Below are 72,089 nucleotides of genomic sequence, written 5' to 3'. Positions count from 1 at the left end.
TACACTTACTTTGAATGGAATACATTTGTGTAAATGAAGTTGTTTGAAAATTAATTGGAAAAATACAATCACCAACTGAAAAATGAAAAATCTAACTCATAATAATAAGTGTATGACATATATTTGTAAATATAAATTTTAAGTCTAACTGAACACTGTAAAAGTAGCTGAAAAACAAACAAGTCTAACTGAAGGACAATAAGACTAGCTGAAAAATAAACAAGTCTAACTGAAGCTCTATAAACACTAGCTGAAAAATAAAAACTCTAACTGAAGCACAATTAATACTAGCTGAAAAATAAATAAGTCTATGAAGGAAAATTAACACTAGCTGAAAAATACACATGTAACTGAAGCACAATTAATACAAGCTGAAAATAAATAAGTCTAACTGAAGCAAATTAATACAAGCTGAAAATTAAATAAGTCTAACTGAAGCACAATTAATACAAGCTGAAAAATAAATAAGTCTAACTGAAGCACAATTAACACTAGCTGAAAAATACACAAGTCTAACTGAAGCAGTATAAAGATTAGCTGAAAAATAAACAAGTCTAACTGAAGCACAATTAATATAAGCTGAAAAGTAAACAAGTCTAACTGAAGCACTATAAACACTAGCTGAAAAATAAACAAGTCTAACTGAAGGACAATAAATACTAATATTACTGAATTTCGAGTAGCTGAGAAATAAACAAGTGTAAATTTGAATACAATTACTGACTGGAATACAATTGAAAACTAATATTATTTGTACACTATTCAACTTGAGGTACATTTGGGGTTTTTGTTCCATATTCATTCGGATGCCTTGTCTTCATTTTACGCTTCTCAAAATGTCCTTTTACTCTCTTGTTTCCCTTTGGGGGTCTTCCTTTTGTCTTTATCACCTCAGGATTTTCAACTGTCTGTCTTCGTAGTTCTTCGTCTTCGATTTCTTGTTGTTTTTGTTGATCGGTCTTGAAAACTTCTTTCACTGATTTGTATAATTCCTTCAACGACTTGTCACATAATGTTCTTGCATCCTCATTTGATTGACATATTGACACTAGGTTGTAGAAATTCTTGGTTATTGCATGTCTCCATGGTGTCCACAACAGTGCATTTTGGCTTTGGTCCTTGTCTGCTGTAATAAATGTTTCTTAGTCAATTATTTCATTTGACTAACTAAATTTTTCAGATAGCTGATAAATTGTTTCAGGTGGTGTGTTAATTGTTTCAGTTAGTTAAGTGTTAAACCCCACACCCCCCTAAAACCCCCACCACTAATATCCCCCCTCCCACACACAAACAAAACCCCCAATTAATTTTCTGTTAGTAACATTAATGGATCAGTTAGTTATACTAATCTTTGAGCTGGAGCCTTTTTTTTTCAGTTCACTAAGTAAATCTTTCAGGTGATCAGTAATTTTTCAGTTGGAGTCTTCATTTTTTCAGTTAGTTGCATTAATTTGTCAGTTAGTCATATTGATTTATTTCACTAACCTTGAACATTCTCCCATACTGCTGACTTTGCAAGTCTTGTCCATCTCTTAAGGATATATTGTTTTGATTTGAAATATGCTGAACATGTGCATGACCCTTATTATGTGAAAGCAAAGCATCCCCGTCTCTGTGAAGCATTGACATGAGCACACTAATTCTGTTGTAGCCTCATCGTATGCTACTGTATGTGAATTGGTGAAATCTTCTTGGTGAGACTTCAAACAACTTCAGCTCTGAGTTTTCTGTTGCAAATGCTCGTAAAAAGGATGCCATTGCCCACTCATACTCTGTTTCAAAGTCATTATACAGTGCTAGTGTGTATACATCAGCTGATGTTTCAGAAGCTTTGATTTGGATTTGACGCTTTGGGACGTTCGTTCTGTTCCGGAAGTTGTCACTAGTTTCATTGCTTCTCCATCTTTTCACTGTTTGCTCAAATATATGATAGAATTCAAACAGGTTTGTTGTTGCTTTTGCATTGAATGATATTGCCTTTTTGTGACTTCACTTCTTTGTGATGATAAGATTCCAGCTGAAAACATATCCCTATTTAACGCGGTGCACCACTTGTGTCTCTGATCATATACTTGTCGAACCATTCCTTTTTCTCGTGTCCATACAATTCCATCATTTTCGCCCACAATTCTTCAAAGCCTGATTCATTTTGACACCCCATCAAGCAGTTCTTGAACATGTTCTTGAAGTCTTCATTGGTCTTGAGGGATCCGAAGTGGCTTACAAAGTTCTTCTCTATATGCCAAAGGCAAAGCCTATGTCTTGAATTTGGGAAAACCTGTTTTAAGATAGTACATATTATGCTAAAATCACTTTCATTTGAATGCTTGTGAATCTAATTGAAATAGTAAAGAAATAATATGAAGACCTAAAAAATATAAGAAGTCTAACTGAAACAGTGTAAATGCTAACTGAAAATTTCATTAGACAAATAAGTAATATGAAGCCCAAATGAAAACTAAATGAGTCTAACTGAAAACTAAATAAGTCTAACTGAAAAGTAAATTAGTCTAACTGAAAATAAATAATGTCAACTGAAACTAAATAAGTCTAACTGAAATAATAAATAAGTCTAAATGAAAAATAAAGAAGTCTAACTGAAATAGTGAAATGCTAACTGAAAATTTCATTAGACTAAATGAAGTATATGAAGCAACTGAAAACTAAATGAGTCTAACTGAAAACTAAATAAGTCTAACTGAAAACTAAATAAGTCTAACTGAAAACTAATAAGTCTAACTGAAAACTAAATAAGTCTAACTGAAAACTAAATAAGTCTAACTGAAAACTAAATAAGTCTAACTGAAAACTAAATAAGTCTAACTGAAAAGTAAATTAGTCTAACTGAAAATGCTAATTGAAAAATTTATACCTTTTCAATTGCATTGCCCATGGCCTTATCTTGATCAGTGAAAATTGCTTTGGCTCTTGTTGGCACATTGCTCTCTTGAATGTTTCTAGTAGCCATTCAAAGCTCTCTTCCTTTTCATTAGTTATGAAAGCACATGCAAACATTGTTGTTTTCCAATGGCAGTTTATGCCAACAAATGGTGCACATATCAGTCCATATTTGTTTGTCCTATAAGTTTGTCGAATATCATAACATCTCCATATGCTTTGAAGTCCTCCAACATCATTGAATCTCGCCAAAAGTAGCTGACAATGTTGTTATGTTCCCCAAATTTCAGCCTGTAGAAGAATGCCGAATCATCATCCGCTCTTTGCTGAAGTAAGTCCAACACGCTCTGCATATCCTTTCCTTCAACAATCATGTTCTGTACTGTGTGATATAGTTTAGATGGTCCCTTTTTGTGTGGCCCACTACTTCCTCTGATCCAGCCTCATGACACAAAAAGTTGTATGCATGCATTGGCTTTATGCCAGATTCAACCATTGTTTCTATTAGTTGTCCTTTTTGTTCAGTTATCTTCCTTTCTGATTTCAGATGATGTATTTCTTGTTGTATTACCAACTCATGGTTGTGCTGCAACCCATGAGCTACTACAACAAAGTCTTGACCAGGTTTTTCTTGCTTAAATCTGACCATGGCTTGCAATCTGTTCTTGTCTCATCCTTGGTTGGCTGCTCAACATCTGGTATCTGAACATGTTGTTGTTGTGTGTCTTTATCTTTTGGTTCTGTTATTTTGTTTGTTGATTTTGAGGCTCCTTCCTTTGAGCAAACCAAGTAGAATTCGTATATAGAATTATCAATTCTCCTCCTCCTTAGAGTTTGTTTCCTAATACTAAATCCTAATGCTCTTGAGTGTGCTTGATACAAGTTGTAACCATCTTTGTGATCTGTAACATGTCTCCCTATTAAACTGCTACTGATATTCTCGTCATTGATGTACTTGAGATATTCATGTTCAGTTGTTGAGTTCATTGACAAAAAATAAGGACAGTAACTGAAAGAATAGAAGCACTAACTGTAAACTAAACAAGTGTAGCTGAAAATAATTGTAATAGTATCAAAAGAAAGAATCATTATACTAAATGAAATAATTTAAGGACCAACTGAAAAGAAAATAAGTCTAACTGAAAAATAAAGAAGTCTAACTGAGAAATAAATAAGTTTAACTGAAACTAAATAAGTCTAACTGAAAACTAAATAAGTCTAACTGAAGAGTAAATAAGTCTAACTGAAGAGTAAATAAGTCTAACTGAAAACTAAATAAGTCTAATTGAAGAGTAAATAAGTCTAACTGAAGAGTAAATAAGTCTAACTGAAGAGTAAATAAGTCTAACTGAAGAGTAAATAGTTCTAACTGAAAACTAAATAAGTCTAACTGAAAAGTAAATAAGTCTAACTGAAAACTAAATAAGTCTAACTGAAAACTAAATAAGTCTAACTGAAAACTAAATTAGTCTAACTGAAAAACTAAATAAGTCTAACTGAAAACTAAATAAGTCTAACTGAAAACTATATTAACTGAAAACTAAATAAGTTTAAAAAAAAATAAGTCTAACTGAGTAATAAATAAGTCTAACTGAAAAGAAGTTAATGAGTGAAAAATAGACTTTTGTTGCAATGTAAATGCTAATTTTACACATACTAACTGATACAATCGAAATTCTAACTGAAAATGAGTAAATGCAATTGAAAATTAATTTTAGACATACACCTGTTTCTTTGTCTTCTTTTCCAGCTGATTCTTCATGTAATTTCTTTCTTTTTTTTTCTGATGTGAAATCTGTGTTAGGTTTTTCATTGTTTAGTTCAATTTGTAATGTGAGATCTGTGTCAGTATTCTCATTGCTTAGATCAATTTGTAATGAACTTTCGATTTGTGAATTCGAATATTCAGTTGACATTCTTGCTTGAACTAGATTTGAGTAGTGGAATGTTCAAATGAGATTTAATTGCAGGGAGAAAGTGGATATGTTCGATATTTTGCGGTTGTTTTTGTTTTTGAACAATGGCGGATGAAGCGGATGAAGGGGATGAAGCTGTTGTTTTTGTTTTTTTTTTTTAATTTTTTCGGTCTTTATTAACGCGCGCGCGCATGCTCGTCCGATGAGAATGTTGTGTCGGACGAGTCCAACACAATACGTTCTCTAACTTAAATAACGGTTAATGGTCAACCGAAAAACCGTAACGAAAAAACGGTTAACCGCTTAGGCGGTAACCGGTCTAAATGGTTACGGTTACGGTTCGCAAAAAGAGCGAACCGAAACTTTCGGTTACCGAATCGAAATATTGTTTCGAGATGGTTAACCACTCATGAACACCCCTACCTAGAAGTATTTAAAATCGCCCAAAAAAAAATTAAATTTACATCTCTAACCTTTTCCTTCTTTTTCCCTAAACCACCACCCCCACCAGCAGCCACCTCACTCCACCACCATCCACCTCCTTCACCACCACCCCATTGCCATAGCCACCCACCAGCCACCTGGAAGGAGTTGAAATTTTTTTAGGGCGTTGGGCGGACGTCTAGCCTAGACGTTCGCTGGCGTTCGCCCCATGGAACAAATGTACAGGTCAGACGTTCGTCCATCGCCCTAAAAAAATTTTCATTGCTTCCAGGTGGGTGGTGGAGGAGGTGGTGGATGGTGGTGGGAGGTAGGTATGGCGGGTGGTTGCAGGGGGTGGTGGGTGGTGTGGAAAAGAGGAAGGGTAAAATAGTCTATAAAAATGAATTTGGAGCGATTTTAAGTACTTTTGGGGCGAAGTTTAACAAAGCCCCCGGAGAAATTGCCACCTCATTGCCGAGATTTTATTTTATTTTTTGGACAATAGGAGAGCAAACAAACAAAGGAAGAGTTCTCAAGCCTTTTCTAGGGCTAGTAGATGAGCCACTTCTTCCCTACTACATTTAATGACTGAAATCGAGACTAAACTAAGAATTAAAAATTCTATTTGAAGTAGCTATTCTACCTGTGAGAGGAGTCTTACTGCACTTGTAAAATGGTGCGGAGGGGATTTGACGAAACGAAATTGTGTTGCGTTGAAGTCAAATTCCCCAAAGGGTTTAGACGAAGGACAATAGGTGTAATACCTTGAACTTTAATCTCATTGTGTTAAATATTAATTATATTTATTAGCTTAATTGCGTCCTAAACTTTTTTCGGACTGTTCATGGTTAAGATTATTTTCTAAAAAAATCAATATATTTATTTGTTAATCTTACAAAGTTATTATTATTATGCATATATTCCGAATTTTCTGCATAACTTGTTGAGCTACATTTGGCCCAAACAGAAAACCAAAGTCGGTTTGCCTTCCTTCCGTTTATGGTTGTCAGTTTAAGGAAATAAAGCCCCAAATTCTCTCTCATTCTCGTCATTCCCAAGCATAACCCCAACCCGTGAAACCTCAACCCCTGTTTCTCACACGTCTCTCTTGCTCTCAGCTCGTCGGTGCTCTCCCACTACTCGCCAGAGCTTTTCTCTTTTGTTGCACAGTCGCCGCCCTAGCGCCGCTGATGTTGTTGTTGGTTGTCGTGTGATTGGCCCTATCTTCTCGCTTCCCTGCTCGCACGTTTCTATCTCTGCTCGCTTGATGTTGCTGCCCGACGAACGAAGCCCCAATCCCAAGACCCATCGGCCCATCGGTGTCCCTTCGCCTGCACCGCCGCTCTCACCGGAGCTCTGTCTCCCGCGCCGTGGTTGTCGACCGTTATTTATAAGATTTGTGTTAAACCCAAGTATTATAGCCCATAATAAATTAATTTGAAACCAGCCTAGAAACTTATTTGGATTCCATCAAGCATGCTAGATTATAATGTTAAAATAATCATTATGCCTTAATCCGAATTTATTTAGTGTTAATTAAAAACACTTAGTTAACTAGTTGGACTTGAATCATAGTTACATAATGTTAGATAAATCTACTTAATTGTTTGGCTAATTTTACCTAAAGGATTGTAAAGTCCAAAAACACTTTCAATACTTATAATGGGATTTCACTTATCTGATTTCAAGAAGCTAGATTAAAGCAGTAATTGTTAAGCATCTTATGCTCATGAAGTTTGAATGTGATGGGGGTTAGATTGGTACCCTATATGGAGACCAAAGGCGATCGTATAATGTTACCTAACTACTCTGAAACCATCATCTTGGAAAGTAGAGAAGCAGGACTAGACGAAGGTTGCTGGCGAAGGAAAAGCGGACGAAATTGTGAAAGACCAAGTAACCTCATTGAGGATGACCATTGAGAGTCCTCATACGCAAGTTGCTCCCTGAAGAAAAACGTCCGAAAACCTTACCAGCAAGAAAATAAAGAATGTGTCTGTCAAGAAAGAGCCTCCCTCGTCTGGAGAAGTGATGGCTATTATGGGCGCAGTACTTGAACGTCCAGAGCCTGTAGAGGTTCCAGAAGACATTTGTCCAGATTGAACCATGAAGATTGGATCTTTTAATTTACCCTTGAGTTTAGGGGTATTCTGATAAATTTGCTCAAGGAGTTTCAAGATGTGCTTACCTATAGTGTTGAAGAGATGACTGAAATTGATCCAGATATATTCGTCCACCGGCTGAATGTTGATCCAAGTTTAAAACCAGTTCGTCAGAAGAATATACATTTTAGGCCGGCCATAAATCAAGCAATCGACCAAGAAGTTCATAAATTATTGGAATCTCGGTTCATCAGAGAGACTTATTATCCAGACTGGATAGCCAATATGGTCATGGTACCAAAGCCCAATGGCATATGGAGAATGTGCGTAGACTACACTCATCTCAACAAGGCCTCTCCTAATGACCATTTTCCTTTTCCTAAGTCGGATCGGCTGGTGGATTCCACGGCTAGCCATGCTTTGTTGAGCTTCATGGACGCGTATTCCGGATTTCATGAAATTCCCATGTGATTAAAGGACCAAGACAAAACGTCCTTCATAACTGAAATAGGATTGTATAGCTGGTTGAGGATACCTTTTGGCCTCAGGAGTGCGCCGACCACTTTCCAAAGACTAATCAATATGGTCTTCTAGCCACAATAGGAAGGAACATGGAAGCATATTTAGATGATATGATAGTAAAAAGTCAGCAAGAAAAAGACCATGTTGGTGATCTAAGGGAGACTTTTGAGACACTTAGAAAGTTCAAGTTGAGGTTAAACCCCAAAAAATGTGTTCTTGGCGTCTTAGCTGGAAAGTTCTTGGGTCCTGGTGGATCGGAGGGGAATAGAAGCAAATCCTTAAGAGATCCAACCAATTCTAGACATGAGGTCTCCGTCCAAGATTAAAGAAGTGCAGCGTCTGACGGGTTGTTTAGAAGCTCTTGGACGTTTCTTATCTAAGTCAAGTGACAAGTGTCTTCATTTTTTTGTCACCATTAAGAAGAAAGGTAAGTTTGAATGGAAAATAGAAGTTGAGCAAGCACTACAACAAGTCAAGGACCATCTTCGTCAGTTACCTATGTTGGTCAATCCAACCAAGGGGGAAAAATTGTTTGTGTACTTTGTTGTGTCTCCTTAGGCCGTGAGTGTTGTTCTACTGGCTGTAAGAGAGTCAGTGCAAATTCCAATATAGGTTGTAAGTCATGTACTCAAAGACACGGAATGTAGATATACACCGGTCGAGAATTTTAGGTTGGCCATGGTCATGGCTAACGGGAAGTTGAGACCTTATTTCTTAGCACACAGTAAACTAGTCTACACTGACCAACCTCTTAAATAAGTTCTACAAAAGATGGAAGTTGTTGGTCGAATGCTGAAATGGGTCGTCGAGTTAAACATGTTTGATATAACCTTTGAACCAAGGAAATCTATTAAGGGGCAAGCCCTAGTAAACTTTATAATTGTACTCACTTGGCCAACTATAGAACCAGTGGTTGATCCAGCCAAAGGTAGGAAGCACTGGACACTCATGGTAGATGGATCGTCCACAGTCAATGGATGTGGGGCAGGAATCATTTCTCAATCTCCAGAAGGAAATAAATTTGACTATGCACTAAGGTTCCAATTCTAGGCGTCCAACAATGAAGCTGAGTATGAGACTCTTTTGGCTGGAATCAAGATGTGTAAGGCAAATGGGGCATTAGAGATTGAGGCCGAATCAGACTCTCTCTTAGTCATCAGTCATGTCTACGGATATTATGAATTCAAAGAGGCATCAATGAGTAAATACATGCGACTGATCAAGGATGAGATTAAGCCCTTAAAGTGATTTGTTCTCGACCAAGTACGAATGTCAGAAAATCATCAAGATGATGTTCTCTCAATAATGGCCAGCTCGGCTGACTATGAAGTACCAAGGACAGTATTTTCGGAAGTTAAGACGAAAAAGAGTATTGATCAAGAACATGTCATGTTTCTTAGCCGAGGGGTAGTTTGGATGGAGCCACTAGTTAGCCTAGTGGCATTAACTTAGAAAAAAAAAATTGAAGAAAATAAGGGGAAGGGGAAGAATAAAAAAATTTCTTCCATGTTGTAGCAAGGGGAAGAAGTCCCGACCAATGGCTGAGCACTCTGAGTTTCCCTTTGTCTCTTCTGGAACTCGTCCAGTAGATTCCTCCATTTTAGAGCTATAAGCAGGGAGAATTATTCTTCGTCTGAGACGGGTCGTTTGCTTGACGCGCGCCAGATTACCCTACACAGGTAATCAAGTAAAGATTGGGTTGCCTGACTTTGTCGACCAAAACCATAAAAATATACATCACCGGCCAGAATAGGCTCAATCTTAGAATGTCCAAAAGAATAAATACTATCGGTTCTAGTGTCAAGACAAACTCTTGAACGACCAAGATTATTTGACGAAGAAGAGGAATCCATTTTATTGTTTTTTAAGAAAAAGTAAAAAATAAAGGAGAACAAAGAATAAAGAAGGGATACCTAACGAGCGATTGGACGTTCGGTGAAGAAAGCGAAAGCTGGATGAACTCACTCTCTCTCTAGAAAACCAGAAAAGATGCAATGTCTCTCTCAAGAAAAATTTTCTCACAATGAGAAATGATCGAAGTACAGACAAAAAGAGTATATTTATAAGGGGGGTAAAAAACCTCCTGAACCGATTAAAAGTGACCGGCAGTATAAGAAAATGGCGCGGCTTTATCTTTTTGAAATATGAGGCAACTCCCTCAAGTAAAAGGGTATTAACCGTCTTTGGGCCAATAGTAAAATCCCCTTTTAGGGGGAAACATTGTAGCCTAAACAAATCAACGGCTCCTTAGGAGACACGTGGATTCATCAGGAACGTCCATGTGTCCCCTCAAAAGGAGTAAAAAAGAGGCTTAAACTCCGAGTTTTATTGAGAAAAGGTTGAAAGCCCACCTTTTGGCTTGAAAAAATATTCAGGGTCTAAATTTTAAAAACGGCTGCATATGATTAGATGATATTTACCATCCATCATTGTCTTCCACGTCTCAAGGTCTGATTGTCTGACCAACCAGGTGTCCCTATTTTAGGGTGACCTCAAATGGCATCATTCAAGACCCTAAAAATAAATAGCCCCTTAAAATTAGGAGAAAGGTAATTTTTTTGAACAGTGTACCCATACTCTGTAGAAATTCTCTCTCACTTTCTCTCTCTATCTTTACTTTTCCTTTTCACTCCTAATACCTGACTTAAACTTAGGAGGAGGAACCACCACCCAGACCTCCCGGGTTGGTCCCTCCTTTTGCTGGTTTGGGAACGAACCTTTGGTTCAGGTTAATTACGATATTCAGACATCATTGCACAAGTCTCCATTGAAGAATAGTTGAAAGATAGGAGTTTACTTGCCGACCAAGTAGCCCATAACATTCTTGACGCTCTAAAGGGTTGAAATATGTGGATGAATGTTGAAATGGTAGAAAGAAGCATTGAATTTAGAAGGAAAACGACAAGCAAAAGAATGGATGGTCCCCACTAACGGATTCATGGATAAAATCCATTAATTGGTGGTGCTTTTTGAAAAATGGTGATTGTATACACAAAATTTCGAGTCAAAATAAATAAGACAGGAAACAAAGTAACAAAGAAAATATATTTCAATAAATGTATTGAGTACAATCTCTGTGTATAGTTTATAATGAAAATAAACTAAGTCCTCTGATTCTGTTTTATAGCTTGAGAGTGACAAGTGTTGGTGTTGACGTGGAGTTGAATGTAGACTGACCTGTTGTCAACGTCAACCTGAGTTTGAGTGTGGGATGACACTTTGTCAATGTCAACTTGAGTTTGAGTTTTGTTTGGGTATATTCGAATGAGGGCTGACAAAGCTTGAATCTCAATCGAATATGTTTGAGTGTATATGAATAGTCGGCACAAGTTTGATGTGCTTGTTGACTAATTGCAGAGATAATTCTAAGAGAATTTTATGAGCTATTGAGAATAATAATTTTCCGATTCTTTCAACTAAGAGATGTGAGGTCTATTTATAGGGAATGAAGATCCCTTCATGGACTTGGTAATTTATGGGTTTGTGCCCGTTTATGACTTGGAAGTCTTTTTTACCTTTGCCATTTGACCACCATATTTGGACTAGTAATATGGGCTAGCCCAAATCTTTTAGAACCCAAATTATATTTGTTTAATTTAATTTGGATATATATTTAAGTGGGCTAAATTAATTAAATTGGGCTAATAATATTTATTTTAGCTCAATAATAATCAGTTTATTTTAATGTAAAACACTAATAAATTTTTAGTGCCTACAAATTGCCCCCTCGAGACTATATCACGTATATGACTTGAGGTATTTAAGGGTGACAGGGTCTCGATAAATTTGAGTTTGACTTGATAATGGTTTGACAACCACCGTATTGTTTGACGATTTTCTTTTTAAAGGTAGAGTCATGAATTTTCCCAACTCTATCAAGTCTTAGGCTCTGTTTGGCAATACTGCCTGAAATGTAGCTGAAACTGATAAGATACTGAAACTAATAAGGTACCTGATTAGTTTTACTGTTTGGCAAAACTAGTTGAATAAGGTGATTAATTATTGAATTTTTGTAATTTCTTTTTATACAATTCAACACTAATTTATTTCAATGTATATAAATAATAAAATAATTAATAATATAAATAAGTGGGATCGACAATATTTTTTACCCTATTCGATATGTTTATATATGCGATTATTTATTCGACATTCACCCTCTATTAGTGACTGACAACATTTTTACCCTATTAAATATGTTTGTGTGATCATTTTCCCACTTGTTATTAATTTCATATGTGAATTTAACACTTAACACTATATCTCCTCCAAAAATTCCAACTTTCAGAAGACTTCCATCACAAAGAAAGCCCATTAGAAGTTTTGCCCCTGTTCATCGATGCCACTGTCAAATGCCCATTGCTGCCAGAAACCATCAACCTTCCTTAAAAAAAATTCTCTTCTACAAAACCTTATGCGATCAACTCAACGAAACCTGATTCTATCAGTCGAGCTTTGAGTTTGTCCAAAAATGGCGATTCTCAGGTATTCTTCTACTTTTTCTTCAATTTGATCTCTGTAATAGAGGTATATTACTAATTTCTGGAATTTTTACTTGTGGCGCCATTAATGCATGCTTGCTCCTAGTTCATGTTCATGGTTCTCAAAAGTCAATATGATTTAAATAGAAAAAGAAAATAAAAAATGCAATTTCAGTGCCTGAAATTCAGACGCTACTTTGAGTCGCGTTTCAATTTCAGTCACTTTAAGGGACTGAAATGTAGTTTTAGTTCCATCCCAAACACTTCTATGCATTTAAGGTAGCTTTTTATTTCAGCACCTAGTTATTTAAGCTACCTGAAATAGGTTCCCAAATAGAGCCTTATATTCAAGAGTTCCAATCTTAATCCGGTTAGGATTTTCTGTTATCGACTAAAACAAATATTATTCTACTAGGTTTTGGCTTTTGATGCACCAGTGTACAAATACACGCACCTTCTGCAAATTTGACAAAATGATAAAGGCATAGAAAAGCTTGAGATCTTCTCATTAACAATCACGGTATATAATACAAGAGAATCCTCTAAGAAGGAGGAAATCAAGGAGAATAACATAACTTCCCTAAAAGATAGGAAGGAATATAGTCTAGAATATCTCAATGCCTAAGATAACTCTAACACTCCCCCTCAAGTTGGAGCATGCAGGGACGTAATTCCCAACTTGGACATGAGAAGATCAAACTGGGTCTTGCCCAGTGCTTTAATAAAAACATCAGCCAGCTGTGCAATAGTAGGAACATAGGAGGGAGCTATCAATCCATCCTGAATCGCATCTCGTACAAAATGGCAATCAACTTCAATGTGTTTCGTGCGCTCATAAAATACAGGGTTGTGAACGATATGAATAGCAGACTGACTATCACAAAATTGGGGAATGGCCTTGGGGTGATGAACGCCAAGCCTAAGTAAGAGGCCCTTGAGCCACTTAAGCTCACAGGTAATAGCAGTCATGGAGCGATACTCGGCCTCAGCTGAAGATAAGGAGACGGTGTGCTGTTTCTTAGTCTTCTAGGAAATGGGTTACTGGCCTAAGAAAACAAGCCACCCAGAAAAGGAACGTCGCGTGATGGGACGAGCAGCCCAGTCAGAGTCACACCAACCCTGGGGTACCCTTCAAGTATCGAACATCACGTAATAAGGCAGCATCCCAATGAGCAATGTGAGGTGCCTGAAGAAACTGAGAGAGAATGTGAACGGAATAGATAAGATCCAGACTCGTCATGGCGAGGTAGATGAGACGCCCCACAAGGCGACGGTACCGCTCAGGGTCATCGAACAAGGCCCCAGTGTCATGACTAAGCCGATGGTTCTGCTCCATCGGAAAGCCACATGGCTTAGCACCCAATAAACCAACCTCAGAAATGATATCCAGAGTATAATTCCGCTGACAGAGAAACAAACCAGAGGCACTACGAGCTACCTCAATGCCTAAGAAGTACTTGAGAGAACCCAAGTCTTTAATTTCATCTTGAAACAGTCACATAAATAGGCTTTGAACAAAGAAATAGCCGCAGAATCATTCCCCGGAATAATGAGATCATCCACATATACCAAAACATTCAGCTGAGTAGAACCCTTAGTATAGGTGAATAGTGAGTAATCAGAATATGAGTGTAAGAAACCATACCCTTTCTAGGCAGTAACCAGTTTGGCAAACTAACATCGAGGCGCCTGTTTCAATCCATACAAAGATTTTCTTAAGCGACACACAAGATTAGAATCCGAGCGACCAAAGCCAGGAGGAAGTTTCATGTAAACCTCTTCCTCTAAATCTCCATGTAAGAAGGCATTGTGAACGTCCATCCGATGAAGTTCCTAGTGTTTGGAAGCAGCAATAGCCAGAAAAGCCAGAACAGTAGTCATTTTAGCAACTGGAGCAAAAGTCTCGTTATAATCAAGGCCCGCCTGTTGATGATTACCAAATACAACCAAACGAGACTTAAGACGCTCAATGCTACCATCAGAATGATATTTGATGCGATACACCCACTGACTGCCTAAAGCCCGTTTACCAGGAAGGAGCAGTTCAAGAGTTCATGTCCCATTATCCTCCAGAGCTTGAATTTCATATTGCATAGAGGCCCTCCAGCCTGCATCTTTCATAGCCTCCTTAAAAGAACGGGGTTCCTGTGTAGAAATAAGAGCTGCAAGAAACTTTCGATAATTGGCAGAAAATTTATCACAATTTACATAGTGAGCCAGGGGATAGGGGACCTGAAGAAGAAGATGGCCCGGAAACAGGGGAGGCAGAATCCAAACTCGGAACGCAGACATTGTTCATAACATAATCGCGAAGCCTAGTGGAGGGGAGCTTGGTTCGGTGGCCTCGGCCCATGTCAGAACGAGAAGAGGAGTCCAAACATGAGGCGAATGGGAAGAAATTGGGCTAGGGACCGTAGGGCTAGAGGTAGATGCTGGGCGAGAGGCAGGAGTTGGGCTAGCGGGGCGAGAGTCTGTAGCGGGGCTAAAGAGAGGGGAAAGTGGTTCGGGGCCAGAATCAGCTGGGCCGAGATTTTATGAAGGTAAACAGGAAGAAAGTGGAGCGGGTGAGGCATTTTGTGGAGCTGGGCCGATAGTAGGAAAAGGGAAGAGAGAGGGAGGGGCCTCATGTTGTGGGGATGGGGCGGCATTTTGTGGAGAGGGGCCAGGAGCGTCTGAGAGAAGAGTGGGCCGAGAAGAAGGGGAGCAGGGAGCCGTGGGCTGGGCAAGCGCAGGGGGAGAAATAGATGGCATGGGATAGTCATCAAAATCCCAATGAATGTCGGAAGAGGAAGAGACCAAGAGGTCAGGGGAAACATCAACTTGGGTGGGAGTGAGATAGGGAAAAATATGTTCCACAAATTTTACATCACGAGACACAAAAAAACTTTTCGCTCAAGATCATATAATTTCCAGCCTTTTTGTCCAAATGGATACCCAATGAAAATGCATTTGCGACTACGACTAGCAAATTTATCCCCGTGGGTTTTTTTGATTATGAGCATAGGCAAGACACCCAAGAGCACGAAGAGCATCATAAGAGGGAGGACGTCCAAATAAACTTTCAAAGGGAGACTTGCCATGAAGAATTAAGGATGCGGTATGATTAATCAAGTGGGCAGCAACTAAGACACATTCCCCCCAAAAGAAAATAGGTAAATGAGCTTGAAAGCGTAAGGCGCGGGCAACATTTAGAATGTGTTGGTGTTTACGTTCTACCCTCCCATTTTGTCCAGGAATACCCACACAAGAGGTTTGAAATAAGATGCCAGAGGAAGCAAAGTAATCAAGCAAGCAAGTAAATTCAGTGCCATTATCACTTTGAACAATTTGAATATTTTGTGAGAATTGACGTTTAACCATGGCAACACAGGACATGAACATAGTAAAAACTTCAAGTTTATCAATCAACAGATAAGTCCAAACAGCTCTAGAATAATCATCCACAATAGTGAGATTGTGACGAGCACCACTAGAAGAAACATGACGATAAGGACCCCATAAATCACAATGAATTTTTTCAAACACACGAGATGTCTTATTATCACTAGAAGGAAATTTAGGAATGTTTTGAGCGAAAGCAAATCTCACAATTAGGATCCAAATGTCCTTCATGATTGCAAAGAGGGGGAATAAGTTTGACTATTTTTTCAGACGGATGACCAAGCTGTTGATGCCACAGGTCCAGGAGGGAAGGGGTGGAAGGAACCGCAACATGATGAAAAGTGACAGTGCCTCGAAAGTAGTAGAGTCCAGCCGTCCTAGTCCCCGTTCCAATCTGCTCCTTCACGGGGCCCTCAATGACACACAAAGAGTTAGGAAATTGAACAATACACTGCAAACCATCACAAAGCTGAGAAACAGAAAGCAAGTTGCAGCTCAAATTTGGAACATAAAGAACATTTTTAAGAGTAATGGTGGAGGATAAACAAACCGAGCCCACCATAGTGGATAGAACAGTGGCCCCATTAGGTAGTCCAACAGGACAATCAAAAGCATATGAATCAATCAACCAAGGAGCAGTACCCGTGACATGATGAGTAGCCCCTGTATCAATAATCCACATATTTTTATCAAACTCACCATTCAAACAGTTCGCGGGAACCTCGGCATTACCAAACAAACCAGCTAGAGCTGTCCACTGCTCTGCCGTAAAGAGAGACGAGGAGGAAGGATGGCCGCTAGGAGAGGCCGAAGAGTTCATGGAAGAGCTGAGGCTGCTGACGGCAATGTTCGCACGGGTAAGAGGGGGGCTACGAGAGGCCGGGCCTTTGGTACGATCTAGGTAGCCGTGGAGCTCATAGCAATGAGCCACATCATACCCTTTTTTGTGACAATGGGTACACATGAGATGGGCCCACCAAGAAGAAGAGTCATGGCCATTTTTATGGCACTTGCCACAAACCACACGAGCACCAGAAGAAGTGGAGGCGGAGGACCCGCGAGCAGGGGGACCTGGAGCCCGAACTGAGAAACCCATAACATCAGAACCAGGAGGGTCCACGACCGGCGCTCTCATGCTGGACGGCCAAATGATAAGCGCGATCCAGGGTGGGCAAGGGGTCAGAGGACAGAATATTGGTCCGTAGGTGAGCATAAAATTCAGAATATAGACCCATTAAGAACTCATGCAACTTGGCCGTTTCACAACGCTCAGAATACAAATCAGACACATGACGCTTAGAACAACAAGAACAGCGAATCGGGGGTTCAAGAAGGGATAGTTCTTCCCACAAAGCATTCAACTTGCTATAATAAGTAGAAACTGACATGGTTTTGGTTTGTTCACAACGTGAAATAGAAGATTTTATTTGTTGAATTCTAGGGCCATTAACAATAGAAAAACGATGTTTTAGATGATCCCACAAACGACGAGCCTCACGATATTTAGTTAAAGTACTTTTTTTTAACCGGGAGTAATGGTATGGGTAATCCAAGACACAAGCATAGCATTGATGGTGAGCCAATCCGACTCAGTTTAGGGAGGAAGAGGGGAAGTAATAGTACCGTCGACAAAGACAAACTTGCGCCTGGCCACTAGCGCAAGCTAAATGTCCGCAGCCCAGTCGGCATAGTTGTCGAGAGTGAGACGCGTGGGGGTAATAAAATCTCCGGGACGGTCTTGAGGACCAAGAAAAAAGGGGGAAGAAGCATCGATTTTTAATGGCGGAGTGGATCGGGCTTCGTCGCCAGCCATGGCGGAAGAAAGGGAGAAAAAAAATTGTAGGGTTTTGTTAACTTGCTCTTGATACCATGACAAAATGATAAAGGCACAGAAAAGCTTGAGATCTTCTCATTAACAATCACTGTATATAATACAAGAGAATCCTCTAAGAAGAAGGAAATTAAGGAGAATAACATATCCTCCCTAAAAGATAGGAAGGAATATAGACTAGAATATCTCAATGACAAACATAACTCTAACAAAATTAAACCACGCCATCATCTTCATGTTATTTCCTTATTTTCTCCTTGGACTCTCGAACACTCACCAATACTAACTCCTTTTTCTTATCTTGCATTAATACTTTGATAGTGGTGAAGTGTCATCATCAAATACCAAAATTCTAAAGAAGTCAGAGGCTTCTCCATTTGCATTCAACAAAATACTAGTGGTTATACTCTGCACTTTTCTTTTTCTTAAAAGTTTTGTGAATATTTAATGTCACAAGGTACCATGTATAATCCATCATGATCTGATGTGCTGGAATTTTTCATCAACATCATCCGAATGTTTTTTTAAAGAAGAACTCTTGGCTTACCAATTGGTTTACTGTTTCTTTTTCCTTTTTTTTTCTTTTACTTAGCGACAAATTTCATGTGTTAGCAGAACACACGTTCAAACTTCAAATCTTGACATTGCTTTCTATGCCATGATAATGCTTGAATCTTGATATCTTATTAGCCTGTAGGCTATAAATCAATAAATCCCCATGAACCCCATATCCATGATCACTGATTTCATGCACTTCTTCTACTTCTTTCAGAATATATAGCAGTACGGTGCTGCTTCGCCGTCGAAAATTAAGACTCGAGCCTTCTCACAACTCTACGTCTAGTAAGTTTCAATCTTCGCACCCCTTTTTTTTCATAATATCCATGCTTAACAAACCAAAAATTTGCTGCACACTTTTTTTTTCTTCAACCAGTGATTATTATATACAAGTTACTCAGTTCGTGCCTTGCTTTTTTTTTTTTTTTTGTATGGCAGAGGGTTTGTATGTTTGGAGGAGAGTGAACTGAGACTTTGTAACTTGAATTCTTTTTTTTTTTTTGGGCTTGTATGATGTACTTCAGTTTGTTTTCCACAATAACGTTCTACTGCTATCTCATACTTGATGATTGGTTTTCGTCTCATCGTATTAGCAATCGTAGTTATTGTTCACAATCAATAATTCAAACTCAATCATTAATAACTAAATGCAGTAAACGACTTGCCAACGAGACAAGTGGTAAAATTTAATTTTCTTCGTCTCGTTTGCCTCATATGTTTGATCATGGATCGTTGTTACACAAGTTCCTAGTCAAAACCCACATGATTTGCGTAAAAAAAATCATTGACCAACAACCACTATTTTACACTTCGATTTTTTTTTTTTTTGGCAAACTCCCTTTTTTTATACTCGTATACGATTGTCGAGTTTACACAAAGTAGTTTCAAAATAATTTTTTTAATATCAGATACTACAACACTAATTCGTGATCATATATCTTTTTTCTATATTTGGAATTGGGTCACAACATATTTATTTGAATTGCAGCTCATCAGATTTTGTGAGATACTGAATTTCCAAATTTGCCGTGAAAATACCACCAGAAACTCAAGACTAGTGAGGTGATGATTTTTTTTTACACCCTTTAGTCTAATATTTTTTATCTGCGTGCTCGAGACAAAGAGGGTAAACGATTACTATCTCAAACTTGTGAGATACTGTTTGCTGTTTATCATACCCTGACAAAGGACCCCAACTCTAGGAAAGGTGTGAGTGCTCAAAGCTGGATTGATTTTTGGTGTAAACAGAAGAGAGTTCACAAGGAACCTACCAAGAGGCACAGATACTCCGAGTCTCGCCCAAAATTTACCGCTAATTCTACCGTAAACATTGAAATTCAGCCAATTGTTTGGGAGAAGGCAGAATTAGATATGTTTGACCTTCTCGAGATCAAAGTTGTGAATAGGAGGGCATACACTTATGTTGCTGCCTTTATATCTTGTTGGTTATGCACTTTTGTGTTGCCTGACTCTGGAGAATGGTTGATTAGACCGAGCACTTTTGAGATTGCTGCCTTGATGGCATGTGGGCACACCTTTAGTCTTGCAGTTCTTGTGCTTTCCAGTATATATCGCGGTCTGAATGCTATTGCAAGCGCTCCAAAACCGGCTTTTTCAAAAACCTTCTTCCCAGCATATTACCTTCATGGTTGGCTAGCATATTATTTCAACACTCAATTGACGCCGACCCTAATCATTGGTGCTCCCGGTAAGCTCTTCGGACCGACCAACCTCAGTTGGAGGGTCTTCCCCTTCGGCGTCGTCAGATTCCCCCTCGGAAAGGCCTATTTCGAGCTCGACGAAGAGGGAAGCGTCCTCAGTGTTGGCCAAGGCCTGGTAGCTAGACATAACAGCGTCCGAAGCAAGGCTAGGATGGGACTCGCCCAACGCCTTTTTCATCCTGCCAAGGGCGTCATCCTCCCCCATCTTTTGAGCTTTGGAGCCGACCTCGTTGGCAAAGGTCTCGCCGGCCTTGGACTGCTTCCAGGAGTTCAACCATTCCTCCTCAGTGCGGGCAAGCTTCTCTACCTCAGCTAGCCGGGCCAGGAGCTCACTGACCCTCTTTTCAGCATCGGTCGTTCTCAGATCGACAGCAAGCTTTGCAATCACAGCCTCATCCTTAGCGGCAATAAGGCCAGTTTTCTCGACCTTCCAAGCATCCCGCTCGATCTGGAAGTCCTCCTGATCCCGCTTGATGTAGCGCTCGATATTCGCCAGATTGGCCTCGGCAATTCGTTTGACCTCCTTGGCTTGGTGGAGCTCATCATAATGCTTCTTCCCCTTCAAGTTAAGGTTCTCCACCTCCTCAGCCAGGTGAACCCTGTTCTTGGCAACATTGGCCAGCCGAGCAGAGAACTAAAAAAGAAAGGAGGATGGTCAGACAATAATTAGGTCTTTGAAAGGCTTAGCCAAAGCCAAGTTCACCGCCTCTGGATCGTCAAGTGCTCGATGGGGAGAGGCCGGAGTTAACTGAGGGCTCCCCATTAGCTTGAAGTCAGAAGAGTGGAGAGAGATATTATTCCCCTCAGCCAATGTAGCAGGCGCCTCATCCCTAGGACTATTCACCTGAACGGATTTAGTCTTTTTAGCCCGCTTGGCCTGGGCCTTGGCGACTGCCTTCTCGGTTTGAGCAACCTTCTCCGCAACCCTCTCTTTCCTCTTCTTAGAAGCCTTGGGCTTCGAAGGATCCTAAGATTAATTAAAAAGAGGGTTACTCGGATACCAAGGTAACAGCGGCATCAACAAATGAAAGAAATTAACCTTGGGTGGAGGACGGACCCGTAGGGAATTCTCCTTCAACGATGCCCTCAACCGGGCAGCTCTCATGGCGGCGTTGCTCAGCTTGTCGGCCATCTCCGGATCTAAATCGAGCAGGAAAGCTAGGGAAGAGGTTGTAGCAAACACAAAACATTAACGTCCGACTCAGCCTCACTGTAGATAGAAAATGCTCATTCTTAAATAGGCGGCAACTCGGCAGCCTATTGCTAGCTACGTATATCTCGCCCCCTTGAAACAGCTTGGACTCGGTCTGCATGTAACAAGTCGCTACTGCTTCCTCCTCGGAGAGCTCTAGGACCTAAAATTGAGTTCAAAGTTAGACTCTACCTCCGGTCGGACGGTAGGGATCCCCCAGTCACCTCCATAAAATATGAAGGCAAATTCCCTCCTGAATCCTTTCTGAGAAGAGGGCAAGTCGAGCACTGTCTTGTACCCCTGTCGGATTTGGAAGTACCACCAACCTGGACCATTTTCTCCAGCCATCATTTCAACCGACTTGAACATGTACTGCCAAAGAGTGAGGGTTGGTGGGACACTTAGCATGGCGCAGATCACCTAAACCGCTATGATGTCTCCCCAAGAGTTCGGAGAAATCTGCCTTATAGTCAAATTGTAAGCGTTGAGCAGATCTTTCACGAATTGAGTCAAGGGAAAGCGGAGCCCTGTTATGTCCTAATATTTGCTCAATCTGGAAAATGCAGGTAGGGCGTTTGTCACTGTCATCTGGAGATCAGCTAAGAAAAGTCAGGTAGTAATTTCAAGTATTTAGAGGTTCCGGAAGATATTTCAAAAGGAGTGCATAATCACTAAGCAAGACTCGGTCAAAAGATGTTGCCACAACAGCTGTTGCCTGAAAAATAGGACGAGACTCGTGGTTGAGCAGGAGATGGAGCTATTCCTTGATTTTTAGGAGATTATGACAAAGGAATAAGAGTTAGTTGCTAACGGGTGGAATTAAAAAACGTTAAGTAGTATGCATTTGTATAAATAGAGAAGAATGATCTAAGGAATACATAAGTTTACATCATTTACATTCAGTTATTTCTTTGCTCTCTATAATACTCAAAAGATACTTAGCATAAGCTGTAATTCTCTGATATGGTGGATTGGTGGACTCAATTCCACCCGCGGTTTTTTACCCTTATTTCTGGGGTTTTCCGCATCACGATCTCTTGGTGTCTTGTTTCTTTTCGCATTTCTTCATTTAGTAGCTAGCCTTCTTTCTTGTTACTAGCTAGATTCCCGTTAGCTGTAGATCCTCAGCTAAGTTTTGCCTATGCAGAATTTGGCATAAACAGTTTGGCGCCCACCATGGGGCTCTACAGCTAAATTTCCATAAAAATCACAGAAAGAAAATATACGCATTCCATTCTTTTGAAAGAAAAGATGACTGGTGATGAGGCCGAAATGATGAAAGCTGCATTGCTGAAAGCTCAGAAAGAACTTTGTCGCGCTCAATCCGAATCTCAACAGACCATTGATATTCTCAGGAAAGAGCTGGAGTCCGTCAAAAGTAGCAAGGCGCCCAAGCCTCGCGGCCAAGACTGATCCCCCGTGAACTCAATCTCAACTATTCCAGCACTAGCGAGGACGAGGAAGAAGAGAAAGAGCCCAGGTCCGACGAAGAGGAAGCAGATCCTGGCGCTAAGAAGATGGTGCTCCTGGAGTCTCAGAATAGGAAGATACTCCGCATGTTGGCGAAGTTGCCTGGAGCACCAACCCCCGTAGCTGAGGAATCTCCTAACGGCTACGCGCAGTCCCCCTTTGTTAATGAAATCGCAAGGGCCAGGATCCCCAAGAAAATCAATGTATCGCAGCCTCATAAGCTGTATGGTGGAGCTGCAGACCCCTATGATCATTTGGTGCAGTACAAGCAGAAGATGTGGACCTTATCCATTCCTGAGCACCACCTAGAGGCCACCATGTGCAAATCATTTGGAGCCACCTTATCCGGACCAGCTTTGTAGTGGTTGATCAGCCTAAAACCAGGTAGTATCCCAAACTTCGCTGCTTTGATTAACAAGTTTTATCTGCAATTTGCCAGCAACAGGGTCCTGGAGAAACACACAGGCGACCTCTACTGGATCACCCAGAAAGCAAACAAAGTTGTGAGGCAGTACCTGGACCGGTTCAACAAAGAAATGATCTCAGTCAAAAACCTTGATGTCCCTACCGCCATTGAAGCATTCAGAAGGGGCTTAACGTACAAATCCAGGTTATATTATGAATTGACCAGGTACCCTTGCAGCACGTTCGAAGAAGTTAAGGCCAGAGCCATGGCTGAAATCCGCGTAGAAGAAGACGAGGTGTCTAGATATGGAGGAGAGCCCAGCTATGATCGAAAGGCTCAAAACAAGAAAAAGAATGACTGGCGTCACCAACCGTATCAAAAGCGTGAAACCAACAGCATAGCCAATAAGGCCACATTTAAGTCAACTGACAATGATTATCCATATATTGCTTTAACGTAGATGCAGGAGGCGTAGTGAACGCGCTTGAAAAGTTGGGGACAACAGCCAGATGGCCCTGCAAGCGCGTTCACTACGCCTCCTGCGTCTACGTTAAAGCAATAGGAAGCAATATATAGATAAGCATTGTCAGTTGACTTACCTATGGCCTTATTGGCTATGCTGTAGGTTTCACGCTTTTGATACGGTTGGTGACGCCATTCATTCTTTTTCTTGTTTTGAGCCTTTCGATCATAGCTGGGCTCTCCCCCATATCTAGACACCTCGTCTTCTTCTACGCGGATTTCATCCATGGCTCTGGCCCTAACTTCTTCGAACGTGCTGTAAGGGTACCTGGTCAATACATAATATAACTTGGATTTGTACGTTAAGCCCCTTCTGAATGCTTCAATGGCAGTAGGGACATTAAGGTGTTTGACTGAGATCATTTCTTTGTTGAACCGGTCCAGGTACTGCCTCACAGCTTTGTTTGCTTTCTGGGTGATCCAGTACAGGTCGCCTGTGTGTTTCTCCAGAACCCTGTTGCTGGCAAATTGCAGATAAAACTTGTTAATCAAAGCAGCGAAGTTTGGGATACTACCTGGTTTTAGGCTGATCAGCCACTACAAAGCTGGTCCGGATAAGGTGGCTCCAAATGATTTGCACATGGTGGCCTCTAGGTGGTGCTCAAGAATGGATAAGGTCCACATCTTCTGCTTGTACTGCACCAAATGATCATAGGGGTCTGCAGCTCCACCATTCAGCTTATGAGGCTGCGATACATTGATTTTCTTGGGGATCCTGGCCCTTGCGATTTCATTAACAGAGGGGGACTGCGCGTAGCCGTTAGGAGATTCCTCAGCTACGGGGGTTGGTGCTCCAGGCAACTTCGCCAGCATGCGGAGCATCTTCCTATTCTAAGACTCCAGGAGCGCTATCTTCTTAGCGGCAGGATCTGCTTCCTCTTCCTCTTCGTCGGACCTGGGCTCTTACTCTTCTTCCTCGTCCTCGCTAGTGCTGGAATAGTTGAGATTGAGTTCACGGGGGATCAGTCCTTGGCCGCGAGGCTTGGGGGCCCTGCTGCTTTTGACGGACTCCAGCTCTTTCCTGAGACTATCAATAGTCTGTTGAGATTCGGATTGAGCGCGACGAAGATCTTCCTGACCTTTCAGCAATGCAGCTTTCATCATTTCGGCGGCATCATCAGCCATTTTTTCTTTCTAGAATGGAATGCGAATATTTTCTTTCTGTGATTTTTATGGAAATTTAGCTATAGAGCCCCACGGTGGGCGCCAAACTGTTTATGCCAAATTCACCATAGGCAAAACTTAGTTGAGGATCTACAGCTAACAGGAATCTAGCTAGTAACAAGAAAGAAGGCTAGCTACTAAATGAACAAATGCGAAAAGAAACAAGACACCAAGAGATGGTGACGCGGAAACCCCAGGAATAAGGGTAACAAACCGCTGGTGGAATTGAGTCCACCAATCCACTATATTAGAGAATTACGGCTTATGCTAAGTATCTTTTGAGTATTGTAGAGAGCAAAGAAATAACTGAATGTAAATGATAAACTTATGTATTCCTTAGATCATTCTTCTCTATTTATACAAATGCATACTACTTAACGTTGTTTAAATCTACCCGTTAGCAACTAACTCCTATTGCTTTGCCACAATATCCTAAAATCAAGGAATAGCTCCATCTCCTGCTCAACCACAAGTCTCGTTATATTTTTTAGGCAACAGCTTCTGTGGCAACGTCTTTTGACCGAGTCTTGCTTAGTGAATATGCACTCCTTCTGAAATATTTTCCGGAACCCATGAATACTTGCAATTACTGCTACTTGACTTTCCTTAGCTGATCTCCAGAGGACGGTGACAAACGCCCTACCTGCATTTTCCAGCTTGAGCAAATATTTGGACATAACAATTACTCACAAGCTGAACGTTGACCCCAACTCCAAACCTGTCAAACAAAAAAGGAGGAAGTTCGCACCGGAAAGGAATTTGATAGTCAATAAAGAAGTTCAGAAGCTGACAGGGAGAGTAGTTGCGCTCAATCGGGTCATATCCAGATCTTCCGATAAATGCCATCTGTTCTACAACGTGTTGAAGAAGAACAAAGGATTCGACTGGACAGCCGAGCACGAAGCTGCGCTACAAGATCTAAAAGCTTATCTGGCCCAACCCCCTCTGCTCTCGAAGCCAGCTGCATGCAAGACGCTCCAGCTTTATTTAGCTGTCAGCAGCAAAGCGGTAAGTGCGGTGCTATATAGGGAAGCCGAAAGCCAACAACTCCCAGTTTATTACGTAAGTAAATCCTTGCTGGACGCCGAAACCAGCTACACATCACTAGAAAAATTAGTGCTAGCTTTATACATGTCATCACGTAAGCTAAGACATTACTTTGAATCTCATCCTATTCATGTCATGACTAACTATCCTATTAAAGTTGTACTAAGAAAGCCAGAGTGCTCAGGGAGAATGGCCAAATGGGCTATATCCCTAAGCGCGCATGATATCAAGTATTTGCCTAGAACAGCTATAAAATCCCAAGCTTTAGCTGACTTTATGGCAGACTTCAGTCCTGACCTAGCAGCTGCAGCTGAAGACGAAGTGCGTCACATTAATCAAGTAGGTAAGTCTGGAACCTGGCAGTTGTATGTGGTTGGATCCTCGAATTTCAGAGGAGTTGGCCTAGGTGTAGTCCTAAAGTCGCCACAAGGGGATATGATAGTGCGTGCTATATGTTGTGATTTTAAAGCTACTAACAATGCGGCTGAGTATGAAGCCTTAATCGCAGGCATGATATTAAGCATATGAATTAAAAGCTAACAACCTACATGTGTTTAGTGATTTACTACTAATAGTAAGCTAGGTAAAAGGAGAATACGCAACCAAAGATTCGAAAATGGCGTCGTACCTGGACTTGGTCAAAGAAAAACCCAAGCTATTCGAAGAATTCAACATAAAACAAATTCCAAGGGACCAGAACACCAAAGCCGATGCCCTAGCCAACCTGGGATCAGCGCTCAGAAAATGCGACTTCAAGTCAATACCAATAGCTCACTTAGCTGAACTAGCTATCAGCAAACAGGTAAACATTGCGCGACAGGATGATAGCTGCGAAGAAAGTACCAGCTGGACGCAGCCAATACTTGAATACTTGGAAAAAGGCATCCTACCAGAAGATAAGCTGGAGGCCAGGAAGCTGCAGATGAAGGCTACAAGGTACCATGCCATCTCTGGTACCCTATTCAAACAATCCTGTGACAGCCATGACTTTCTACAAAGGTGCTTAGAGAAGGACCAATGGGAGTCAACGCTCAAAGAATTTCATGAAGGAGAATGCGGATCCCACGCAGCAGGGAGAAGCCTATCAAACCAGATCCTGCTTACAGATACTATTGGCCGATAATGCGCCAGGACGCAAAAACGTACGTGCAGAAATGCGAAAGCTGCCAAAAGCATGCAGGTATGTCCCACCAACCAGCTGAGGTATTGCATCCCACCTTGACACCCGGGCCTTTCATGAGGTGAGGCATGGACATTGTGGGAAAACAACCTGTGGCCCCAGGGCAAAAAGTCTTCATGCTAGCACTTACGGACTACTTCTCCAAATAGATCGAAGCAGGGGCATTCCAGTAGGTAAAGGACAAAGAAGTGATATCTTTTTTGCACACTAACATTATTCGCAGGTTTGGAGTACCTAGCGAAATCATTTGTGATAATGGGTCACAATTCATAAGCGATAAAACGAGGCAGTTTTGCCATGAATGGAACATCAACTTGGTGACATCGACGCCCAGGTACCCGCAAGCGAATGGGCAAGCTGAGTCCAGCAATAAGGTAATTATCAACGGTATCAAGAGACGATTGAAAGCCAAAAAAGGGAAATGGGCAGAAGAGCTTCCTAAAGTACTCTGGGCAAACAGAACAACACCAAGAGGCGCTACAGAAAGGACTCCCTTCTCCCTCGTGTAAGGATGCGAGGCAGTGTTACCTGCAGAAGTGGCCATTCCTACAGCCAAGTATGGCCTATTGACTCCGTAAGCCAACAATGACGAACTCAACTATGATCTTGACACCATTGAGGAGCTAAGGGGTGATGCGCTAGTAAAAATGGCTGCCCAGCAGTAGGTGGTAGCTCGCAGCTTTAACAAAAACGTAAAGGCCAAAGTGTTTAAAATAGGAGATTGGGTTCTCAGGAAGGTGTTTCAAAATACCCATGAGCTGAATGCAGGTAAGCTGGGAGTAAGTTGGGAAGGCCCTTACCTGATCGACCAGGTAGTTGGAAAAGGTGCTTATCGCCTAGTCACTAAGGATGGGAAAGCGGTACCTAGAAACTGGAATGCTTCTCATCTCAAGTTGTATCATTTTTAACCTGGGGCAAGAACCAGGTTATTTACCGGCCATAGACTCCAGATTCCTAAGGAAGGTAACCATAGTTCCCAGACGGAGCATTGGTCCGCCAGGTAAGCAAAGTTCTTTTACCTTTGTAAAATTGTGATTACACCTCTGCTAAAACACAATAGTAAACTAAGCATATGAGGACCATTGGTCATACCAATGGCCCACCCTGGTTTTACCCATGTGTAGATAAACGCAAGAGGTCGTAGCACCTAATCAAACAGTTAAAGGTTGAAGCACCAGAATTTAGCTATACGGTCGTAGCACCAGGGAAACGGGCCCAACCAAAGTAAAACTCGAGTACATCAGGTAAAAACATCACCAAAGTTGACAAGTGTAAATGTGCATGCAAAAGAGATGTTTTTTAAAATCAAAGAGCCAAAGTCAAATGTTCAAAAGCAAATATGTTCCTACAAAGACACGTTGCCCCCATAGGCAACGGTAAAAAATGTTTCAAGCTAAGAAATCCTAGATCAAACTAAAACTTAAGAAGCTACGCTAACATCATCTCCAGTGACCTTGTCCTTGTCACCTTGGGCAACACCCTCTAGCTGAGCAGTTTCATCTAGAGACTCCGCCGTAGAAGCCTCAGAGTCGTTAGTTTTGCCACCTATAGCTAGAGCTTCCAGAGCTGCCATAGAGTCCAATTTCAGATATCTGTCGATGTAGGAGTTGATGCCTTGGTCATCTAGCTTCTTAAAGCGTATCAGGTATCCCATCTTAGCCGTTTCAATAATTTTGGCCTCAGCTTGGACATCTAGGACTCTTTCGTCAGTGTCCTTGATAGCTGCTACCAGCTCCCCCTTGAGGTGCTCAATTTCTGCGTTAGCAGCTTCCACTTCTTTCTTAGCTCTGGCCACCTTCTGTTCCTTCTACAACCTCTCCTTTTCAATAAGGCGCACCTCTGCAGCCAGCTTACTTTCGGCATCTAGCTTAGCCTTCTTCTCTTTTTCGAGGTCTACTTGAAGGCTCAGGTTGTCCTTTTGGAGACGGGACACTTTGGCATTGGGAGAAGCCACGTTCCGTAAGCTATCTCTAGCAGCTAGGCAGTTTTGAGCAGCATGGCACCAAATATATAGAGTATAAGTATAAATGTATGTATTGTAATCTGGCATGTAAAGTAATCTATAGGGTATAACTTACCTGTAGTGATAATTGCACTGCATGATTCAAAGTCACTTCTAGATCTTGTCCTCTGAGCCTCTTCTGTGCAGCTGGGAAAAGAAGTTTTTTCAGCCGAGGGCCAGACCCCGCCTTCTAAACCTTCTTCAGCTAGAAAGTCAACGGGTAAGCTTACAATAAATTCATCCTTGTCAGTCTTGGAAGTTTCATTTGGGATGGTGATGATAGTTGGAGTAGTGGACGAGCGTAGTTGCTTGCGAGGTGGTTTTTCAGATTGCGATTGGCCGAAGGAGGCTGCTGACCTCTTTTTGTTCTTAAGTCTATCCATGGCGTCTTCGTCAGAAAGGTTGCTAGATCTAACTTGAGCTGTATTCAATAGCTAGCTCAGCCAAAGATTAAAGTAATACTTCAGAATAAAAAGCAAGGTCATAGAGCGTAATTACCTGAAGACATTGAATCTGTACGAGAGGAGACTTTGGAATCTAGCGGTGTGATGATTTCAGCAGGAGCAAGGTTAGTACGATCTTCAAGAGGTAACTTGAACAACTCAGCTAGCCTTTCAGCTTGTTCAGGGATTTGAGAGATTATAGCATCAAGTCCTGCAACGAAAACAAGGTAAGAACCTAGTTAATTCATTTTTAGGCATAAGAGAAAATTAAACGAATATATACCTTTGTTAAACCATCCCCCAACAAGAAAACTCCCAGCTTCGCCCAGTGAATCCTTCACTACGAAGAAATATCTAGTCTTTCATATAGAATCATAAGCAATTGTTCCTTCGATTAGTGGGGGTGAGGCGCTTTAGCCTTGAGGGTAATCTTTCCTATTGCTGATTTTCTCACACTATAAGCTGTTAAGAATTTGTTTAGAGAAAACGGAGGATCCCATGTACTGGTAAGGGATTCTAGAACTAGGCAAGTCTTCCAGAGGGCTGGCCTCAGCTAGCCAGGGGAAAGATGAAGAACCTCCATGAAAGATCGGGTAAGAGGTGAGAAGTTGTAGTTGTAGCCTAAAAGGAAAGGATGCTCGTAAAAGCATATGTAGTCTTCCGTGCAAGTTTCGGGTCTACATGTGGAAGAGGGAACTATGATTTGGGTGCAATCAGGGCTTTTAAGCCCCACAATGTCTTGAGCAACAATGGAGGAAGGAACATCTTCAATTGCTTTGCCCATTGGAAGATGAATCGGAAAATACTTTGGAAAACAAAAGAAAAGGAAGTAGAAGTTTACCTATGGAAGAGAAGTTTCAAGGAAGCAAGAAGAAAATGGCGTTTCAGAAAGCAATTAGGAGGCCTTAAATACTTGGGGTGCAACGGTATAAAATTCTAACGGATAAAAATTTTAATAAGCCTAAGAGTTTATCTTTTTGCTACGTACTTATGTCAAATCAGGTAAAAAATAAATTTATCTCTTCAAAGAAGATATCATCCCAAGGCAAAAAAGTTTTTCTTAAGGATTCTATCTCAATACTTCTTGTAAACTGGCATTTTTTGTTGAAGTATTTTATTTCTTTTTGGTAACTTGTGAATTTAATTAAGTTGCGCCTAGGTTGGCATAGCAAGTTAGGGGCAATTGTTATGTCCTAATATTTTCTCAAGCTAGAAAATGCAGGTAGGGAGTTTGTCACTGTCATCTGGAGATCAGCTAAGGAAAGTCAGGTAGCAGTAATTGCAAGTATTCAGAGGTTCCGGAAGATATTTCGAAAGGAGTGCATAATCACTAAGCAAGACTCGGTCAAAAGACGTTGCCACAGTAGATGTTGCCTAAAAAATAGGACGAGACTCGTGGTTGAGCAGGAGATGGAGCTATTACTTGATTTTAGGAGATTGTGGCAAAGGAATAGGAGTTAGTTGCTAACGGGTAGATTTAAACTACGTTAAGTAGTATGCATTTGTATAAATAGAGAAGAATGATCTAAGGAATACATAAGTTTACATCATTTACATTCAGTTATTTCTTTGCTCTCTACAATACTCAAAAGATACTTAGCATAAGCTATAATTCTCTGATATAGTGGATTGGTGGACTCAATTCCACCCGCGGTTTTTTACCTTTATTCCTGGGGTTTTCCGCGTCACCATCTCTTGGTGTCTTGTTTCTTTTTGCATTTGTTCATTTAGTAGCTAGCCTTCTTTCTTGTTACTAGCTAGATTCCCGTTAGCTGTAGATCCTCAGCTAAGTTTTTTTTTTTTTTGGCAATTCAAAGTTGTTATTGACAACCAAAAAAAAGGGGTACAACCTAAAGCATTAGAGTAACAGACTACTCTTAATGCCCACCAAACAAAACACAGAATCTAATTACATCACTAACATTTCTTTTTGCTTCTCACTACATCTCACTGCAACTCTAAAAACAATATTTCTAGCTAGGTACTCAGGATTTACATCTGAATCCCTAAAATACTTAGCATTCCTCTGTAACCAGATGGAGTACACACTCTCTGTATACATCATAACAAATAGTTTACTTCTATCCTTAGTACTTCTAGCTTTTCTAATAGCCATTTCCATATCTTGCTGAGCTGATCCTTGAGGCTGCAGATTTAAATATCTAAGGACATTACACCATAATGTATTGCTGTATTGACAGTTAAAAAACAAGTGCTGCACATTTTCAATATCAGTTCCACACAGTTTACAAAGTGGACTCACTTCCCTACTCCATTTACTCACTCTTTCAGCTGTAGCAAGTCTATTCAGTAGTGCTAGCCATAGGATAAACTTGCTTTTTGGTGTAGCTTGGTTATTACAAACCAACCTTTTCCATACTACATTATCATAATTTGCTTGGAGAAGTTTGTAAGCTGTTTTTATGCTGAATTTCCACTGATTGCTCACTGTCTCCCAACCTCCAATTCTTACAATCAACTCTCTAGCTTCAAGGATTTTCCTTAGAAGCCAAGATGTGTTACTGCTGACAATAACAGCTTCAATTCTTTGTCTTTTGATGTAATAAGCATTCACCCACCTAACCCAAAGCTTATCTTGCTTAAAAGCTAGAGCCCAAAGAAGCTTAAGGATAGCTGCTTTATTCCATATTACCATATTAGTATTGTTTAGACCTCCTGTACTCTTTGGCTGTTGCAAGAATTCCCAGGCTACAGGAGCTTTAGAGCTTGATTCAACTGATCCAGTCCACAAAAAGGTTCTACAAATTGATTCAACAGCCTTTATCAGTTTTTTTGGAAGTGGGAAGATTTGAGCCCAGTAGTTTTGCATACTACTGAGAATAGATTTCACCAATTGTAATCTCCCAGCATAAGATAATAGATGAGCAACCCATCCTTGAGCTCTTGCTGTTATCTTGTCAATGAGTGGCTTACACTGAGAAAAATTTAGTTTTTTTGCTGATAGTGGTACTCCAAGGTACCTAAAAGGCAAAGTACCAATAGGCATTTGGATACTTTCAGCCATCTGATTTGCCTCCTCTTGGTTTACACCCCCAAGATATATACAGCTTTTCTCAATACTTGCTTGAAGGCCTGAAGCCTTAGAGAATACCTTGAAGGCCCCCATAATCTTGGTGATTGAACTTGCATCTGCTCTAGCAAACATAAGCAGATCATCTGCAAACATGAGATGTGTGAGCTGAATTTTTTCACACTTGGGATGAAAATTAAAGTCTGGATCTTTACACATAGCAACCATACACCTACTTAAATACTCCATACTCAAAGCAAACAAGTAAGGAGACAGTGGGTCTCCTTGTCTTAATCCTTTCTTTGCACCAAAAGGCATAGCAGGCACACCATTCAGCAAAATTGAGTAAGAAACTGTCTTCACACATGCCATAATCCACCCAATAAAGATACTAGGAAAGCCTAGTTCTTTAAGCATACTTTCAAGAAAAACCCATTCTACTGAATCATAGGCTTTCTTAATATCAATTTTTATCACACATCTAGGAGAAATATGTCTTCTACTATAGCCTCTTATAAGCTCAGTTGCTAAGAGGATATTATCACCAATATTTCTCTTTGGAATGAAACCAGTTTGAGCTCTATCAACCACCTCTGTAATCACACCTTGCAGCCTCTTTGTCAAGATTTTAGATATGATTTTGTAGAGTGTAGAGCAACATGCTATGGGTCTATAGTCTCTAGCATAAAGAGCATAATCTATTTTAGGAATCATTGTTACAGCAGTAACATTCACAGGTTTGTGCATGAAACCTGTATCAAAAAATTCCATTATGCCTGCATATACCTCTTGCTTGATCACCACCCAACTTTTTTTGAAAAAGACTGAATTAAATCCATCTAACCCTGGAGCCTTTGTATCATCAATTGCATTTAGAGCTTGATCGATCTCCTGGAAGGTAACTGGTTGCACTAATTGTTCACAAGCAGAAGCACTGAGTGTTGCCCCTGCTCTCACTATGTTTAAATCAATTGCTTCCAGATGATTTGAATTTGTGCCTAACAAACTCTTATAGAAACTGCATATTTCATTCTGGATTTCTGAAGTTTCAGTCAGTAGGTCACCTTTGCCATTATACATCTTCACAATTTTATTCCTAGCTTTCCTCACTTTGATTGCAGTGAAAAAAAACTTGGAATTAGAATCACCCATAGACAACCAATTAATTCTTGCCTTCTGCTTTAGAATACTTTCATCTATGCTAGACCACTTCCTCAATTGAGTAATCAACAACTTTTCTTCCTCTTGCAGCTCACTTGACTGATTCATCTCTGGAAGAGCCTGCACAGCAGCTAATCTTCTTCTAAGTTCCTCCATCTTACAATGAGCTTTAGAGAATTTAGTGGAATGAAACCCTTTCAAAGCTTGTTTAACTGCTTGAAGCTTCACCCAAATATTTTTCAGCTTGAATCTGCTATAAGTTGAACCCCAAGCTTCCTGCACCACTTCAATAAAACCAGGTTGATCAGCAAGAAAATTTAGGAACTTAAAAGGCCTGCCACCTTCATCTGGAATCTTAGCAACACTGAATATCAATGGGGAATGAGCTTCCTCAGCTAAGTTTTGCCTATGCAGAATCGGCATAAACAAGCCCCGTCTCCATCGATTTATAATATACCGCCGTGCAGCCGGGGGAGGAGTCTGAACTGTGTGAAAAGCTTCTGGTCGGACCAACATGTAGGAATCCCTAATTTGGAAACGGGTCGTCTATCCCCTCGGATCATCGTGAAAGGCCTTTAACAACGAAGGCAAGGGAAACTTTGAACCCGGACCCCCCCTCCCCCTTCGGCTCTATGTCTGGGTACTTCGGTCGGCCTAAAATAGACGTCTCTCCTTCATCTCCCGACATGGTAGTCCTCACTACACCATCAGCAAGATATTTGTCTAAGTAACTCTTAGAGGAAGGAAAGGCAAGGGACACTTTCCAAGGGAAAGGAATAGTGCCCTCTGTCTCCTCCTCCATTGACAATGATGGCCTCGAAAGCGGGACCGCGTCGGGAATGGTCGAGGGGTCGGGGCAACTTACTAAGGTCGACACCAACGTTATTCCCATCCCCCTCACCTCCTCGGACAATTTGTACGGAGGCGAGGTCGGGGGTGTCATCGACTCGGACGAATCTCCCATTATTTATGCACAAGGGAGTCGGCCGAGGTTATTGAAAGAAAAAGAAAAAGCTAAAAGAAGAACAAGAGCGTACCTGGTCGGACGATTGGAACCCGAAAAATCGTTGGGAGATGAAGAGAGAAGTTGGAGCTTTTTAGAGAGAGAAAGAAAACAAGAATTTGAGGAAATGAGCAAATGACCCCATTCTCTCTCATGTACGGAATATATAGGCACGCCTCGGGGTGCGTCCCTTCATGGGCTTGTCAAACGGCCCAAGTTGCGCTGTTCTTTCTTGAAAAGACGGCCCAAGGAAGTCGAAACGTCAAAATCTCTGCAAATTCCAGCTAGCTCAACCACTCAGACTACATGATCGCCATGTGGCAAATTTGGTCGGCACCACTCGCTCGGTCAAGGTAGCTTCCCCTAAAAGTCACTTAAAGCTACTCCCAAATATCCAAAGGCACCCGGTCAGACAGGAAATGAGTCCATAGCTCTTCATGCAAGATCCTCTGACTTAGCTAAATTAGCCAAGGGCTAGGAGGCGCCTAGTCGGCCGTTCTAGGGCTCATTATCCCCTATCCGAGCAGCGTCTATCATGAAGGAACCTGGTCGGTCGCCTTGGGTCTCATTAGCTCCTTACCCGAGCAGGTCTCCATCATCCTTCACTTAGCGAAGTAAGGTAAGTGCTAGGAGGCACCTGGTCGGCCATTCTAGGGCTCATTAGCCCCTGTCCGAGCAGCGTCCATCATTAAGGAACCTGGTCGGCCACCTTGGGGCTCATCAGCTCCTTGTCCGAGCAGGTCTCCTTCACCATCCTTCACTTAGCCAAGTAAGCCAAGTGCTAGGAGGCACCTGGTCGGCCGCTCTAGCGCTTATTAGCCCCTGTCCAGGCAACGTCCATCACTAAGAAACCTGGTCGGTCGTCTTGGGGCTCATTAGCTCCTTGGCCGAGCAGGTCTCCTTCGTCATCCTTCACTTAGCCAAATAAGCTAAGTGCTAGGAGGCACCTGGTCGGCCATTCTAGGGCTCATTGGCCCCTGTCGGAGCAGCGTCCAGCATTGAGGAACCTGGTCGGCCATTCTAGGGCTCATTAGCCCTTGTCCGAGCAGCGTCCAGTATTGAGGAATCTAGTTGGTCAGTCCGGGCCTCACTAGCCTCCGTCCGAGCAGCGTCCAGCAAGGGGACACCTAGTCGGTCACCATGGGGCTCCTTAGTTCCTAGCCGAGCAGCGCCTAACATAGACGTACTTGGTCGGACACCTTGGGCCTCCTTAGCCTCTCAACCGACCAAGTACCTTCTTTCCTCCATTCGGCCCATCAAACCAAGAGTCAAAAGTCACCCGGTCGACCATTCGGGCTCATCAACCCCCGACCGAGCAGGTCTCCCCCCAAAAAGAAATCCGCTTGGACGCCTCGGGGCGTATTATTATAAGTCCAAGCAGCCTCGACCCGACAAATCACCTGGTCGGGCATCCCGGAGCTGGTCGGCCCCTAGTCGACCAGGTCCCCTTTCTACGTCGCTCGGGCGAAAGGCTAAGGCTGATAGTGACCTGGTCGGCTATGGGATCGAAAGTTCTGCGACGAGACCGATTACGCCACGAACGGGCATCACCCGGTCGGACGGGTCTTTGCGCCCTTTCTTAGCGTGGGGCTAAATGTTTGGGCCCATTCACCCCGCCAGGGAGCTCGTGCCAGCTGGCACGAACACATAGACATTATGAGTCTCACCCTTCATGACGTGGCCAGCATCTCCTTGGGCCTCCCTGTGGGCCAATAATAATCATAACCAGAAAAGGCAATGCAGTTAATCCCTAGGAGACCCATCACATCAAAAACATCATTTTTTAAGGATTCCCACTGCTATAAATACCCCTTGTCCCATCAAGAGAAAGGTATTGAATTTATTGGATAATATTATATGTAAAGGGATAATATTATAATGTAAAGGGTAGAATGGTACTTTCATATTCCTAGGTCTATATTGTAAACACTATATATATTGAATGCCAGGTTAACCTACAACAGGTTAACACAATTATTTCCCACACTTGTACATGGTATCAAGAGCCTAGGTTTTTCTAAAGAAAAACACAAAAAAAAAAAAAAAAAAACTCAACCTTCGAAGTTTTTTTTTTTCCCCGGCATTTTTTTTCCTTCACAATCCTGGCCATGGCATCCCCATCTCAGACCTCTGCTGTCTCTGCTGCTCCCACGCAGCCACCGCCGGCCTTCTCTTCTGCCGCACCGACCGTCTCGTCGGCGCCGTTCCTCGCCGCACCGGCTACCGCCGCTACCTCATCGGGATTCTATTTTCCTCAGCCCTTCACGTAGCCCTACGTGGCTGCTGCTTCTTCGAGTTATGCTCCCGGCGCCTCATCGTCGGTTCTTACGGGGCCCTCTACTCCGTCCTCATCCCGGACTGCCACCCGGTTCCCGCCAGGATTTCCGGCCACCACCGTCGGCCCTCACCTCTCCGCCATGCCCCTGTTTCAACCCTCTCCTTCGACTTCCCTTTTTGCCCTGCCGCAAATCTCTACTCCTGATCTCAGCAATTTGGTAACAATTACTCTTTCTTCTCCTGAAGATTATTTATTGTGGAAGACCCAAATTACTTGTTTGCTTCTATCGCATCAATTACTTGGTATGGTTGAAGGCACTATTTCTATTCCTCCTGCTACTGTTATTGATGATCATGGCATGCCTGTTGCTAATCCCCAATTTTATGAGTATTTACGTGTGGATTAACAAATTAAATCGTGGATTTTTGCCACCTTATCTAGGGATGTTTTTGTGGATGTACATGATTTATCTACCTCTGTAGAAATTTGGACTAGGTTACAAACTAGATTTATGCATGCTAGTATGGCCAGATCAATGGAATTAAAGGGAAGATTAACTCGTATTAAAAAGACTGCTTCCCAGACAATGGATGGATATTTACGGGAAATTAAGGTGATTGCGGATTCCCTTGCTGCTATTCAGTGTCCTGTGTCGAACCAAGATTTAGTGCAGTATACCCTTTTTGGTTTAGATCGTGATTCTGAGTACGATCATATAGTTACTACCCTCCTGCATTATCCATTCCCAATTAGTTTTGATGATTTGCGTCCCAAGTTGTTACTGCATGAACAAAGATTGATAAATTCTAAGGATGCATCTGATCCATCGTCCCATCATGCATTACTTGCCGTTAAATCTACTGGTACTGGTTCAAATTCCTCCTCCCAGAATAATTCTGGAGGGAAAAATCGGGGAAGGAATAACAGAAACGGAGGTGGTAATAATAATCGTGGGGGCAACAATGCTCGAATAATAATGGTGGGAATGGTGGAAACAATAGTAATCGTGGCTCTGGAGGAAACAACAACAACAATGGTAATCGGGGAGCTCAAATGGTATAAGTAAATTTTCTAACTTGTCATCCTATAGTATGCCTTGCCTAGATTATATTACTAATAATTTGTCGTCTGCAGGGAGTAATTCATCAAATAGTAACAATGTTACCTCTACCCCTACTTCCGATACATGTGGTTTGTGTTGGTTTCCAGGTCACCAAGCTGCCTACTGTCCCAATGTTTCAATCATAGCTTTGTTCCCTCCTCCTCAGAAAGTGTCACTCGAGCCTTAGCTGCACTGTCTGTTGGTGGTGAAGCTAATGACTCAGTCTGGTACCCGGATTCGGGAGCTGCTCTCACATGACTCCTCAGGATGGTACGTTCTCTATTAAAACTCCTTATACTGGGTCTGTTCTGTTGTAGTTGGTAATGGTACCTTACTCCCAATTAAAAGTACTGGAATTTAACTTTAAAAACTGCAAGTCGTCCCCTCCGTTTATCATCGTCTTGTCATGTCCCTAATTTAAAACATAATTTATTACAGTTAACAAGTTGTGTCATGAAAATGATTGTGTTGTGAGTTTTGATAAAAATTCTGTTTATGTTAAGGACCAGATAACGGGGGAAGTTCTGCTTCAGGGAACCAGTAAACAAGGTGTCTACCCTCTTCAGCCCAGCATTGTCCCTCCTCAGCCTTCAGTTCCTGCTTTCCTAGCCATTAAGGAGTCGGGTGACGTGTGGCATGCTCGCCTGGGTCATACATCTTCTAGCATAATAGGAAAATTATGTTCAAATAAATATATCACATGTACCTCTAAGTTTCATGATGATTGTCACAACAAGAATGTTGGGGTCTAGCAGCCGACGAAATCGGACGGTAAAAAAGCGGGGACGGACGGTAAATAATTTATCGTCCGCCAACGGACGCTAAAGAGCCGATGCAAAACCCCTGGTCGCTAATGGCTGAATTAGCGTCCGGTTGACGGACGCTAAATATTAGCAACCGCTTTTACTAAGTTCACGTCTGCACAAAAGGCCAACGCAAAATAGCGTCCGTTTGTTGTGGCGGACGCTAGTTAGCGTCCGTTCGAGGGGACGCAAGTTAGCGTCTAGTACAGAGGCGGACGCTATTTTGCGTCAGGCTTAACGGACGCTAAGTTTAAAAATCGGTCGCTAATTCCTCGACCTCTTGCATGGTTCAAATTACTTTAGCGGACGTTAACTTCATAGGCGGACGCTAATTTCCCTTTTCTTTTTTTTATTACAATGCTAATTGTATTTGAATAGTTTTTAACCTGTTTCGTTTTAACAAAATATATACTCAAGTTGTCCGCTAATGCGCCGAATTCTGCACTAATGACCTGTTTGCATTAAATATAAATTCATAAATACACTAATATAAATTCATACATACATAAACATAAGTTAACGATTTTAACTAAATTATATGTTTTCACGTCCCGAAATATAAACAAGATAGATAGTGTAAGCTAATGTAGGATCCTAAGTCGCACACGCATCACCACCGCCGCTGGGGGGGTCTCGAGGCCCGGTAGAGGGGAATGAACCACCACACTGGCTCATCATCTGGTTGTATGTCTCCATAGTGGCCCTCATCTGCGCCAGGTACTCATGATACACCCTGCGACAAGGAGGGCAGCGGTTCGCCGGCGAAATTGGGGAGGTTAGGTTTTCGTTTCGTTGATGAGAGTTGGTGAAGGTTAGTCGAAATATTTTGGGAAGGGTCGAAATTCTTCTAGGTATATCCGCCACTTTAGCGTCCGCCAGGGGACTTTAGCGTCCGCTTGGCGGACGCTAATTTGCGTCTGCCACGTAAGCGGACGGTAAAGGTAAGAAGCGGACGCTAATTTGAGTCTGAAACGTAAGCGGACGGTAATTCGACGTATACCGTCTGTTTTGTTAGACGGACGCTAACGTCAGACGCTATATACACAGATTCTTGTTGTGTGTGTAGGCTGTAAGCTAGGAAAGATACATCGTTTACCTTTTGATTCTGTTGAGCATCTTTCTACATATCCATTATATAAAATTCATAGTGATCTTTGGCAATCTAACACAATTATTTCCCACAATTGTACAGCATTCTTACCTAACTAACTAGAACTTCTCACTCTAGACTCTCTCTCTACCTCAATCATCAACTGACTTGAGCGTCGGAGGGGTGATCCCGAAACAACCCCCAGGGTAGTCTAAAGTGTTTTGCAGGATTCCGGTGAACATACACCCAGCTCATAAACCATGTCTTTGGATTACAGACCTGCTCAGCGCAGATCATTAACCTTAAATTCTAGACAGAAACAGACAACAAGTACCATTGTGTTCAACGTAGAGATCCTAAGAGGTTGAAAGACCCCTGTACAATTTTCACTCAATTCTATTATTTGGTTGTTGTAGTGATAAGTCCTTGTCATAAACAAGATTAATCTGGTTGGTAGTGGTAATGTCTTGATATTATCTTAGATTCCACATAAATATACATATATGGAGTAACTGTACCACTCAGACAAATCCCCTTAAGAAAATAAAATAGGTCGTTAGGTACCTTGTCTTATTGTAAAAATTAACTTTACCTTGAAGTAAAGAGATGAAAACTACACTTATACAACCCACTTCAGAAGTAACTGTCCAGAAAAAACGTACAAGGCTTTCTGCAATTCAAGCTAAAAATATATTTAACTTTTTTTTGACAGAAAATGGATGAACTTATTCCTTGCTCTAAATAAAAAAATCCTTTTCATTAAATACTTTGTCTTTACACTAAAGGATTAGACATAAGTTACATTTCAACATTCAAAGAGATTGTTTATATTAATAATGAGTCATTAATCTGAGCTTGTAGTTTCTTCTTCATCCACCCCCTCATCCTCTTGAAAGATTGGAAGTGAGAGAATCAGACTGCCCAGAAATGGCAATCTTTTGTCGAGAACAGGCATCGAATTCTGCTAAGAAATGCAGATTTCTCGCGTTGGTCATAAAGGATACATTTTCCAGTTGCCATACTTGCAACGGAAGCAATGTGTCTTGCTCCAATCCTGAAGAAGAAGATACTCCCATCAATGATTTCGATGATGTGAAACAAGTACATAATATAGAGTTGCAATCATTCTTATATGTCCATACTAAGGCTCTGTTTGGTTGGAGGATATACCTTTCCAGTTTCCAATGGAAAAAAAATTCTATTTTAGATTGAAATATAATATGTGATGTAGTTTTCCTTGTGAGAACATGAGTTGCAAACCAAACAAAGGAAAACTGGGAAATAATTTTTCTTGGAAAATGTTTTCCTCCTAAACCTCTAAATGCTTTCCATTAATTAGTAAATGTTTCTTTCGGTTTAATTTATATTTTTAGGCCCTTATATGTGCAGGTAGTAGTATCAATGATCCGTAGCCGTGCAATGGAGACAAGGTTTAAAAGAAAAGGAAGCATGCTGAGTGATAACTACTCAGTAGTTGTCCATCCAAAATCGGGAGAGCTGTTTATAAGTACAGCAAAGCGACAAACATATGATGAGAATTCTGCACAGAAGCAGCATGAAGAGAGTAAGGTTAATGAAGAAATGGATGATTTTGCATCAGCCAATAGCCACTTCTCACAATGCATTACAACTAGTGTTGAAGATAGTGAAGCTTTTTTCTCGGTGAGAACCAATCTCTCGTGCTGTTCAACCTCGAAAGATCCTGATTTAGCAGAAAATAGATGGTGGGTTTCAGAAGCTTTGTCTTTGGATAGTTCAGAATTAAAGAGGCGTCTAATCATCCAGGAAGTCTGTCACTGTGAGGGTTGGCCATTCGGTCTCTGTCGGAAGGCATTGTTACTTCCTCCCTTGCCAAAATCCCCCTCGGAATCTTGGTCATGGTGTAAACACTTTCCCAGAATTGTCAAGACAGTTTGATAACAGCTCGAGACTCGAGTTAAAAGACAAGCAGAATTCCTGTGAGGCTCCCTCTTTTTTTATCTGCACTCTGCAGTAAATAAGCACCTTTGTGGGCCTGTGGCAGTGCTTGAGGCAACTGATGTCAATGAGTATGAGGTTTCAAAAATAAGACAGGTTTAGATTAATGGTAACATCCATTTTGTTATAGATTTTGGTATCATAATGTTGAATGATTTTTTGCAAAAGGAAGCATAGACAATAAAGTAAAATTGAGAAAGAAAAAGAAAACCAAGCTGCTGTATGCTGTTGAAGCCAAATGTTTCTTAAATGCTTTCGGGTTTCAGCTACACAATCTTTCCACTCTATATTCAAAATGCTATGCGGATGGAATCATGATTGTCATATGTCCATATAGGATGCATTTACATAATCCCATAATCCATTCCAAACAAAATCAATTAAAAATGGTAATTTTTGATAGGATAAAAATGATAATTATTGCACAAAGAGAACGAAGGTTGTGATGTGATTTTTGTTGGCGATTCAAACTCTTTTTGGGTTTTTATGAATTTATGGATGAACAACAATAATAATAAAAAGAGATAGGCTCTTGATCTCTTGTGAGTCTCGGCTCCAAGATCACACAAATTCAAGGTTTGTGTATTTGAACTCTCAGTTCTATGCAAACACAACAAGCTTAACACTTTAATCTATAAACTCAAAATCTTCTTCCCTTATTATTATGGCCGAAAATCTTGATTTATAATACTTCCTCCGTTTTTTTTTTAGATGTTACAATTTCTATTTTAAGAAGTTTTAAATTAGATGTTACACTTTTATTTTGGGTAATAACTTCTCTCTATCTCTCTCCTATCACATGTTCACATGGGACCCATTTGTTTTTCATTCTCTTTATCTCTTTCCTCTCTAAAAATTACCAAAAATTATTAAAAAAGACGGTCTAATTTTAATATAAAAGTAGACCTAGTCACTAAATGGATTAAACTAGTTACCAAAAGAAATTGTCCTAGTCACTATTGGGCTAATTCTTTTTTTCACATTAGGCTTACCATTGCCTAATTTTAATTTAAAAGTATGCGGTCTCTTACAAGACAAACTCAAAAATTACCTAGGAGTTTGTAATTTGAAAAGTATAACATCTAATAAAAAACGGATGAAATACAAGATTCCTAAACCTATTAAAACTAGTAAAGCTTAAGGATAAACACAAATAACTAACTAACTAATCTATCTTTATCTTAAAGGATAAATATAAATAACAAACTAAAACCAATCTATACCACACGCCTATTATCTAAATCACACGCCTACTTTAAAATAAACATAAAAATAAGACTCCTAGACTCAATGACAAGGAATTAAACTCCTTAATATAATAGGATTTCTTCATCACTTAAATACTTAAAATAAAAACTTATAAAACAAATAGAATACATAGTCTCCTAACATAACATCCTAACAGAACTAGGACTCATAAAAATGACCATGTCCCATATGTATCAGGTTGCAAGGAATTGAATTGATAGAGCTTCAATGCATCAAGAACTAATAATGAAATCAAACTACAAACTAGATAGTTTTCAAAAAATTATCATATTAGGATAACCGTCTTACAACCAGAAAGTATGTTCCTTGCAAAAGAAAGTCATAAGGTTTACACTCATCAAACTAAGAACATTTCCAAAAATAAAGTCCCAACATTCAGACTATAACTGCAGCAACGAACATGGTTAATTATTCAACGAAGCCTCCTTGCTTCTCTCTCAGACTCGAGGAGGGTGAGGATGTCTCCCTCTCTTACAGGACCCTTGACGTTCCTCATGATGAAACGGTTTTGGTCATCCAAGAACTTCACTCTGACTTGGGTCACTTGCCCCCTTGAGCCAGTGCGGCCCATGCACTTTATGACAACAGCATGCTTGATTTGGGACTCCATTCTGCAAGTGTAATAGTTTTTTCTGTTACAAATTTACATCTAAAAATAATGCAAATGGAAAATTTACCAATTTAACGATGCTAGATAAAAACAAACTAACAATGTAAATTCATCAATCAACTATTTAATCTTATGATCACAACATTTCACAACACTAGATACAAGTACATAACAATTTAACTCCATCAGTCAAAGATATGACCATATGATGCGCAATACAACTTGTGGACACAGTATTCACAGACTAGAATGCCTTAGCTTCCACATCAAATCTCACATGCTGTCGCTCAAAAGAACATCGAGAACATTATATTTTTCTACTGTATACAGATACTCGAGAGTCAAGACCTTAGATATCCCCCATGCAGAATCAATAGTCACATGAAGTATTATTCTAGGATGTCGCTGTATGATTGGGACCTAAGAATAAACATGATCAACTATTGTAATGGCTTGTTGAATACAAATATTTCATTTCAAATTCTAGAACTCGGGGAAATCTTTTGTTCTTCTCGGGACAAAAAAAAAAAGTAAATCTTGTGTTTGAGTAACGAAGATCTGGAAATTCTTGAATTGGCTTAAATCCTAGAGTAATTAAAAACATTGAATATGAAATAATAGGGAAACCCAATGTTTTAGGATAACATTTGAAATTGCCTTGTTTATGAATCGTATTATCATTTACAATCTTTTGAAAATTTTGAACCTGATCGTCTAAAAAAAAAAAGTACGGTACTTATGTGTTTATGAGACAAAGTTCTAGCACAAGAAAGTCCAATATATAGTACATAGATTACCATCAAAAAAAAAGTCATAGCCCTAATTATCAACAGACTAAAACTCATTTCAGAAAAGAGAATAGTAGGCTCCCCTAACTATCAATTCTCTAAGTGGTACAAACTAAGGAACGGCGAAAGAACTATGAGCATATCACCATTTAGTTCACCATCAAGATACTGTATCCTTTACTCAGTCAAAGATAATATAAAACACTGCTCTAAATCTCTGATTAACTTGGTAACAAAATGAGGACATGTTATCATAGTATTAAATTTGAGTAATTCAAATATTACCCATTCAAACCATAGTAAATACTACAACATCATCTTCATTGAAGATTCTTTTGTTTCGCAATTCAAAACGCATAATACTAAGTATTTGCCGAATTCAAGAAGAATCTTACAAGGGAATACAGAGTGAGGACTTCGGTGTCCCCCTAAAATTCTGTAATTAATATTATTATTATCTTAAAATATCATTATTTTAGTGATAAAATTAATTGTAAAGCTATATTTTCTACCAATTATATCTTCCGTACTCGTGCGTGCATATAAAAGTAGTTATCTTAAACACAACAACGACGAAATTAAACTAAGCATTTGTTCGAGTCAAAAACACAAAATAGATCAATGAACCGATAATTCTTATTCGCAGATTGACAAATCGGGATAACAATATGCATATAATTTGCATCAAACACAAAACATCAAACAAATTAATACTAGATGTCGAAAAACATGGTAAAGTTCATCATACTAGGAAAAGGCATAATAGATGGAATCATATGAAATATAAACACATAGAACATAGCAATGAATGTTAAAAATTAAGAATTTTGAGCATTTGTGTCGTAGAAATTACCTGTATTTTTTAAGCTAAGGGCGAGAGAAAGCAGGAGAGAGATTGAAGAGAGGAACGGCGCTTCAAGAAGCAAGGTATTAAAAGAGGGAGGGTTAGGGTTTAGGAGTTATACTTATAGGCGCATGGGTTATTTTTAGGAACTATTTGGACCGCCGTGTAACCAACCTGGAATTCTAATACGAATTCTTTACTAAATATACCTCATAATATCTTTTTGGGAAAATTTTATCAAAAGAAACCTATTAAAAGTTTAATTTTATGGAAAAACAATTTTAAATCATTGTTTGTAAAAAAAAATAAAATCCCACCAAGTCACTAACTTAATCTAAATTCCGACTTTGACCCTTTTATCTTACTTTAAGAGCACCCTTCATGATGAGTGAAAAAAAAAATCAAGTACTTGATCTTAAAAAGGTGCTCTTGCTCTTAATAATGAGTGAAAAAAAGATTCAGTGATGATTGGAAAAAAACATGGTATGGCAATGGGGCGGGTCTGGGTCGGGTCCACCTGGACCCAGGCCCGTTTATTTTCCACAAACCCAAACTCGCCCCAGATCCGCTGGGTCTAGATTTTTCAGACCCAGACCCAGATCCGCTGGGTCTGACGGGTCCATGGGTCCTTACTGGGTCTAAATGGGTCTTTTTTATTTTTAAGTTTTTATCACATTTCTGAATATATGTAATTAAAAATTTTCGTCCTAATATATATATAGGTTATTGTAGTCGTGGTTAAAGCATTCTCTAAATAAAAATTTAAGAATTAACTCATAAAATATTAAAATGTTATAACTTGTAAAGTTACATGTCTTAGTGGAGTTACAACACTAACGACTTCACAAAATCACAACTCATAAAATTTTAGAGTTTAGGTAAAAAAAAAAAAATCTAATATATAAATGGGTCTGCGGGCGCGGGTCTGAATCTAGCATATGTGGACCCGGACCCGACTCATGCTCTTCGGGACCCAGACCCGAACCGGACCCATTGGGTCTAAAATTTCTGGACCTAGACCCTTATAAATGGGTTGGGTCCTAGCGGGTTTGGGTCGGGTCCAGGACCCATTGACATCCCAATATAGGATGAGTGAAAAGATGATCAGGCATGGGAGTGGACCTACTGCATGATTTGGCGAAAATAATTTTTTTTTTTGCTTTTCTTCCAATCAAAACGCCGTGTTTTGACTGGAGCTTAGCCAAAATGCAGCGTTTTGGCTTGGAATAAAAGCAAAAAAAAAAAATTGCAAGATGTCTGAAGCGCATGTTAGATTTTTTGAGACGCGCGTCCGAATTTGACCCTTGTCAAATTCTGACAGGAGAGAGAAATAATTCAATTACAAATATCAAAATTACAATATCTTAAAACATACCAAGCCAAAAAAAATACCAATGGCTCTATTTTTGCGAGATCTACGACCCATTTTGTAATATTTTGGACAGTAGTTTTTTTCTAGCAATTTATTGATTTTCTATAATTTTTTTATTTTATATGAAATATATTTCTCTTTTACACTCTACAAAAATAATAAAAAAGTATTTTTTGCATTTAATTTATTTAATGTTAAAAACACTAATTATGTATTTATTTAATTAATTTTTATCAATTAGTAATGAATATTTTATATTATTAAAAAGTAAATAATGAAAATATTGTATAATAGTGGTGGGTGATGAGAGAGAATAAAATAGTTGGGGTAAGGTAAAAAAGTAATTGAGTAGGCAAAATTAGTTGAGATGATTTTTTTGGTTCATTGTTGAGAATTAATGGATAAAGTATTAATTTTCAAATTAAAAACGTTGAATATGTAGTCAATTATGTGCTCATACCGTGTAAGCTTAAAAACTGCCTACAATAAGCATTTCCTAGTAAGTGAGAAATGTTGTTTCTTTGAACATATGAGAAATTCCACTAGGATCTAGGTAAGTAACTTCCTCCATTTTGTTAGAAGTAAAACCTTTGCCATTATTTTGTCACCAAATAATACCACTATCTCCCACTTTCCAGGAAATAATACTTCCCATAACTTTTTAGGTCAACCAAATAAACTTTGGTTTATTTAGATCTCACTTTTATATATTCTTTTACTTCCTTTTGCAAAATTTTAAGTCATGGTCATCCTAGGAGATTAGGAGTTCATTATACTTTTGTACCTAATCATTCATAAAAAATTCTATAAGTTTTTTAACTAACCTTATGATTTAGAATTTAGCTTTCTACTTCATATCATCATACGCCTTGGTAGCCAGCTCCATACTCTGAATTGGTGACGAAGGCACCACAAGTCTGTATAGTTATTCTATTTCATTTCATTCATTTACAACTGTAAAACTGTATGCCTAACTGCCTTGAACCACTATACTAGATGTACAACATACAAGGGCACATGTAACCAGTAGCAAAGTCGTTGATGTTCCGAACGTTAAGCACGTACTTCTTCTGCAGTAGACCATCCATTGCTGGCTTAGCAATTGCACAAATTCCTTCACCAGAAAGCCAACTCTAGTAGACGCTCATGCAAACCGCAACAAAATATATGTACAAAAAGAATTAATCGGATTGCCATTCCTCATTTCACGTATGGCGAGCTTTCACTTTACGCAAAAATTCTAAAATCTCTGTATATGAAGGATCATCACGATTGACGGGTTTGCAGGAATTGATATGATCTGTTGATTCTAGTACCTAATCAAAACATGAAAAAGAGAGAGAGACTGAGCACAAAAGCAAAACATCCAGCTCAGATAAATTGCAAAACATCCAGCTCAGATCAAAAGCAAAATGGTGCATAGTAAAAAGCCACAAGCTAAGAGAGTCCTTTGAGTGGAGTCTTTTGCGTGTTCAGAACATAGCAATTCAACTCTACAAAAAGTTCATCTCGAGAGATGATGCTAAATCCAGTAACCCAATGAAATTTTAAACTCAGTCTTATTCTGAGTTTCCGACAATCACATACAAGCAGAACTATGCAGTAGTACGAAAGATATATTTATACAAATGCAAACATTATGAACTTTTTTCCAAAGAGGCGGACCTTAACCAGCATCAGACTTACCACAATATCACCAAATCCAGGATATGCTGATTCAATAGGCACTATCTCCATGCGGAAAGCCCATCCTCCATAACCCTCAACCAATGGAGTCACTTTGGTCTGAATGAGAGATCAACAATCAAAAATAAAGTTGCAGTATGTTGCATAATCAGACAATTTGAATAGAAAAGTTTACCTCACAAAAGCTGAGAACTTCAAGTGACCCTTTCTTGTGAAGTTGACGCATAAAGTCATTAAGCTCAACCAACTTAGGAGATCCACTTCTTAGCTCCCCTATCTATAAAACAAACAAAATCCACAGATTGAAGCAAAATATGCACCATTAAGCCTTAAAAAGGTTATCATAGTATGGCAATATTGTAGGGCACAGCCAGGAAATTAAGAGAAAAAGAGAATACCGAAGGTGCAGGGCGAAGCACAAGGCCCATCCGCCAGGGCATATCAGCAAGTCGGCTGCCAAAATGTGGACAGCTATAGAAAACCTGAAACCAAGGACACATCAAATGTCAGGAAATGCTATATAAAAATTGATGTACATGTAAAAAGAGAAGATTCAAGGCAAGGGCATACAACTCCAGCAGTGTTATTAACAAAATCATCCAAATTTGCTGCCTTTGCTTGATGTAACAGCTGTTTGACTACCAGCCCACCCATACTGCAAACATGAATCACTCATAACTTGCCTACTCAAAAATCCAATGTATATACGCAAACTATCTTACTTGGACTCGGTACCCATGTCGGATATGGGCATTGTGTTTAAGTGACCAACTCGTTTATTTTATGAAAATTTTCCATGATTTTGGCCCAAAATGAAGTGACGAAGAATTCATACCCATATTCGAGCATTGAGGATCTGACACGGGTACTTGAGGAAAATTAAAGAGTCCGAGTAACATAGTTAAATGCAAATGACGAAAGGCGGGTTCCTCCCCAAGAAAGAACTAAAGAAGCATAAGAAAAACCTGACAGTAGAAAGAGAAACTGATGCTTTAGTTGGGGTTGGGAAAGAACCTGTGTGTCACAAATACAATAGGACGACTGCCAATATCTGCAGCAACAAGCTTCTCCAGCAGCATTGAGCTAACTTCCTGTAAATGGTATATAAGACCAAACGCAAAGGAGATATTATTGCACCAAAATGCCAATACAGCTGTATTTAAGGACTATATTATCCAGGTTCAGTTTTCATGGACTCTTTTCCTATCTTCAGATGAATTTAAGGACAACATATGAAATACTGCATGTTTGGCAAAATCACGAGTGGGTCTACTGAATGTTATCAAGTCAGAAGAGAGAAAGACCCAAATATACTAATAAATGATTGACAAAACATTGCCGAACATAAGCAACTCCATAAGTCCATATCCAAGTATGATTTTATAGTTAATATTGCTGAAAATGACTAAACTATATCCGTCAATTTTCCCCCTACCATTGTGATAAAAAAACAAAAAGTTCCCACTACCTCTAAAGAGTGTTGGTTTACACATAAATATAGCTACATTTTACATACTTCCTCTGTTGTTTTTAATTGCACCACTTCCCTTTTATGAGTGTTTCTTTCTAATTACACCATTTCTTATATGGTAAACATTTTGGACCAAATTTACCTTCCTACCCTCTCTTGACTTATGCATCCATCCCATTTAACTATCCTACCTACCCATAGTGATTAAGGGCATTTTTGTCTGTTTTCACTCTCTCATCTTTTCTTGCCTTTTCTGCTCAAACCAAATGGTGCAATTAAAAAAAACAGAGGAAGTATAAAATAAGCATCTTTCGCTTAATGCTTGCAACCCCCCAAAAAACTAAATTTATCGAGATTATGAACAAACTGCTGCCAAAAGAGGAAATTCCACACCAAAAACTGAGATGTTGAGATTTCCCAGAGTATCCTTGTCTATTAGCCTACCTAGAAATAACCTTCAAATAATGTAAATGGTAATATTACAACCCTCCATGCTACGACAGCATACTTGTTAGTTAATTAATCATGAGAATGCCCAGCCAGTGGAAGGCTTTCTGCGTTCAGTTAATCTACGCAGAGTGAATAGGTCCCTAAGGAACCCCCTTGTGACATACTTGGGGACAATTCTAATAATTGTTACTAGTCAAATGAAAGAGGAACTTCAAGAAATTTAGTTCATTGATAAATAATAGGAGGGATAAAAAGTTAAGAGTTGCTTATTTAAAATCAAGGTCAAATTGGATCATCACCATAATAAATATACTAATGGATATAGTGTCATAAGTAAAGACCGCAAAACCAAATCAGGAAGACTGAAACAAAGGGGCGCAACTGTGCTATGAGAAATATGAAGAAAAAAACCTAAGGGCTACTTTGCTGAACTCCCCCTTCCTGAAAGAAAGGCACAAACTCGATTGTCAACTTCCTAGATTGAAAAGATAACACTTAAACCAAGATATACGAAATGAAACAAAATATTCAATTAAAGGGGATAATATAATAGATACACACAAAAACAAAATAGAATGCTGTTAAATAAATGGAAAGATAACCGGTCTTCTATGACGATGACCAAGATGCACACCTGAAGAGGAAGGCTAGCTCCAGACCACTGAGTAAGATTCGTCTGCAAGGGAAATCCACTTAAAAAGTTCAAACTCGTGCTTCAAACTAGAATATGATAAAACACCATATAGGCAAACACATACCAAAAGTATTATATCCTATATTTTCAAGTGTAATAAAAATACATGTGCTTTACTGCTTTTTTTGGTAATTGTTAATATAGTTTTTTGAACCTCATAACTTAGAAGCTAGAACGGCACAAAGGATGATGATTCAAAACAAACCTTGTATCTAAGTGTAAATAAACGGGCATGAGGAAAATCAGCTGAGAGCCATTCACCTGGCCAAAAGGTTCCTTGCTTCCCTGCTTCCTGATCAATTTTCTCTACAAGGCCAGACTTAGTTGAAGACTTGTCTTCAGATATGCGCCAACTTTTAAAAGGCCCACCACGCAGACCATGAACAAAAATTATGTCTACTGAAGGAACCTTTGACAATGAGCAGTCCCCAAGCCCCTCCGTAGAGTTGGATGAATTGATGTCATCATCATCCCCAGAGCATGTATTTGATGTCCCAGATACAGGTTTATCAGGGCATTTCCAGTGCTGTGACTCAGGATTAATTAAAAATATCATGTCCTCATAGCGTGGCCAAACACGATTATTGTTCGCAACAGTAGTACCAGTACCACCACTCTTCCCAGAGTCTGAGTCCCGTTTCTCACGGCAAAGCACATTTAACAGGGTAGCTCTGGCATAACTCTGAATCTTTGGATCATCACATCCAGAAATCTTCCCATTAGCACACTCTTCAAGCCAATTACACCATGTTGCATCTGCCATAATGGCCTTTTGTACTTTTGGCAATGCAGATAGAACAGTAAGCAGTCTACCTGCATGCCTCCTGATGTGAGCAGATGGTGGGATTCGGACCTTTAATTGACCATTAGCATCTGCCTTCGGCTCATCTAGAACCTTAGTAGCCTGTTCTGGTTCCTCCCTAACTCTCGATGCATCATATGCTTCAATAGCAGCAAGACTTTCATAATCATCTCTTAACAAAAAGCGCCTCAACAAGCACAAGACACCAGAATCAACAATTTTGTTTTGATTTACTAAGTCATCTGCACAAATTTCAGTCAGTGATTTAATTCCCTTAAGGGTCGCCACTGCTGAGTCTGCAGCATCACATTTGGGGTTCCGATCTTTATTTAGATTTTTAAATGGTCCAGTGAAAGGTTCTTGAGATAGGAGGTCAGCAATGGGGAATGAGTCACCATGATCTATTGCAATACCCAATTGCTTTCCAGCTAGGTTAACAACAGAGTTCGCCAGCTGACTGGCAATTTGTATACCAGACTGAACGTTTGACTGATCAATTTGAGTCTGCATACATAAGATAACATCATTATTAAATAATATTCCTTAAAAATAAAAAGTAAAGGTGAAGAGTGGAGAACAGAACTCCACAAAAGAACAAGAAAGTATATATGAAAATCCTAACCTTCACTTTATCACTTTTAGGTTGAGAGGTTCCTTTCACTGGTATCGTCTTAGTAGAGTCCAGAACTTCATTTAGTAGAATAGTTAACCATCCTTGCGAAATCGGGACAGAAGATGGCCCAAAATCCTCAAGGATGCATGAAAGGGTTTTTGTTGCAGAATATCGTGTATCTTCAGAAGAAAATTTTCCACATGCCCAGGAGAGCAGAATGCCAGACCATTTAAGACTTTCTTCAAGTGATAAACGATTTTCATTGGTACAAACTAATTCTAGTGCCTTTGCCAGTGCTTGTTGGATATCCTTATGACGTATTGTCTGTTTAGCAGTGTCTCTCATTAAATCAAGACCTTTCTCCATAACAATTTTCTTGGCGCCCGGACTCTTATCAACAGAAAGCAAAAATGCTGACAAAGCCACCAGCGCCAGAGGTGTGTCATTATTTTTACAAGCTTGTGATATAGTTGAAAGCAGACAAGAACTCCAGTCTGAAACAGAATCGCTTAATGAAACATTGATGTCCTCCAAAAGCAGTCGAGCAACCAAACTCCCATGCCACCTCACCGATCTTTCAGGGGCCGCCAAAGCAGTCATGATAGCATTTCCATCCTGATCCAATTCTTGAATATGAGATCTATTAACCTCCGACGCCATAGCCCAATTGGCCAATGCCCATGCAGCGAATGGCACAGCAACATGCTGAGAATGTAAATCGTCCCAAAGACCAGGTACTACAGCAGATGACAAATTTGCATCAGCAAGATAGCTATCATGCCTTTTCTGATGAACAAGGTCTTTAGAAGTGTAATTACTGGTTGTTACACTATCACTATCAACACAATCCACTAGTCCACTGGTTCTTGAAAGTCCTAATACAGTTGTACCTCCAAGAATTCTAATACCAATACCTTTCAATCCTTTCCCACCATCATCATCGTCTTCAGCATGTGGATCATCCAAATTCAAACCACCTTCAATTACTTGAATAGCTGACGCAATGTCTCTCAGTTCAGCATTTGCAGGAAGGCATGACTGAAATCGGACATTGTCCTTGCTGTCACAGCCGGAGGTCACAACATCCATTATTGCAGCAACAAGCATGCTCCTACCTTTCAAAGAATCAGAAATTCTTGAATTCTGTTCCAATAAAAGTAAAAGGTTTTTACAAAATATCAATTCAGATGCATAAGAAAATTTAAATCAGTGGTATGATGTCACAAAACCAAGATTAAAATAGTAACAATACACTCCCTCAGTCACAAAATTACAAAATTACGTACAATGCTAAAATTCCTGCATTCCTGCAGTTTTAAGATCTATGTTCTCACCACTTACTTGTGAAAGAGAATTTCAAAAATGACCTTGAGAATTTAAAAGGTAACCACCAAAGATAAGAAAAATTTATGGTCCAAAAGATGAAGATCATCTTTCCTTTATCTCGAGGTTGCTTTTATTACATCGAAAAGAATATGTAAAAAAATCTTTTATTGTCACAACGAGGTCGTTGCAGTTAGCCGCACTTTCTCTGTCTAAATCCTAACCTCTTATATTCTCTCTAACCCCTTCCCTTCTTCTCCTTTTTCCCCTTTTCATCTGTGAGGGGCTGCCATGAATTTTCTCATCCATGGTAAGCACCTTTTCCTCTTTTGTTTTTAATTTCTAGTTTATTTTATTGTTTAGTTGAATAAATTAATCTCGCTTTATGAGAGTTTCTCGAGCCTTATAATGGGGACTTTTGTCTTCTCTATTGTCGAGGTCTCGTTCTCACATATGGGAGTTGTGAGTCTTGATTGTTTGTTTTGTAGGTATGGAAAATTGTTTTCATTGGTTGAATTTCAAGACTATCTGTATGAACGTACTGGAAGCTCGGATGTGGTCAATATTGTTAGCTTAAGAATGTTCTCTAAACTACGTAAAAATGATAGACGGTTTCATTAGCCGCAACATTCAACAAATACAAGGGGTATGTGCTATTTTGGTCGATCTGGTTCATTATAATTTTATCGAAGACGAGTTTGATTTAATATTGTTTCATTGTATTTTGTTTTTCTTCAACACATATTGTAGATGCCATTTAATGGGATTTCTCTTTCAAAAAAATTGAAACGAAGTTGCCAAAATTAAAATATAACCTTGTTCTACTAGATTCCAATTCCCTCATTGGAATCGCTCAAAGCCATATTATATCCCCTACGCATAGGGCTTTTATTGACATAGAAATGCATAGAAATTGGAAATTCCTAGGAAGTGGGAAATTAAGGAGTTAGTAAAAAGACAAAAATAATTTCTACATCCATAAAAAATAGAGAAAGTCAGTAACCTACTCCCCCTTAGATAAGTGGAACTTCATAAACTACCTTGAAATGACCACAAACTAGACACTACCATTACTAAGAAATATTCTGGGATAAACGAATTTCACAAACTATAAAATTTTCCACATGCCCAGGAGAGCAGAATGCCAGGCCACAAACTAGAAAATTTTCCACATGCCCAGGAGGGCAGAATGCCAGACCATTTAAGAAATATTCTGGGATTTTCTAACTAAGAAATGAGACATCTACTGACTGGGAGATAAGGTCAAAGACGAACATTTCATGATTGTATAAGCTGAACCAGTGCCTCTAAGGCCCTATGATCCGTGGGCTCACTAATTAAGCCTACTGCCAAGTGCTAACTACTTTTATAACCGCGTCCTCTGGGGGTCACACACACACATGCTTTAAGTACTGGATTCAGATAAGATCAAATTAATCCTACGTGGTTAGGATTAAAGGCCTACTTGTACTAGGATTAGGGCTTTTTAGCGCTCTCCAAGTATCCATAATAGTCATAAACAATTGAGAGATATTGATGCATTATGCACAAGTCTGATCAATCATCAAACCTCAATACTCCCTAGAAACCAGCGTCCCTTAGAGTGAGAGATTTGTGAACTTCTCAACCTGTTTAGCTGATTAGCTCTAACTTATGCAAGTTTAAACAGCAACAAGGCTCCAAGTTAAACGAATTAGGCAAAGATAACAGCGCATTATCCAAACTTATGCAAGTTAAACGAATTAGCTCTAACTTATGCAAGTTTAAACAACAACAAGGCTCCAATACATTTGCACTAAACCAAAACTAACAAATTCAAAACGCGTGGCAACAACAAGATCTCTATCATACCACCTTTATTTTTTTAGTTGCAACAAATGCCTTTTTGCACAAATATTAAGGAAAGAGGAGAGAGTAAGATTTGCCCCAGTTGCCTATATTTTTCACATGTGGAATAGTTAAAGTGAGAATAAGATGGTCATATTCCTCCAAAACCTTTACCAAAAAAGGAAATGTTGTATCTAAATAAAGACAGCTATAATATGGAAATTGTTGCAACTAACCTTTACCAAAGAGAAGAGGGGATAATATATTGTCCACCTAAAATTGTAAATGTATTCTCCAATGTTTTTAGACAAGTATTAAAATTCAAGGACGGATTCTATGACGTGCATATAAGACTAGTACCTTTTTGGAGCGCTGCTGAGCAGAGACAATGAAGTTGAGCAGATAAGGAACAGAATGAGGCCTCCCAAAAACGTGAGGCCTTACAATAGGATCAGCAATCATGTAAGCCAAAGCTCTGGCAGCCTCAGCCTGTGCGGCACAAAGTTCACCAGCAACAGTCTGAAGAAGCCAATCAAGAACCCTGCCAGAACCGGCAGCGACAATGGCGGTCCTACGAGCAGCATTAGCAGCAGCAATATCAGCCAAAAAAGCAGCAACCCTGAACTCAAAACCGGAGCGAACGTCGTTATTGGCGGAGGAAAGAACAGAGCCAAGGGATTGCCACAGGACAGCGGCAGCAGCACCGGTGCGGTTGAAGCGGTGGATGATACGGTGAGCTGAGTCGGTTGATCGCTGGATTGCTGATTCTATTACGGAGACGAATTTTGGTGTGTCAGTGTCATCATTGGTGTCGGAGAGGAGGTAGGAAGTGGAAGCGAAAGCCGCAAAAGTGAAGAGGGAAAGAGAGAGAGTGGTGCGGGAGAATGAGGTGGAAGTGGAGGGTGGTGGGAGAGGAGAGAGAGTAGATGAGGAGGTGGTGGTGGTGACGTGAAGGGTTTGGGAGGGATTGCGAATGTGGAGATTTGATGAAGAAGATGAAGGTGGAGTGGAGGAGGAGGAGAATGGACGGTGGAGGAGAGAAAGAGGGAGTTTAGGGCGCCGAATGGGGTGGAGGTAAAGACGAAGCATTACAAAATTACGCAATTCCAATTACTTATATTGCAATGAACTGGTGTTTATCTTACAAGAAAAAACAAAGGAAGGAATTTTAGGTTGGAATGAAGAAAAATGGGGGGAGATATGTCGAAGAAAGGGAAGAATTCAGAGAGGGATTCAGAGAGACGCAGAGAAGGAGAGGAGGGAAAACTGATGGAAAGATGCGAACCTTGTTGGAATATATCATCATTCAACACCCCGGTCCCCGGTTCAGCTGTACGGAAATATGTTCTTTCGTACTCCACTTCCGTTGTTTTTAATTGGAATATATATAAGCATTAAATATATTTTTGTAAATAAAAACAGTTTAAGAATTCAAGATACATTTTTACATCAACTAAAGTAATAAATGATTGATTTAATATTTTATTTCCATTTTAATCACCTTATACATAACCCTAAGTGCTATGTATATCATTTTACCTTTTTTAATTGCTATCCACCTAGTTTTTACGCCCTTCGGGCTCCAAGACATTACTTTATTTAATAATTTTTTTTGATTGTACATGGGGAAAAGATATTCAATGTCTTACTTTGATTACACACTAACCAGTCTAGCCTTCTATGCACACACGATACGTGCATCGATTGTTTGGGTCTGTTCTTAATAAATTTTATCTAAATATAATTTTAAAATTGTGGCTTATAATTATTGTTGTACAAACTAATGTAAAGTGCTTAAAAATTATAATAAACATTTAGATGTAAGGTCTTATAGTCAAATTAAATTGTAATTTTTTAAAATTAAATAACCATTTTTCTCATTGTGTCAAGTTACTTTGTTAATGCTTATTTAGTTTAATTTATCATTAGAATTTTGACCACATCTTTAAATTAGAAAAGGATATATTGTAGAAAATTTGAATATCCAATTATATATTTAGCTAAGGACAAAAAGGACTTTTTAAAAGGGGACATCATAGCTCCCCCCTTGGCTTATATAATAGAGATTGAAAAGAATATAAACAATTATTTCTAGAATAGGGCTAGTTGGTGAATTATGAAAACGTAGCATCTAAAAATAGTACGGAGGAAGTATTACTTTGGCGGCCAATATATTTCTTTAGGCATGCTTGTTGATCTGTCAATTTGATCTTTAACATCTTTAATTCTCTATAATTAAAATATTATTGAATTATAATATTTTGAAACTAGATGTCAAAGGTGAATCTAACAATATCTTACATAACTAGATTTTTTTTTTAGTGTAAAAGTTAAAACGTTTCAATCATTTTAAAACAAATGAAGTATATAACAAGTGCAAGTATTATATAGGAATTTTTGGCAAAATTCAATTTTATAAAACCAACTTTTTCGAAATAACCACTTCATATTGACCATCTCATAAATAATCACCTTATATCACTATAGACACAAAAAAATTATTATTAGTGTTTTACATTAAAATAAACTGATTATTATTGAGCTAAAAGAAATATGATTAGCCCAATTTAATTATTTTAGCCCACTAAAATATCATATCCAAATTAAATTAAACAAATATAATTTGGGTTCTAAAATATTTGGGCTAGCCCATATTACTAGTCCAAATAAGGTGGTCAAATGGCAAAGGTAAAAAAGACTTCCAAGTCATAAACAGGCACAAATACATAAATTACCAAGACTATGAAAGGATCTTCATTTCTTATAAATAGACCTCACATCTCTCAGTTGAAGGAATCGAAAAAGTATTATTCTCAAGAGCTCATAAAATTATCTTATAATTCTCTCTGCAATTAGTCAACAAGCACATCAAAACTTGTGCCGACTATTCAGATACACTCAAACATATTCGACTGAGATTCAAGCTTTGTCACCCTCATTCGAATATACCCAAACAAAACTCAAACTCAGTTGACTGCGACAAAGTGTCATCCCACACTCAAACTCAGGTTGACGTTGACAACAGGTCAGTCTACATTCAACTCCACGTCAACACCAACACGCGTCAGTCTCAAGCTACGAAACAGAATCAGAGGACTTAGTTTTTTCATTATAAACTGTTTACAGAGATTGTACTCAATACATTTATTGAAATATAATTTCTTTGTTACTTTGTTTCTTGTCTAGTATATTTGACTCGAAATTTTGTGTATACAGATTTTGGCACGCTCGGTGGGACTATCTCTGCCTCTCATCTCTGTTTCGTCATCAACAACAAATCTGAGAAATGGCCTCAAGCAAGAACATCTCTCAATCTTCTGAAAACTCTGCTGACACCCCACGAAAATCTGTAACGTTGGGTGATTTATGGATGATATGACTCTTGGTTTTCGCACCAGAGGAATGAAAAGGCTGCTATTGCTGCCGCCGTGCAAAGCTCCGAACTGCAACGTTCCTACTAGGCCAAGAAAGCTCTCTAAGCCTCTGCTACTGAATCATCTGTCGTGCATTCATACAAGGAGCGTGAAACCCCTGTGTTTGGCTCAATCGCTTTGGCTGAACGTGAGCCATCATTGATTGCTTCTCAAATATGGAAGCAACTCTCATCTGATAAGTCAGACAGGCTGACTGTCCACACTAGCCCTCTCTTTGACCCACTCAATGTGGGGAGTGACGATGAGACAAGTGATGACATTGTTGACTCATCACTCTAAAGATTATCGACTTAGAGGAACCCTTTTCTCTCAGTCAAACACTGCTGCTGTTATGGTGACTTCGGCTAAGACAGTTGAGGAACAACTTGCTGAAATGAATAGCCTACTCCAAAAATTAATGAAGATGGAGAAGAAAAAGATGCTCAAATCCGACTCCAAAATGAGCAAATCGTGCCCTCAACAAGAAACTTGAGGGAGACGACGCAGCATCAAGACTGGATGGGGTGAAAGCGAAGGCGATAGTGGTGAAGACGTCGCCGCCCACCACAGCTCGACAACTTGAGTTATTAGTAGCTCACGCTATCAAAAATCAACTGGGAAAGTTCTAAGGCAGTCATCGTATGTAAAGCCTTATACCAAAAGAATTGACAAGCTGCAGATGCCACTTGGCTATCAGCCCCCCAAGTTCCAGCATTTCGATGGGAAAGGAAATCCTAAGCAACACATTGCTCACTTTGTGGAAACATGCAATAATGCTGGTACCACAGATGATTTCCTGGTCAAACAATTCGTTCGTTCTCTTAAAGGCATGGCCTTTGACTGGTACACTGATTTACCCTCACAATCCATCGACAGTTGGGATCAAATGGAGGAGGAATTCCTGAACAGGTTCTATAGCACTCGACGTATTGTCAGTATGACTGAACTAACTAAGACTCACCAGTGGAAGGATGAGCCAGTCATCGATTACATTAATCGTTGGCACGCATTGAGTCTAGAGTGTAAAGATCGCCTGACTGAAGTCTCTGCTATTGAGATGTGCATTCAAGGAATGTGTTATTTCCCTAGGAACACTACAAGAGGGGGGGTGAATTGTAGGTGTAGAAATAAGCGTAACTTTTTGCGGAAATTAAAACTTAAACGAATAAACAAGCTAAAGGAACACAAGGGATTTTTACGAGGAAAAACTTCTTGGGCCAACAAGAAGAAACAACCTCGACCACTAGGATTTTAAACTCAACACTTTCACTAATCAGGCCAAACAACTCTGTTACAACCTAATTCTAACTCGAGCCCTACCTTGAGTTCCTAAATCAAGTTCCTGAACCACTGTTCCCTTAACAGCATTCCTCTCAATTCACTCGAAGTTTTTCACACATACAACTTCACTCAAAGCCTTTCTCTTACAGAACTTCACTCAAAGTTCCCTTACCCCAAAAACCAAAATACAATTGATCGAAATAAGCTTAGTGGAATTAGAGTAAGAAGGCAAAGAACAAATGGCTATTGAGAGAATGAAGGCACTGACACTTAATAAGTTAAACTCACTTAATAACTTAGTCAGACACAATTTGGAACTTATCTAGACTTCTATATTTATAGTGGTAAACATGAAGAACGTGGGAGTAATGTTAGAGTACACGTTTTAATCCATTTACCCATGATGTTCCTTCCCCTAAGGAACACGTTTCATCATGTCCCATGATCCCATGAACTATAAATGAACGTGGATAAAATGCAGCCATTACTCCTAAATAATAGGAGTTCCTTCAACATTATCCGAAAATCAGTTTTTATAAACTCTTTTTATCTTTAAATCTGAATTTCTAATCTTTAAGAAAATAATATCTTTGAAATAAAATCTTTCTAACAACCGGATATTTATTTTCTTATTTTCCGAAAAATAATATCTTTCCAAAACAGATTTTCTTTTTATAAAACTGATTTTATCATTTGAAATTAGAAATAACTAATTTCCTATAATCTAGGCATGACTTACTCCATTATCTTTTAACCGTTACACTAAGTACACGCCTAAGTCTAGTTCCTTATATAGTTCAGTTCCTTTAACATATTTACTAAATGCCACTGAGTTTGTTCCTTACAGAGGAACAAACGCTTCATTCTCAAATATTCTGCCACAGTTCCTTACCATTCTTTCCTTGTTCCTTTACGTTGGAACTAGAAAATAAAACGCCTAGCTTCTATTATTCTTGATCCAATGCTTGCTCCAGTATCAACATAGAAACTTCTTTACTTAGCCTTTGAAATCCTCTCTTGACTTCTTCATTGACTTTGTATTCTCCCAGTTCCTTGCATTGATACCTTAGACACCATACACTTAAATAATTCATTAGTTCACTACTTAGTTTGTTCCTTTGTTTCTTTGTCATTATCAAAACTAGGGTTCAACAGAATGGATTGGGACTTGCTTTATATTTTGTAAGGTACAAAGCCTAGGACTTTTCAAGAGTTAGCTACGCGAGCTCATCACATGGAGCTTACCATTGCCAACAATAAAGGCAAAAGCAACACTTCTTCATAGTACAAGAAAGAGAAGAAGGATTTTAAGAAAACTGACAAGACTGCCAAAAGTTCGATTAAGGAGTCAATGTCGATCACGACTACCTCCTCGCCTGACAAGATCTCTAGCAAGGCTGGTACTGAAAATAATAAGGGTTCACCTTCCAAATATTCTAAGAAAAATAGGCCAACCTTGAAAGAACTCCAAGCAAAGAAATATCCATTTCCAGACTCTGATTTATCAGGGATGTTAGATGATTAGCTTGAAAACAAAGTCATTGAATTTCCCGAAGCTAAGTGCCTGCAGAGGTCGATAGGACTCTGATCCTAACTACTGTCGGTATTACAGGCTGATTAGTCATCCTATAGAAAAGTGTATAACACTCAAGGAGAGAATCATGCAACTTGCAAAGGATGGGAAGATTGTATTGGATTTTGATGAAGTTGTCAAAGCTAATCATGCCTCTACGATGTTAGATTCTTATTAGGAGGCCCAAACTTTCCAGTTTGGAAGTCGGGAGCTAGTAATTGTACATGTGTTGCGACCAGTTCTTCAAGTTGACGAGGTGCCATTTATTGAGCAAAATAGCCCAACTAACAACCAACATTGATGTAGGGTGGACGTTGGTCACTAGAAGGAGGCCTAAACAACAGTCGAGACATCAACCAAAGGTTGTTTGTCGTAAGAAGAAGAACCAAAAAAGGAAAAGCTCAAGACGCTCGAAAGGAAAGAAAAAGTCAAAAAAAATACTAGACAACAAGTATTGCCAATTGACTTACTCGATCAAGGTCCACTTACCCTGTAACCTTAGAAGAATTCTTCCCTGAAGATTACTTCACTACGGTTATTGTTGATGCTACCTCATTCGTTGAGGATAAAGAAGAAAAAGAAGAAGAGGGGGATCACTATGGAAGATCTTTCTAATAGTTGTCTAATGATTCAGGGGTTCAATTTGAACAGTCAGTGTGTCATAGGCATAATACGTCTTAACCTTGTGATGGGAGAGTTAACATCGTCTACTCTTTTCCATGTCATAGATACAAAGACGTCGTATAAAATGTTGCTTGGACGACCTTAGTCACACGAAAATGGGGTAGTCGTATCAACCCTCCATCAATGTCTGAAATTTTATCGAGGAGAAGAGAAAAAAATAAATGGAGATGTAAAACCCTTTAATATGACAGATTCGTACTTTGTCGATGCTAAGTTTTTTGAAGATGAAGAACCCTCGAGTGAAATATTGCCATCTAAAATTCCTTCAACGGGGAAAAGGGGTACAAATAAAAATGGTGACATTCCATCGTCTTCAAGCTCTAGGGAGTCAACCACCACTGAGATGCAACAACAAAAATGCAAGGAAAAGGTAAAAGAAGAAGTTGTTGCTCAACCCCTTAAAGCAATGAAGAATGCAGTAACGACTCCAATTTTGCGATATATTCCTAAATCACGTCGTAAGCAGAGGAGTCACCTTTTGCAGGGCGTTAGGTCTTGAAAGTAGAGCCAAAGGAAGAAAAAGAGTAGATGAGACTACTCTTCAATATTTAAAGCAAGAAGTGGTTGTTCCTTTGCCTAGAGCCAACCACAATCAAATTGCTAAGCCTCCGACATCGGAATCTGTTCATCAATCTAGGAGAAAATGGCTTAACAAGGATAAGTTTGACCCAAATGCTTATAAGCTCTTGGCGAACTCTGGTTATGACTTCGAAAATCCAGCGTCCATGGGAAATGTTATTGAGGTCGAGCCTCATGGAGTTAATGACAGGCAAAAGAAATTACAAGAGTATGATGTTGAAGTACGTCCGACTAAAGTTGGGTTGGGATTTGAAGTTCCAACACCCATCAAAGTTTTGGCACGGCGTAGAGGGACAACCTCTTCTTCACAATATATCACTGCCAAGGAAGTCGAAGAAAATGAGGGTGAAGAAAGTGCGACCCAGCAAAACATATCGGTCTTTGATCGACTACAGTCGCCTGTCGTAAAGAACCATACATCGGTTTTTGACAGACTTGGTGGAAACGAGCTAAATGAAGGTGTGAAACCAAGAACACGAACACCCTTGCAAAATTCTTGATTCTCTAAGAAGAAAGCATTTGTCTTTAAACGTCTTGGTGCATCGACCTCAATTGATAAACAACCAAGACTGTCCATACTAAGTCGCATCACAAGAAGCAAAGATGAAGTCAAAGGCTAGGACGCACCTCAAAGTATTATTCCATGTCGCATGAGGTGTACACAGGTGGTAGACATCATTGCACATACACCTTTGAAAGCCAAAGGCTGTGTCATAGTGTTAACAAACCAAAGGAGTTCGCCTAGTCAAGAAAAAGAAAAGGATATTGAATTTGTTTCTTCACACTATATCACAGGTTATGAGGCTCTTGAAAGTGGCGAGGAGATGGAAATAGATGAGGCTCCTAAAACTCTTGAAGATGGGGGGCAAGCCACCGTTGACGAGTGAAAAGAGTTAAACCTTGGAACTCAAGAAGATCCACGCCCTGTCTACGTCAGTGCTTTTCTTACCCAACAGGAAGAACAAAAATATTCCAAGTTACTCTCTGACTATAAAGACGTATTTTCATGGAGCTATAAGGAGATGTCAGGACTCGACCCAAAAGTCGTTGTCCATCGTTTAACCATCAAAAAGGGTGCCAGTCCAAAGAAGCAATCCCAAAAACGTTTCAGGCCAGAATCAATTCCTGAAATTGAGGCAGAAGTAAACAAGCTCATTGATGCATGATTTATTCGTGAAGTAAAGTACCCTACTTGGATAGCAAACATTGTGCTAGTACGAAAGAAAAATGGACAGTTTCGAGTTTGTGTGGACTTCCGCGATTGAATGAGGCGTGTCCAAAGGATGATTTCCCACTCCCCGTAACGGAAATCATGATTGATGCCACCACTGGTCATGAGGCTTTGTCATTTATGGATTGTACCGCTGGATACAACCAAATCCACATGGCTCCTGAAGATCAAGAAACAACTGCATTTCGTACCCTTAAAGGGATATTCTGTTACAAAGTTATGCCTTTCGGCTTGAAAAATGCTGGAGCTACGTATCAGCATGCAATGTAGAAATTTTTTGAAGATATGATGCATCAAATTGTGGAGTGCTACGTAGACGACTTGGTGGTAAAGTCTAAGAAGAAGGAGAATCATTTACATGACCTCCGTAAAGTCTTTGAAAGATTGTGAAAATGGCAATTAAAGATGAACCCCCTCAAGTGCGCATTTGGCATCATCTCAGGAAATTTTCTAGGCTTCATTGTTAGGTACAGGGGCATTGAAATTGACCAAGCAAAGATTAAGGCCATCCAAGAGATGCCTGAACCTAAGAACCTCAAGGAGTTGCGTGGCCTCCAAGGACGTCTCGCTTACATTCGAAGGTTTATTTCTAATTTGGCAGGCAGATGTCATCCTTTTAGTCATCTCATGAAAAAGGATGCCCTATTCAAATGAAATGACTCATGTAAAAAGGCCTTCGAAAGTATCAAGAAGTACTTGTCTTCTCCCCCCGTCTTGGGGGCACCAATAAAAGGGAAACCACTCATCCTTTATATCGAAGCGCAGGAGCGATCCCTGGGGGCAATGTGTGCTCAAGAGCAACAAGATCGCAAGAAGACAACTCTTTATTATTTAAGCCGAACTTTGGTGGGTGCTGAATTGAATTACTCCCCCATTGAAAAAATCTGCCTTGCTTTGATTTTTGCGATCCAAAAATTACGACATTACATGCAAGCACATACAGTTCATGTCATCTCGAGGTCTGACCCAATAAAATACATTCTCTCAAGGCTTGTGTTGTCTGGCAGACTTGCAAAGTGGGCTATACTTTTAAAACAATATGACAATTTGTATGTTCCGCAAAAGGCTGTCAAGGGGTAAGCGATAACATATTTTCTCGTATACCACCCAGTCCCTTCAGAATGGGAGATATCAGACGATTTTCCAGGTGAAGACGTGTTTTTCATTGAAATACTCCCACTTTTGGAAAATGTACTTTGACGGCGCTGCTCATCATGACGGTGCGGGAGCTGGAGTCGTCTTCATTTCTCCAGAAAAGCATATACTTCCATACTCTTTTATGCTAACTTAACTATGGTCCAATAATATGGCTGAGTATCAAAAGCACTCATAATAGGCCTCCAAAAGACAATCGAAATGGGACTTAGAGATTTAGACATTCACGGGGACTTCCGATTGGTCCTAAAACAACTGTCAGGTGAATATGAAGTCAAAAAGAATGATCTAATCCCTTATCAAAGGCAAGCATCACAATTGCTTGACAAACTCGATACCGTCAAATTAGAACATGTTCCAATGAGTGCCAACAAGATGGCTGACGCGCTCGCTGGGCTTGCAGCCACTTTGGCACTGGTGGCAGAAGAAACAATGTATGTACCCGTTTACAGACGATGGGTTGTCACTCCTAACGGCGATGATGTTGACAAACATGCTGAAGAAGTCGACATAATCTCTGTCTATCAAATCGACAAGGAAGATTGGCCTCAACCAATTATTTATTATTTGGAACATAAAAAATTGCCAAGTGATCCAAAACATAAGACAGAGATTCGTCGTCGAGCCTCACGTTTATATATTATAAGGGGACTCTCTATCGACGATCCTTCCATGGTCTTTGGTTAAGATGTCTCGGAGATGAAGAAGCAAAGCAAAGCATGGAGGAAGCTCACTCTGGAATCTGTGGTGCTCATCAGTCAGGTCCAAAACTGCATGACCGTATTAAAAGAATGGGTTACTATTGGCCAGCCATGGTACAAGATAGCATGGACTATGCAAAGAAATGTGAAGCTTGCTAAATTCATGCTAACTTCATTCATCAACCTCTAGAGCCATTACACCCCACAGTCGCATCCTGGCCATTTGAAGCATGGGGACTCGATGTAGTCGGCCTAATTACACCAAAGTCATCTGTTGGACAAGCGTATATTTTGGCAGCGACTGATTATTTTTCCAAATGGGCAGAAGCCATCCCCCTACGTGAAGTGAAAAAAGAAAATGTTGTTGACTTCATTCGTACTCACATCATCTACAGATATGGTGTAGATCAACGAATTGTAACCGATAATGGAACACCATTTTACAATAAGTTGATGAAAAACTTATGTGAGAAGTTTAAATTCACACAACATAGATCATCAATGTACAATGCACCTGCGAATGGTTTAGCTGAAGTGTTCAACAAGACACTTTGTAGTTTATTGAGCAAAGTGGTTGCCAAGTCCAAACGTGATTGGCATCAAAGAACAGGGGAGGCTCTGAGGGCATACAGAACGACATATAAATCAGCAACACAATTAACCCCATACTCGTTGGTGTATGCCGTTGAGGCCGTTCTCCCCTTGGAACTTCAAATTCCATCATTTCAAATTGCCATACAAGAAGGCTTGACTTCTGATGAAAATGATAAACTCTGACTTGCTGCGTTGGAGGCGCTTGACGAAAAAAGACTCCAAGCACAACAAAAATCTGAGTGCTACCATGCTCGTTTGTCACGCACTTTCAATAAGAAAGTTCGACCTCGCTCCTTTCAAGTTGGAGACATGGTCCTAGCAATTAAAAGGTCCATCATTATTTCTCGTAAGACGGGAAGTAAATTTAGTTCTAAATGGGATGGTCCATACGTTGTCAAAGAGGTATACACTAATGGAGCTTATAAAATTATTGACACCGACAGATTACGCGTGGGGCCTATCAACGACAAGTTTCTGAAACGCTACTACTCATGAAAAGTAAGAGCATTGTCAACTCCTAAGCAAGAGGATAAACTGCATATGTTGAAAGAAATATATGTGCCATTTGAACTACGTTGGCTTGATCTTGTAAAAGCAATTTGTTCATATTTTACAAGTACATAGGCAGTTAGGGTAACATAAAAATTACTCGAGTGCAATCACAAACACACAAAAAAAAAACGATTTTTTCACCATATACCCCTGACAAATTTTTTTTGGCACCATATACCCTTTCAACTTTCCAAATTCATCATATACCCCTCACTTTTCGAAAAATACATCAAGTTACCCTTAATGACTAACGGCGTTAAACTCCGTTAGTCATTAACCTCTAATCACCCTCTAACTCTAATTAATTAACCTAAATCTAACCCTAATACCCTAACCCTAACCCTAATCCCCTAATACCCTAACCCTAACCTTAACCCTAACCCTAACCTCCACCCCCACCCTAACCCCACCCCCACCACTGTAGTCCCCCCTCCCCACCACCCCCGAAACCCCCCTCCACCCTTCTGCCACCTGCAGTGCCGTACCCCCTCCTATTCCGCCACCCGCAGCACCACACCGCAGCACTAGAACGACAAGGAGTAGGTAGACGGCGATGGCCGAGAAAAGTCGACGGCGAGTAGAACTAGAACGACGAGGACGCGAAGCCCAGCCATTTCGACTTTTTTCGGCCGTCGCAAACCGCTAGTGGCGACTTTCTCCTCCTCGTCGCTCGTCAATCTAATCGCCGTCGACTTTTCTCGGCCGTCGCCGCCTGCCTCCTCCTCGTCGTTCTAGTGCTGCTGTGCAAGTTTAAATTGCGGCTGTGCAAGTTTGTCGTGGTCCCACCCAATGAGGCAGGCGGTTTGCGCAAGTTTATGCGCGGGTGTGGTGCTGCGGGTGGCGGAAGAGGAGGGGGTGCGGCGCTGCAGGTGGCGGAAAGGTGGAGGGGAGTCTCCGGGCTGGTGGGGTGGTGGGATGGTGGAGAGGGGGACTGCAGTGATGGGGGTGGGGAAGGGGGTGGAGGTGGGGTTGGGGTGTGGGTGGAAGGGATGATGTGGCAGTGGGGTAAGGGGTGGGGGTGATGTGGTAGTGGGGTAAGGGGTGGGGTGATGTGGCAGTGGGTATAAGGGGTGGGGTGATGTGGCAGTGGGTGTAAGGGGTAGGGTGATGTGGCAGTGGGTTAGTTAAAGTGTATTAGATTAGGGTTAGGATTAGGGTTTAATTTAGGTTAGTTAATTAGGTAGAGGATTAGGGTATGAGAGGGATTAAGGAGGTGTAATGACGGAAGTCCAACACTGTTAGTCAAAAGGGTATGTCGATGCATTTTTCGAAATGTGAGGGGTATATGATGAATTTGGAAAGTCGAAAGGGTATACGGTGCAAAAAAAAATTTATCAGGGGTATATGGTGAAAAAACCGAAAAAAAAAATCAATCATTGTAATACTCCTGGCCCGTAAGAGTATAAAATGTGAACGGCAAAACAAAAAAAATGTAATACTCTTGGCTCGCAAGAGTATAAACTGTGAACGGCGAAACAAAAAAAAAAATCAGTCATTGTAATACTCTTGGCCCGCAAGAGTATAAACTGTGAACTGCAAAACAAAAAAAATAAAATGTAATACTCCTGGCCCGTAAGAGTATAAACTGTGAACGGCGAAACAAAAACAAAAATTCAATCATTGTAATAATCCTGGCCCGCAATAGTATAAACTGTGAACGGCTAAACAATAACAAAAAAAGGGGTGGGGGTGATGTGTTCAGTCTCAATCCATCAACTCAAAGGGTTTGATTGCAGATTGTAGCTCGAGAAGGTTCACCCTATGTTGTTCAAGTTGGGCAATCTCGTCAGTACTCAAAGTTGGAGTTGCTTCTAACTCATCCAGGGTTTGCTTCGCAGCCTTTATCTGGTCTTCATAGGACGTCAAACAGGTTTTGTTAGCTGTCAACTCATCAGATAAATGAACTTTCTCCTCACAAGTTTTTTGTAATTCAACTTCGAGATCACTTAACCTTTTCGTGACTGTTGCATAATGCTCCTCTAATAGTTTTTGCTTCTCTTGCTCTTTAACAAAATTGGACTCAGCTTATTTCAGCAACTCTGATTGAGTACGCATGTTGTGCTCCACCAGCTCTGACCGCTGGCACCCTGCAACTTTTGCTTCTAAAGCTAGATAAGACTTAATAGACCAAAAATAGGAATCGACTTGACGCTTCAGCGGACGTGGGTCACCTTCAAGGTTTTGTATGCCTTTATTCACCATGTGAGCTTCTGCATATTTTTCCTCAACCTCAGAAAAGGGCGATTGTTGCAACATGATCAGATAGCCCACTCCATGCTTTTGATAGCGTTGGTAAAGATGGTGGAAGAATTAGGCCCTTGACGAAAAGTGTTAGAAGATGCAGTGGGAATATTATCACCCTTTATAGCGTCATCAGAGGGGTTCACAATGTTAGGGTGAATATCCAAGGCCCTAGAGGCAACTTCAAGAGAATTGGGACCCTGAATGGATCGTTCACTGCGAGTTGAGGAAGATAAGCAAATTGGATGAGTCTGCTTCGATTGGTCCCCACTAGTCAAACTCTTTAGGACCCTCAATTCCTTTCCTTTCCTGGTTGGAGGATGGGTTTTGCTCTCCACAACTCGATTACCATCTACAATGTCTTGAATTTTCTCATGCAAGTCAGCGTCACCGTCCTAAAAGGAAATAAATAAATAAAAGGAAGCAATTAAAAGGAAAGAAGAAAAAGAAAAGAATCGGGACTTACCAAATGAAGATCGATAGGAAGAAAAGGAGAATTCGGTATGTTATCAAAAAACTCCGCAAAGCTCGATGCACCAACTTCTTGAGCCTGGGGGGTTGACTTCCTCTTCCCATTACGTTTGTGTTTACAATTGACATCAGACTCTGTGTCAATGGTGTCTGCGCCATTAATGGAACCATGACGATTTGCTGTTTGTTTATTGCTGCGGTTGTCAAGGGTGCCTCTAAGACGTAAACCATAATCTTTTGGCTAATCCAAACGTTTTCCATCATTATGTCGTTGATCGTGCTTGGACTTTGATGCATCAGTTAGGATGCTTGAACAAAGAATTTCAACATTCTTCCTTAAATCTCCAATAGTCACTTTAGGCCACCAGCAAGCAAATTCAGATGTCACCAAATTTTTCTAGTTTAGTGATTGGCATGGTGTAAAAACACGAGACTGGCTTCCTGTAAACAAAAGCAATGTCCAATAACGCAAAGCGTCATAATAAGACACCTTCCGGACCTGTACATCACGGCGCAATAGACCAGTGTAATCTTGGCAATAACCAAATTGCCGCCCAAATCGATGCGGGGAGTAAGGTTCAACATGAAATTTGTCACAGGAACGCAAGACGAGGTAACCTGATCGAAGAGAAACCATATAACTGAATTTGACAGGGTCTAGTTGACCGTCATCATGCAAAAGGTCATGTTTGTTCTTGTTCAACATGGTTCAACCCACGTTAATTGACACTCCTGCATGTATAAGACTGTGAGCATCCTCTCCATTAAAGAATTTGGATCCTTGTGCACCTGAATATATAACCATCAAAGGACCAGGTGGGACAGGCACTACTACAAAAATGGCCAAAGAGACTACCTATAGGAGACCGATTGAGGTTACTAACCCATTTCCTAAATGTCGGAAACCATTGATTATCTAAAATCAGTCTCTTAAGTTTAACTATTTCACTAATAAAAAAAGTTGTTGTGACATAAGAGACTACTTCTAAGTAAAATCGGTTTCCTTGAAATATTTTATGTTTTAAATTCAAATTTTTTTTCAACATAATAACTATTATACGTATATATTATTATTGTAAAAATATAAGAGACTACTTCTAACTTGAACCAGTTTCCTATTTTAAAATTTAATATATTTTCAATTAATACTAATGAAATACAAATTTATTTACTTTTAAAATTATACAACAAATACAATAGAAAAAAAACTACCTCTCCTAATTATTCTCTATGTACCGTGGTTAGTAGAACCAACTGTCAAAAGAACAAAAAGAAAACCAGAACAAAGCTCGCCGGCCATACTGATCGCCATAGCTTCTTGAAGCGCACACCGTCCCTACAACCACCACTCCCCCATAATCCAAATTATCCCCATAATCCAAATTCTCCTATCACAATTCCACCTAAATTTCCCTCAATTCTCAATTGAAAAACAGGAATTTGTGATTCAACTTCGTCAATTCTTTTCGTTATAATTAGAGCTCTCACATTGTTCGTCGATTTTAGGTTAGTTGACTAATAATTCTTTTCGCTATAATCTGTAATTGTTTATTTAATTTTAGTATTAAGTTTTTGTAGAATTTGAAGACTAAAATTCTAAAATTTATAGCAACGAATTTATAGAACCAAAAAAAAAAACCAACGAAACAAATGGGTTTGCTATTGATTTGCTATTGTTTGTTTGTTTCACGTCTCAATTTTGATAAAACTGGGTTTGCTATTGTTCGTTTGTTTCACGTCTCAATTTTAATAAACTGGGTTTGATACTATTCTGGATATTAGATTTTGCTATTGTTTGTTTTATTTCATGTCTCAATTTTAATATTACACTGCTTAATTAGTTTACCTAATTTGTGTTGTATTCTCAGATAATATGATCCAAATGTGAGGCTGTTTTCAAATTTTTTTGTGAAAAATCACCTTTCATTTTGATTTTTTTTTACTAAAAAGCACCGTACACAAATTTCTTATTTGCTTTGTGGCACCTTACTTTACGTTGGGTTCTAATATTTGCACTTATATGGTGATTCAGATATTAATGAGTCGTAATATTAGAACCCAATGAGTGCAGATATCTGCAAATAATGAATATGGTTCTAAAATATGCAAATGAATACGGTTCTAATATCTACACTTAACATTGGGTTCGTGGCATTGTAGG

General features: G+C 39.8%; 4 protein-coding genes across 5 annotated transcripts; 2 read left to right on the top strand and 2 right to left on the bottom strand.

Annotated features, from left to right (window-relative positions):
- Nucleotides 1–40,396: 40,396 nt before the first annotated feature.
- Nucleotides 40,397–42,016, top strand: LOC104898767 (hypothetical protein). Its single transcript, XM_010685873.4, has 2 exons — nt 40,397–40,828; nt 41,117–42,016. The coding sequence occupies exons 1-2, from the start codon at nt 40,655–40,657 to the stop codon at nt 41,642–41,644; spliced, it is 702 nt and encodes a 233-aa protein (XP_010684175.1). The 5' UTR covers nt 40,397–40,654; the 3' UTR covers nt 41,645–42,016.
- Nucleotides 42,017–43,221: 1,205 nt separating this feature from the next.
- Nucleotides 43,222–45,385, bottom strand: LOC104898777 (40S ribosomal protein S28). Its single transcript, XM_010685885.2, has 2 exons — nt 45,225–45,385; nt 43,222–43,584 (listed from the first exon to the last, which is right to left on the bottom strand). The coding sequence occupies exon 2, from the start codon at nt 43,581–43,583 to the stop codon at nt 43,386–43,388; it is 198 nt and encodes a 65-aa protein (XP_010684187.1). The 5' UTR covers nt 43,584; nt 45,225–45,385; the 3' UTR covers nt 43,222–43,385.
- A 2,087-nt stretch (nt 45,386–47,472) lies between these two features.
- LOC104898785 (hypothetical protein) lies at nt 47,473–56,737 on the bottom strand. Of its 2 annotated transcripts, none has more exons than XM_010685896.4 (10): nt 55,814–56,737; nt 52,313–53,446; nt 51,094–52,194; nt 50,829–50,870; nt 49,288–49,364; nt 48,844–48,928; nt 48,672–48,755; nt 48,449–48,550; nt 48,274–48,372; nt 47,473–47,903 (listed from the first exon to the last, which is right to left on the bottom strand). In XM_010685896.4, exons 1-10 carry the CDS (start codon nt 56,540–56,542, stop codon nt 47,793–47,795), a joined length of 3,564 nt encoding a protein of 1,187 aa, XP_010684198.2. In that variant the 5' UTR covers nt 56,543–56,737; the 3' UTR covers nt 47,473–47,792. The 2 variants fall into 2 exon arrangements, with proteins under 2 accessions (XP_010684198.2, XP_019105121.2); XM_019249576.2 differs by having other exon boundaries at nt 52,313–53,418; nt 55,814–55,949.
- A 9,351-nt stretch (nt 56,738–66,088) lies between these two features.
- LOC130589920 (uncharacterized) lies at nt 66,089–66,847 on the top strand. The gene is made up of 2 exons (XM_057391554.1): nt 66,089–66,164; nt 66,261–66,847. The coding sequence occupies exons 1-2, from the start codon at nt 66,089–66,091 to the stop codon at nt 66,845–66,847; spliced, it is 663 nt and encodes a 220-aa protein (XP_057247537.1).
- The last annotated feature ends 5,242 nt before the right edge of the window (nt 66,848–72,089 follow it).

The sequence above is a fragment of the Beta vulgaris genome, chromosome 1 (assembly GCF_026745355.1).
Source record: "Beta vulgaris subsp. vulgaris cultivar EL10 chromosome 1, EL10.2, whole genome shotgun sequence".
NCBI lineage: Eukaryota > Viridiplantae > Streptophyta > Magnoliopsida > Caryophyllales > Amaranthaceae > Beta > Beta vulgaris.
The sequence above is the reverse complement of the archived record's forward strand: the minus strand, read 5'-3'. Positions and strand labels throughout refer to the sequence as shown.

Bases quoted from the DNA above. Each gene is read 5' to 3' on its own strand.
- LOC104898767 (XM_010685873.4), top strand. From the start codon at position 40,655: ATGGCAATCTTTTGTCGAGAACAGGCATCGAATTCTGCTAAGAAATGC. The intron at 40,829-41,116 runs GTACATAATATA...TTATATGTGCAG, and splicing joins ATTTCGATGATGTGAAACAA to GTAGTAGTATCAATGATCCG.
- LOC104898777 (XM_010685885.2), bottom strand. From the start codon at position 43,583: ATGGAGTCCCAAATCAAGCATGCTGTTGTCATAAAGTGCATGGGCCGC.
- LOC104898785 (XM_010685896.4), bottom strand. From the start codon at position 56,542: ATGCTTCGTCTTTACCTCCACCCCATTCGGCGCCCTAAACTCCCTCTT. The intron at 49,365-50,828 runs GTGTGCATCTTG...TACCATTTACAG, and splicing joins GAGCTAGCCTTCCTCTTCAG to GAAGTTAGCTCAATGCTGCT. The intron at 48,756-48,843 runs GTATGCCCTTGC...CCTTGGTTTCAG, and splicing joins TTAATAACACTGCTGGAGTT to GTTTTCTATAGCTGTCCACA.
- LOC130589920 (XM_057391554.1), top strand. From the start codon at position 66,089: ATGGAGGAAGCTCACTCTGGAATCTGTGGTGCTCATCAGTCAGGTCCA. The intron at 66,165-66,260 runs GTTACTATTGGC...ATCAACCTCTAG, and splicing joins TGACCGTATTAAAAGAATGG to AGCCATTACACCCCACAGTC.